This window comes from Calliphora vicina, chromosome 4 (genome assembly GCF_958450345.1).
Source record: "Calliphora vicina chromosome 4, idCalVici1.1, whole genome shotgun sequence".
Taxonomy (NCBI): Eukaryota; Metazoa; Arthropoda; class Insecta; order Diptera; family Calliphoridae; genus Calliphora; species Calliphora vicina.
In genome coordinates, this window is record NC_088783.1 from 49,408,165 (window position 1) to 49,480,253 (window position 72,089).

Below are 72,089 nucleotides of genomic sequence, written 5' to 3' on the forward strand. Positions count from 1 at the left end.
ACTGCGAAGCGTTTTGCTTGTCTGCAGAAACACCCAGAGTCTCTGGCAGGAATCGAACCCGCAACCCTTGGATTGATAGTCCCGTACACTATCGTCTAGTCTATCGGGGCACCCAAATTGGATTTCGAGCCAAAATAACTGCTCACTTTTGAGGCCAATAACGAATCAAGCCAATTTCGAATACTATGTTTCAAAGTGAAGCGTATTCCAGAAAGAGCGTTCTACTGCAATCGAAACAAATTGTAGTCGGACGAGGCATGGTCTGGACTATAAAGCGGGTAAGGCAAAACTTCCCAAACTCTTGATTCTAAATAGTTTTTAACAGGTATTGCATAATCTGGCCGTGTATTGTCATGATGGAATATTACAGTTTTATATCTGGCTACATATTCTTGGTATTTTTCGGCCAATTCTCGCTTCAGATATATCAGTTGCTTTCGGTAGAGGTTCCCTGTGATGGTCTGGCCAGATAGCAGGTCCCACCAAATGCAGAGAGTAACCTTAGCGCCATGAATATTTGGCTTTGGTGTCTATTCGGCTGGGTGGCAGAGACCTGCACCGAACGGCTGTAAGCCGGCTGAGCCGAGCCGCCGATAAATTATCAAAGCCGTCGCCGATTTTTTTTTCGGCTTAAGTCGGCTGGGACATAGCCGCCGTTTATGATAAAAGTAATTTCATAAAATTTTCAGAAATTCACTTTTTCAATTAATAATTTTTTTAGAATTTGAGTAGTTACGCTTTAGTCGACTGACAACCGTCTAGCCTTTTTTGGAGGCAGCCGCCGCCGCTGCGAAATTTAGTCGGCGCAGGTTTCTGCTGGGTGGCCGGGCGTTACATACGATCTCGTACGCTTCTGTTATCGTAATGAATCCATTTTTCATAGCAAGTAATGATTCGGTGCAAAAATGATTTTCTTTTATAGCGTTCAAGCAGCATTTCAGACATACAAAATCGTATTTCAAGATCTCTAAGCTTCAATTTACATGGTACCCAATTTCCCTGCTTTTGGATGAATCGGACATGCAAAATCATGTTTCAAGGTCTCTCGGCTTCAATTGGTAATTACTGCTTGAAGAGCATGATTTTGCAAGCTCTGGTTGAGATTGACAACAATCTTCATGGAGTAATGCCTACAATTCGTGGTCTTTAAACTTTTTTTATTGTCATGGGTGAACCGCACAAACTATTTCTCGCACGTTTAAGCCGATGTAACACATTCACCATAAGCTTTGTTGAGCAATGCATTTGCTCCAGCGGAACTTTTTTTAAATTAAAGAATTAAAGCAAAACTTCCCGCATATGACAAAATTCGACATTTTCGAATCAAAAAAAATAATGTTCAATAACTAACTGAGATTAAACTAAATGAGACAAAATTACATACAAATTATTAAAAAAAAAAACCGCGATCAAAAAATACGCCACACAGTGGTATAGAAAAAAAAAGTGGAGGATATAAATCTGTAAATTTAAAACCCCTTGTTTGAATGAAATTTGTAATACGCAAATATATATATTATATGCTATTCATACCTGGGGCTTGGTTGTCCGAACACTTCACAAAATATTGTGAATATCGACTATGGGTTTTGAAAATTTTTGTCCTAATATTTGAATTTTATGTATTAAAAATTTAACATACCCGAGATTTCCTAGTTTGTGAACCCATGGCCGAGCCCCTGTTGGGTACATGAGGTCCAAATTCAAAAACTAAAATTTGTTTCTACACTCTCCGCCATCTATTGTAAATCCCCAATTTTTAAGTAATACAGCCAATAAAATTTCTACAGTGACCAAAAACTGCGATACCGCCCCATTAGTGTGTCCCAAAAAAAGTTGTTTTTCTTATTTTCATGGGTGCTCAAGCATAATTTGAATGCTTATAGGGTAGAGTATTTTTGAGATTTTTTTCAGATTTTTCGGAAGTGGTTTAGAGGTCGCTCAAATCGAGTTTTTGCCAAAAATCGGGTTTGTCGGCCTTGTTTGAGTTTTATTCATAACATTGTCAAGATCGACGATCTTCATCACTTTTGAGGACACAGTTTAAAAGAAAAATGTCCGAGCTTTATTTTTGTGTGCAAAAAGTTTTTGTAATGAATTGGCTCATTAAGGTGCCCCATAAATTTTTTCCATAAATAAGGCCCACTTCCGAAAATCATTTTAACGAGCACAAATCTCTAAAAAATTTTGGTACATTTTAAAAGAAACCTGTTAAAAGAAAATTGTTGTCCCTAAATTATTAAGAATTAATTGATCTTTCACACTGCATTGTTAGTTTTTTTCATTTTCATACAAATTTTAAAAGTTATAAAGCCTTATTGTAATTAGGGCACCTTAGTAAGCCAATTCATTGCAAAAACTAAAAATGTTTGCACAGGGAAATAAAGCATGGACATTTTTCTTTTAAACTGAATGTAGAACTGAGTGTAGAATTGCCAGAAGTAAAATAAAATCATTATGAAAAATAGGTTAAATCTTTGCCTCTGCACAATGAGTTATTATCTTCAAATCAAAATATCCCATATACTTATTTATGTATATTTAATTTTCAGTTTAATATAAATGAATGAATGTTTGTGTATCATTGTGTGTATGTGAAATATTAAACAAAAATCCTCTTTAAACAATAACATCAAAGCCTTATGTTTGTTCTGTATGTATGTAAAAAAAGAACTACTTACACACATAAGGAGTGAGATCGAAAAAACCTTAACAAACGTTTTGCCTTAAAACTTTTAAGTCAAGTATTATTGATTTTTTCTGATCAAGTTACCGTTGAAATGCCTTGGTCCTACTATCAAAGGTTTGTAATCAAACTGATGCCAATGTGATTTAACAGTATCGCAAGAACTTTTTAGTAGATAGAAAACCTGGTTCCACATGATGTTTCTTAAGCCAATGAATATAAAAGTATTTTCAATGGGGCCCCCAACACATCCGCTAAGAAATCACACCGGTTAGCTAAGTACTCGTACTATTTGAGACGAAAAGTTAAAGTCAATGCAGGTTTAAAACAAGTAAGAAAGTATGGTTGGTCAAGCCCGACCATATAATACCCTACACTTAGTAAATGAGCAAAATAATTTTTCTTTTAAAATTTCAATAATTTATATTTTTGAGTGAATTTCGGAAGTGGACCTTATATGGGAGCCATGACCAATTATGGACCACCATGAAATTAGGTCGTGTGTATACCTAAATTTTTAAGCGATTTATGCACGTTAAAGTGATTTTCGGAAGCGGGTCTATATGGGAGCTATGACTAATTATGGACCGATCTTAACAAAATTTGGTGACATAAATTTTGTATATATAAAACATATTTGGAGCGGATTATGTGGATATACATATTTAAATTAAACATTTATGACCGATAAAGTCCAATTTCGGAAGGATATTTGTATGGGGCTAGGCGAAATAATGGACCGATTTCAGCCAGTTTCAATAGGCTTGGTCCTTGGACCGAAAAAATAATATATACCAAATTGGATCGAAATATCTTCAAAATTGCGACCTGTACTCTGCGCACAAGGTTTACATGGACAGCCAGTCAGACGGACATCGTTTAATCGACTCAGAAAGTGATTATAAGGAGGGTGTTACAAACATCTGCACAAATGCTTTATACCCTCCCCACTATGGTGGTGTAGGGTATAAACATATAAGACTCAAAAAGTTCCTGACAGGAAATTTAGAGGCCAAAGACACAACATGGAAATTGAAGTCAAATTTAATACAAAAAATATACCTATATGATGACGAAACGTATTGTTACGAAATTGTACTTGAATTCAAATGTAACGATTTTAACGGCTGATTCAAAAGTTATCAGCCGTTAACATTGAATAAAAGCTTTCAGTTGACCATTTATCGTAAGTTGGCAACGCTATTTGCTGCGACCGTATATTCGAATTCGAATATTCAGTTAAAGAACATTGTAGAAAGTACACCACAGATGACGTATGTATTAGAAACCTCTAGACAGTTAAAGAGAAATCTAGAGTGCAGATGGCTGTGTTATAAATAGTGGCAGAGGTTGCAGTCGTTAGTGTGTTTATCAGAGACGCTTTTCGAATGAACATCAACTGAGTGCTCTGTTTCTCAAGTGAATTCGTGTACATTATAAAGTGTGTCTGTATTTCTGCGAATTTATAAACGTGTATAAAAAAACATTGAGTGACTATTTAATTCTGTTGTTGTACATTTTAAATAAATAAAGAGTTGTTACAATTTTTAAACTACTAAACGGCTTTTATTTGCAATCAAAAGTATCCGGTTTATTTAAAGGAAATAAACCAACGTTTTGAAAAGGTTAAAACGTAACAGTATATTATGGAAAATTTTTCGCAGCTTCCGAGTCAATATTTTTATGTTGCTGATGCTCGAGGGAATGTTGTAGAAAAATTTAAGACCCAAAAGCAGAAAACTTTCCCAAGATGTTCTTGGTATAGCCAGCAATATGCCAAGAAGCCAAACATTTGTTATAAAGGACTCTATAAATACCGAAATTTACATCAAGGAATGTTTACAAAAGAGGATGCTTCCCTTCATAATACTTCTTAATATATCCACTTATTTTTTGGCCTGCTTTGGCATCCTGTCACTATGGTAAGCAAGGTCTTGAGTGGTACAAGACAAATAATGTGGTATTTGTACCAAGATATGGAAATCCTCCAAACTGTCTGCAGCTAAGGCCAGTGAAGTGATATTGGGCTCTTGTTAAAAGAGAATTGAAGAGCTCAAAATAGGCGTCCAAAAGTGTGGTAGATTTTAAACGGAGATGAACTATCTGTTTGAACAAAGTGACAGCACGCTCTATAAAAACCTTAATGGAAGGTTTTCCGGAAAAGGTTCATAAATTCATCACTATTTATGAAAGCTATAAAAATAATATTTTTGTAAGTTGCAATAATAATTTCAATCAAATAAAAGATATCAAAACTATAACTTTAGTACTTTCTTTTTGATTAACATTTATGTATGTTAAGATTTTTTCGATCTCACTCCTTATATGTATGTACACATTGTATATAAGTAAGTGTGTGGGTAATATAAAAAAAGGATGATATTTCAAACTTGGTGTAAAGTAAGTAGCTATTCATTACTCATCTTTAAATAAATAAACACTCACTCTCATACTAATAACTTTAATGTGTTTATATATTGTAGACGGCAATACAAACTCGTATACAAATGTATCTGTATACATACTTATGGTTACACATACATATGTAAGTATTTGTGTAAATTTTTGTGATTTTTACTTTCCGCTTTTACTTTTTGCGTATTTAGAGCCGACATACTGTTTATTGTCTTTACAAAACCCATCCTGTTTTAAACACTTACTACCCAATAAACATTTTTACTGGTATTCAAGTTGAAAGCAAGTGTAATTCAAACCACCATATTGGGGCGTTTGTGCAGATGTTTGTAACGCCCAAAAATATCAGTCTAACACCCACCTTAAAGTATACCAATCGACTTAGAAACACTTTCTGAGTCGATTAAACGATGTCCGTCCGTCCGTCTGGTTGGCTGGCTGGCTGTCCATGTAAACCTTGTGCGCAGAGTACAGGTCGCAATTTTGAAGATATTTCGATCAAAATGGGTACATATTATATTTTTGGCCCAAGGACCAAGCCTATTGGAACTGGCTGAAATCGAGGCATTATTTCACATAGCTCCCATACAAATTTCCTTCCGAAATTGGACTTTTTCGATCATAAATGTTTAATTTATAAATGTATCTCCACAAATTGCGCTCCAAATAAGTTTTATATATACAAAATTCATGTCACCAAATTTTGTTACGATCGGTCAATAATTAGTCATAGCTCCCATATAGACCCGCTTCCGAAAATTACTTTAACGTGCATAAATCGCTTAAAAATGTTGGTATACTCACAAAATTCAACATAGTAAACTTTCATATAGACATAAATGACACTACCTAATTTCATGGTGATCGGCCCATAATTGGTCATAGCCCCCATATAAGGCCCACTTCCGAAAATCACTCAAAAATATAAATTATTGAAATTTTAAAAGAAAAATGTTTTTGCTCTTTTCTTAATTGACCGACCATACTTTTTTACTTGTTTTTGTTTGAAAAATATTAATTTTTTTCAAATATTTTCAAGTTTAAAGCATAATTACATTTGCATTCAAGTTAAATTCCAACAAAATGTTCAAGTGTTTGAATTTTAGGGGCTTTGATGTTTATTGGGTACACTGTCATTCTGTCTAGATGTCTGCTTGTGTATTTAATTATATCCTACACTAACATATCGTCACCTTAAATACAAACGGACGTAACTCCACAAAAATTCAGTTTTTGATTGATTATGGTTCTTTTTATCAAACTAAATGCTCACACAAATTATTGGACCTCTGCGATCAAACATTACAACTTTATTAAAGAAATTTAAATGAAAAACAATTGCAAAAAAAAGACACGATCATGACCAGGGCAAGACTTTTCATGCACTAAAAAATTAAAAATATGCGCTTACAATATGCACTATAAAGAGAGAAAATATACACTAAAAACTACAAAAATATGCAATAAAAACTAGTTTTTCATTTGAAATACAGTGAGCCTCAAAAGTGAGAAAAAATTATTTGATTTTTTTTAATATAATGAAAATCCTAAAATTTATCCATCGATTAAAATTTTAAAGTTTCGGTTTATTGGAGATTGGTTTTTTTGGTTGAGAAAAAAAAATATTTAAGTCGGACTATAAGGATTTTCATGCATCTTAAAAAAATCAAAAAAATTCGCTGGTGTTTATTCACTTTTGAAGCTGTGTGTATATTAGAGTTAATTTCAAAAACTTTATTTGCGGGTATCGTCATTTTTCTGAAGGTTTTTGCGTAAATAAAAATAATGGAGTCCTTTTTTTTGGATAATTGTCACTCCTTGTGGTGGTTCAACGCACCTAAAGACGCGGATTTTGAGCCCATTTTTCTGTAGAGCAAAAACGGTTGAATATATTGCAAATCTGATTTCACCAGTGGATTCTGCATCAACAATTAATAATATTGATGTTTTCTAAATGCTTAAAAATAGTTCCACTAACCAAGAACAGGGGGCGCAAATCTCATAAAAAAAGAATTTTCGATTTTTTAAACATGCACGATGAAAAGACATTTTAAGCTTATCAAAACGGTACCAATATTTCCTTTCTATGACAACCCGTTAAAAAGTTATGTGGCATTAAATATACTTTTTGCTAAGGCAAACTAATAAAAAAAATTCTAAAATTTTTTTTACCAAATTTAATTTTCTTGTAAAATAAATAACTTTGAAGCCTCATAACTTTTTAAAGGAAATCCAGTATTTTTCTGTAATATATTCTTTAGTTTTGTTTTAATTTGAAATTTCTCCGTTTATATTATTAATTTAATTGGCAGCATCATCAATTAATTTTACTTGTGTAATCAGCGAATTGAATCCCTGTAGTTTAGTAATAGTTTCAGAAATAAAGATGTAATTTGAGCACAGAAATGCTAATTGGCTTTTAATATTATTTTTTTTTTAAATATCTTTAATTTTTTTAATTGAGTGAGCTTCGCTATTATGCAATTCTTCCATTATATTTTTAATGTCATCGAAATATTTTCCATAGTAGTCAGCCGCATCAAACCAGGTTCCACATCTAGTTATTACTGGTTGAGGTGGAAGAGGAATCTCTGAGTACCTTTCTCTAAAATTTTCCAGCACGAGATGGTGCCTTTAAAAACACTTTTTTCCATTCGAAATTAATAAATCTATATCTTCAAATTGAGATCTAATTTCTTCGGCTGTAAACCATGTGCTAATTCAAAACTTATTCATGTTAGATTATTTGATGCTATAAAAATATATCCAAAAGAAAATTAAATATGCAATAAAATGGAAAAATATGCTAAGTACATGTACTTAAATGAAAAATATGCATTTATAAAAAAATATGCAAAATTATGCAACAACAAAACGATGCCATTTTGTTGCAAATTCTTCGATTCGGAAAGATAAATTGTCAAAATTGATTTTGAGTTACTGACTACAAACATGCTTTTGCATAAAAATCATTGCCCTGATCATGACAGTATACGTTCGACAGCGTCAAAAAATACTAAAAAAGAAAATTGTTAAGGTACAAAGTGATCTTTATGTGCTATTTAGAGTGACTAGAGTGACTGACGTTCAGAATGCATTGACATATTCACAAGAGTTATTCGGCTTTACCGTAGCTATAACTTTGCTAAATATTGTTAGTGAATAATTAGTAGTCCCTGGAAGTTATTCTAAAAAAAGTAAAAAAAAATTTTCTTCCTATATTTTTTTTTTTTCAAAAAAAGTGCACGAAAAAGCTATTTTTTGGGAAAAAATTTTAAGAAAATTTGTGTGGCGGACTCTTAGCTATATAATTGCCATATAAAGTTAAGCGGTATCACCAAGTCTGAAGTAGCGGTTGGCCAAAAAATTATGACACCATTTTTTGAGGGCCCACTAATTTTAGGAAGCTTTGGGGGCCCTTAAAAAAAATTGGTCACCAAAATGAACAAACTGAGTATAGAATTTTACTACCCTTTAGTCGAACCTGTAATGTCATAATCGTATGTCATGATCGTATGTTTTTCCAAACGTCTTCATTTGTTGAATAGTGTTATTATTGATTTTATAAGGAGAAAATTAAAGTTAAGTTACGTCCGTTTGTATTTAACCCTCTAATGCCCAAGCATATCCATAGCACTCATCGCAAAAAATGCAAATAACAGTTGCTAAAAAACGCTCTTAAATTATTTTTAAATACTTTCAAAGTTTTTGAAATAAAATATCCGTTATATTTGCATTTATTGGCATTTTGCGATGAGTGCCTTGAGGCACGCTTTAGCATTAGAGGGTTAAGGTGACGATATGTATGTGAAGGTTACATGTTTTTGGTAATATTTGTAGTACTCCACCTTTCAATATACCACACAGAGAATAGAGATTCGTGATAGCAACCGAATTTGTTGCCAATCGAATGATTCGGTTGTACACATAGAATTTTTCGGTTCAATCAACAGAAAGACAGTTGACAAAGAAGAATTTCGATTAAAGCAACCAAACTTTTGTTACCCCATTTAAAATTCTATAGCCACAACTGTAAAATTCGGTCACAAAGGTAGAATCATTCGATTGGCAACAAATTTGGTTGCTATCACGAATCTGATTTTTCTGTGCAATCGAGCTGAAGTTACAGCACCGACTTTCATTAGGATCGGATCCAAAATGGCTAAAGTTCCTGTAAATGTTGGATTTGCAAAAAAAAATTCATTAAAATAATTTTCGTTACTGTGATGATTGGTTGTAATCCCATAAAACATTCGAAAATCACTTTAATCTGATTGTTACTGATGTAGGTTATCATATGTTTATCTTACGCCTACTATGCTCCCTAAACTTATTTTTGATGTATGAATCAGTAGCTTTCCATATTCTCATATTTTATGGCCGGAAGCATATTATGTTTATGCATTCGTTTCACTACTACAATCATAATGGTTGTCTTACTAAATAAAAAAAAAACTACACATGAACCGCAGCAACGGATATTCAATCTCTTTCTCTTCTATTACTTTCTTCACAACACATTTAATACATAATAATAAAAAACAATCATACTTCCAACCATGCAATTCCCACAAAATTGCGTGTGCCTGTGAGTGAATGGATGGATGGATGAATGAATGATTGAGTGTGGGAAGAGCATGTGTGTGTTGTTGTGAAGCGCATAATGGTTTATGGCCTTAAGTTTAATTTGATATTGAATCAAAATTCATACACATGTTTAAGCAATGAATTGTTTTATATGTAAGTAACTTGCAAAGTTCTTTAATATTTTCATGGAGTTTGTATTTCCAAAATCTATTAATTAATTTAGGATATTGTTATAGTACGTTTTTGTAAGTTCTTTTTAGTAAAATGTAGTTGTGCTACTATTTTCACCTCAATTATTTATCGAATATACTTTTTTTAATATTTACGTCTATTTTGTATTAAAAACTTTAGTTTTTGAATCAATTTAATAAAGTAGTATTTCTACTACTATTTTTAAAAACATGATTTTGCAACATTCTCAAAATCTACTAATTATTTTAGGTTATTGTGCAATTGTTTTTCTATAAAATTTCGCGAATACTACTATTTACCTTAATTAAATTTTGAAATTTAGTTTGTTTAAACTTTAACTCAACTTTAAAGTATTTAATTTCTATTTTTTTGACAAAAATTTAGTTTTTAAATCAATTTAAAAAAGTAGTATTTCTACTACTATTTTTAAAAACATGAATTTTGCTTAATTTTCAATATCTACTAATTATTTTAGGTTATTGCGCAATTTTTTTTTTTTAATTTTATAACATTCTTATGAACTTTTCCTATAAAATTTCGTAGATACTACTATTTTCACCTTAATTAAACTTAAAATTTAGTTTGTTTAAACTTTAATTCAACTTGAAACTATTTAATTTCTATTTTTTTTTAACAAAAATAAGCATTTTGAATCAATTTTAAAAAAAGTAGTATTTCTACTACTATTTTTGAAAACATGATTTTGCTACATTTTCATAATCTACTAATAATTTTATATTATTGTGCAATTCTTTTATTTAATTTTATTATTTTTTACGATATTTTTCAATAAAATTTCGTAGATACTACTATTTTCACCTCAATTAAATTTAGAATTTATTTTTATAGACTTTTATTCTACTTAAAATTATTTAAATTCTATTTTGTATTATAAAAATTTCGTTTTTTTAAACTGTTTAAAAAAGTAGTATTTCTACTACTATTTTAAAAACTTGATTTTGCTACATTTTTTAAAATCTATTAATTAATTCAGATTATTGTAAAATATTGTGACTTTGAATTTTATAAATTGACTACTTTTTTCAACTCCGTTTTTAATAAAATTTCATAAAAACTACTATTTTTCCAACATATGAATTTCGAATTTACTTCTTTCGACTATTGTATTACTTAAAATAATTTAATTTCAATTTAGTGTAACAAAAATTTAATTTCGACACAATTTAAAAAAAGTAGTAAACCTACTACTAAATTAAAATTCAAAATGTTGCTCTATTTTCAAAATATTTTCATTAAGTTGGGTTATTGTGCAACATTTTGACTGTGACTTTTTAATTTTAGTATCATTTCAATAAAATTCCATAAAAAGTACTATTTACACTTCAATTAAACAAATTCAATTGCTTTTTTCAACTTAACTTCTACATAAAAGTATTCAATAGCTATTTTGTTTAACAAAACTATACTTTTTGACTAATTTTTAAAAAAAAAGTAGTATTTATACTACTATTTTGAAAAACATCATTTTGCAAAATTTTCAAAATGTATCAATTGATTTGGTTATTGTGCAATATTCTAGTACCTTTTTTAAGACATTTTTTAATAAAACTTCATAAATACTACTATTTCCACCTGACATAAGCTTCAGATTTTATTTTTTCAACTTTAATTATACTTGAAAGTATTCAATTTCTTTCTTCTTTAACAAAAATATACTTTTTACGAAATTTTAAAAAAGGTAGTATTTTTACTACTATTTTTAAAAACATAATATTGCCTAATTTCCTTGCTTACTATCAATTAATTTGTTTATTGTGTAATATTCTAGTACTTTTTTAAATTATTTTTAATAAAACCTCACAAAAACTACTATTTTCACCTGATATAAGCTTCATATATCATTTGTTTCAACTTTAATTTAACTTGAAAATATTTAGTTTTCATTTTGTTTAACAAAAATATACTTTTTGAATCAATTTAAAAACATTGTTTTTGCTTAATTTTAAAATTTTATTAATTAATTTAGGTTATTGTGCAATATTGTGATATTGAATTATTAATTTTACTACTTTTTTAGGTACTTTTTTAAAATAATGTTGTACAAACTTCTATTTTCAATTAAATTCTGAATATGTTTAACAAAAATTTACTTTTTAAATAATTTTAAGAGCAATTTTACTTCTATTTTTAAAAACACGACTTTATCAAATTTTCTAAATCTATTAATTAATTAAGGTTATTGTGCAATATTATAGTGTTTTTGTAAGTACTTTTTTAATAAAATTTCATAAAACTAATATTTTTACCTCAATTAAGCTTTAAATTCTACCAGAATGTATTCAAATTTCTATGTTGTTAACCAAAAATATATTTTTTGAAAAAATTTAAAAAAAGTAGTATTTCTACTACTATTTTTAAAAACATAATTTTCAAAATAAATCAATTAATTAAGGTTGTTGTGCAATATTCTAGTACTTTTTAAAGTTCTTTTTTTAATAAAACTACTATTTTCACCAGACTTAAATTTCGGATTTTACTTTTTTCAGATTTAGTCCTACTTACTTGTAATTATTTAATTTAAATTTTTTTTATCAAAAATTTATTTTTGACTCAATTTCAAATAAGTAGTATTTCTACTACTATTTTTAAAAACATGATTTTGCAACATTTTCAAATCAATTAATTAATTTAGGTAATTGTGCAATATTGTTACATGAAGTTTTTTAATTTATCTATATTTTTAAGTACTTTTTTATTAAAATAAAAATTTTGAGCATATTTTGAGCTTGTAAGTCGGAACTCTGTTCTATTTATGTTTGAATTTCAACCATCCTACCCACAAGTAGTTATTTGAAAACATTTTATTTAATTTATTTTTCTTTTGTTTTCACAACAAACTAAATATTTATTTTTGTAATATTAGTTTCTATTGTTCTTATAAATTGTCAACTGCACTTATAAACATCAAGAGATAAATAAAATACAATATATTTTGTTAAAAATACAAATGCAAGCTCTATGATGAAGTTTTAAAATTGAAATATATTTGTATTTGATTGACAGTTGCAAGTATTGCAGTTACATCATTGTTTTAAAAATGTCCTGTGGTTCCTTTTAGAAACAAAGAAATTCATTGTAAAAAATTAAATTAAAATAAATTTGCATTATTGTTTTAAACAGATAAAGGTTTTGACTTAAATTTGTTAAATTTAAAAAAAAAAATTATTTAAATAAAATTAGTATTTTAATTTAAAATCGGTTTGAAAACATTATTATATTTTTCATTGTTAAAATCTTGAACTATAAACTAAGTTTTATGTCCTTTCCAATACCAAAGCAATAAAAAATATTAAATTTTTAATTAAACTTATATTTGATTCTCAAAATAGATTTACATAGGCAAGCTATAATAAAATTAATTAAAATCTTAACAAATCAATCTCATTTGCATAAAACATCAAACATTGTTATAATTAATCGAATGAAGGAAGGCAGCTGAATAAATTATTGAGTTTAAGTCGCAAATTAATTTCAATTGACATGATACGTATGTATGTACCATTTCAAGGACACTATTCATTATACTGCAGTTGATTTTAAGTGCCATTAAAAGATTTCAAATACATTTAATGACTTTTTCATTTCAAAAAAAATATATATACTTATTTAAAATTAAAATAAAAAAAACGAGGTAATTTAAAACTTAGACAACAATCATACGTAACGTTGAACAAAATGCAATTAAAATTAATTATACGCCACATTAATTACAATTTAAATAGGAAAAAAATATTATAAAAAAAATTTAAATTAAAGTGCGTAGATAAAGTTAGATAAGAACGTTTTATAATATTAAATAAATTTAAAGTCAAACAAAACATTAATAAAAACTTTCGTGAGCTTCAGTGGCACTTTTTTTTGCAAATTAAAGAAGTACAAAATTCGACATTTTAGAAGCAATAAAAAAACTTTGTTGTTTACATGGTAATTTCAATAACTAATTGAGAATAAATGACAGATATGTACCCATCAAAATGACATATAAGTAATTAAAAACAAAAACCGCGTTCAAAAGATACGCCATCTATTGTAAATCCCACATTTTTAATTCATGTTAAACAATTTAAATACGTTTTTATAATCATTATAACAACTACTTGAAACTATTTGAAACTAAATTAAACATACATTTTTTTAAATTCATTTCCACTTCAAACTACGTTCTCTGCATTTTCTATTACAGAAATGTCCTTTTTTAATCAATTTCAAAAGGTAGTATTTCTACTACTATTTTTAGAAACATGATTTTGATAAATTTTCTAAATCTATTAACTAATTTAAGTTCTTTTGTAAGATTGTGACTTTGATTAATTTAATTTTACTACTTTTTCAAAAAATTTCATAAAAACTACTATTTTCACCTCAATTAAAATTCAAATTTATTTCTTCAACTTCAATTCTACTTTACTTTTTCACTCAATTTAAAAGAGTAGTATATATTACTACTACTATTTTCAAAACATGAGTTTTTAGGATCTACTTATTTAGATTATTACTGCTATTTTAAGGAGTTTCTTCTTTAATATTTTCACAATAATTGTTTCTGAAAATAATTTGTTTTATTTTATTGTAGTTGTTCTTAAAATGCTTTTTTTCGACTTCAGTTAGATTTGAAATGTTAGCACATAAATCTACTTTTCTGCCAAATTTTAAAAAAGTAGTATTTTTACTACTATTTTTAAAAACATGATTTATTGTGGTTTTTATTAAAACATAATAAAACATTTTTAAAATATTATTTTGATTACACTCTGCTACAAAATAACACTTTTTTTCAGAACTTGAAAAGTGACCTAATGGAGGTTGTAGGCCTAGGTGAGGACATACAAAAACCGTTTTCAAAGATTTTGAAACAAACCCAAAATTTTGAGTTATTTTGAAAAAACTGTTTTAGGGTAGATCGTAGTACTTTAGTACCTCTAATTCACACATTTTTAGACCGATTTCAAAATTTTAAACAATTATGGATAGGTAAAGAATTAAGCTTTCATAAAATATATGCATAAAATCTATATTCCAAGAAATTGTTTTTATAAATAGTTTCGCTTTCCTTTTTATTTTTTTCGTAATTTTTCAAATTTAACAATAATTATTATAATTTTTTTCTATGAAACCCTATTTTTTTGGCATAGTCTTTTAAAGACACTTTTATATACACAAAAACGAGACATTAGTTGTTAAAATCGGTTTATACTTGCCAAAGTTATTAAACTTTTTCGAAAAATTTCGATAAAATTTAACTTGTAAATTAAAAATTGTACAAATATTTTTTTATACCCTACACCACCATAGTGGGGAGGGTATTATGCGTTTGTGCAGATGTTTGTAACGCCCAAAAATATTAGTCTAACACCATCCTTAAAGTATACCGATCGACTTAGAATCACTTTCTGAGTCGATTAAACGATGTCCGTCCGTCCGTCTGGTTGGCTGGCTGTCCATGTAAACCTTGTGCGCAGAGTACAGGTCTCAATTTTGAAGATATTTCGATGCGATTTGGTGCATATTATTTTTTCGGCCCAAGGACCAAACCTAGTGAAAGTGGCTGAAATCGGTCCATTATTTCACCTAGCCCCCATACAAATGTCCTTCCGAAATTGGACTTTATCGGTCATAAATGTTTAATTTATAAATGTATCTTCACAAATAATTTTTATATATACAAAATTCATGTCACCAAATTTTGTTACGATCGGTCCATAATTAGTCATAGCTCCCATATAGACCCGCTTCCGAAAATCACTTTAACGTGCATAAATCACTTAAAAATGTTGGTATACACACAGAATTCATCATAGTTAACTTTAATATAGACATAAATCACACGACATCATTTTATGGTGATCGGTCCATAATTGTCATAGCTGCCATATAAGGCCCACTTCCGAAAATCACTCACGAATATAAATTATTGATATTTTAAAAGAAAAATATTTTTACTCATTTACTTGGTGTAGGGTATTATATGGTCGGGCTTGACTGACCATACTTTCTTCCTTGTTTTTTTATTCATATGGGCTGGGGGAGAAAATACTAAAAAAGGTGTTAATGAAAAGTTGAATAACTTTTACAATTTTGATCCGATTTGAGTAATTAGAATCATGTTTTGTTAAGAACTTTATACATTAGTATACATTTTTATAAGCTTCCATATCAAAATAAGCAATGAAAAGCTATTAAAGTCAAAAAAGTTGATAAGTTTTGTTTTTCATTTAGACATTCTTAACAAAAACAATACATATAACTCGCAAATGTATCAAAAACTGCACGCAATTTTAAATCGTAATCAGTTTTATTTCCAAACCCGTTAACAAATTTAAATTCTGACAAAAACTGACTGAGTTACAGATCTATAAGTTGACGAACATCACTGTAAACGGTTTTTTCAGGATAACTTCTGAATTTGAGGGTGTTTCTGAAATTTGTTGACACGATTTGTAATGTACTCAACAAGCTGTATAACTCACGCTAGGTCGTTTTAAAAATCAGTTAAAAATCTAATTTAAACTGTAATTTTCTTTCATTCTTAATTGTTCTTAAAAATTTCCTTTTTGTCTTCAGTTTGTTTTAAAATTAATTAGCACAAAAATCTACTTTTGTTTGTTTGTTTGTTTTGAAATTAATTAGCACAAAAATCTACTTTACGTTAAATTTTAAAAAAAGTAGTATTTCTACTACTATTTTTAAAAACAAGATTTTTGGTGATTTGTTAAATCTTTCAATAAATTCAAAATATAATTGAACATTTCTAAAATATTTTTTGGATTATTACTCCTATTTGAGGTAATTTGTTCATAAAAAAATACTATTTTCGCATTAATTGGTTCTGAAAAGTATATTTTAATGTTTAATTGTTTTTAAAATGCTTTAAAAACGTATGTTTTTACTACATTTTTAAAAACTCAAATAACACTAGTTTACAAATCAAACATTTTTGTTTGCTGAAACTTGTATTTTTGAGAAGAGCTAGGAACGCTAGTTAATTGACCATTTTTTGTTTCCCACCTATACGTCAACATTTTGAGATATATGGGTTTTTATTTTTCACCTGCCCTGAGTACTACTAATGCATACTGTAGTGTACCGAATTGTAGTAATTAAATATTTATATAGTTTTTGGGTACTCAATACTCTGGCGAAGCTACCAGATACTTTCAGAGTTGTATTCTTTTGACACATTCCAAAAAAAAATAACGCGGAAAAAATAAATACTGTATAAAAGTACATCGTTCCTGTAGATAAACGTTAATAAATCGCTATTAAATACAAAACCCTAAAGTAAAAACTGTTTTAAAATGTCTTCTAGAAACTGTAAAATAAACCCAGACTATTTTTGTTTTATTTGCGGAAAAATTATTCAGTCAAATCGAGGTTTTCCTATAACATTAACACTGCAAAATGCTTATTTATATTAAAAAATTTCGTAAAAGCTTTAGATAAGACAAAACCAGCATTTCAATATTTATACAGCGTGTTCCCGAGTCTTTCTGAGGCTAAACTAAAAGAAGGGATATTTGCGGGTCCTCAAATATGAAAAATTTTGGTTGATACCAAATTTGAGTGTCTATTAATCGATGTTGAAAATGCAGCATGGAATTCTTTTAAACTTTTTGTTTAAGAATTTTTGGGGAATAAGAAAAGTCAAAATTACAGAGATATTGTTGCGAATTTATTACATAATTTTGAACTGATGGGTGTAAATATATCGCTCAAAATTCACTTTAACATTCTCATTTGGATTTTTCCCGGAAAACCCCGGACACATGAGTGACGAACATGGAGAGCGTTTCCATAAAGATTTGAAGTTTTTCGAGAGGAATTATCAAGGTTTTTGGGATCAGAATATGCTAGGAGACTACTGTTGGAGTGTCGTGAGGGAGACAAATGAAAACAATTATAAAAAGAGGACTAAAACACTTCACTTTTAATTTTTTTGTCCTAATTTAAAGTACATTTTTATATGTTTCGTTTTTAATAAATATCTCAAAAGTTTGACGTCCAGGATTTTTTTTAACATTTTTTCCGAATTTAGAAGACCTAAATACACAAATCCCCATATGTTTCAATTCATGAGCAAAAACCTTGTAAACTAGTGTAATTATTTAATATTTGAAAAAAAATCACTATAGGATGGATCTGTTTTTTGTTATAATAAAATACTATTTTTATAAAATAAATTATTTTTAGCACATTTTCTTAAAAATGTCCATAAAAACTCATCTTTTTTATTGTTGCTTTATTTTGTTTGTAATTTAAACAAAAAAAAATAATGTTATTGAAAAACACTACAAAAATGCACTGCATTATAATGAAGTGTTTTTAGCCAGCGATCACTCGCTTACATATTGTCAGGATGTGACTGTCATCATCTACCGCTTGTCATCTATACAAATTTTTCAATCCCAGAGTTAAAATATATAAGTTTTAATGGAAATATTGTAATATTTCAAAGTGACCCAGACCAAATATTGGTCTGCTCATGTCATAGAATTTCCAATTTCACTGAAAAATTATATAAAACAAATTTATTGCGCCCCCGGGTGGGCTCGAACCACCAACCTTTCGGTTAACAGCCGAACGCGCTAGCCAATTGCGCCACGGAGGCATGTGGTTCTGTAAAAACTTAAGTTGTACTTTTTGATTAAAAAAGTAACAAAAAATACAAAAGAAAAAAAGCCACGATCTTGACAAAGAACTAGAACTTAAAATTAAAGCCTGAGCATTATAAAATTAAAATTGTAATGCTTTCTTAAATTTCCTTTAAATATTTCTGACATACAGATTTGTATAAATTTATAGCGATTGCTACAATTTGTAGCACAGATCTAACTTAGAAATAGCCTTTTTTGGGGTAATTTATAAAGATATTTTCTATTATCAACCTAATACTTCAATTAAAAATAAATTTCGCCCCCGGGTGGACTCGAACCACCAACCTTTCGGTTAACAGCCGAACGCGCTAACCAATTGCGCCACGGAGGCATGTTTTTCCTTAAAAACTTAAATGTACTTTTTGATTAAAAAAGTACCAAACTATTTTGTTAATTTTTTGAATTGATAAATATTTTGAATTGCTTAGATTAAACTATATTTTCTCCATTTTCTACATTTAAAATGTTTTATAATATTTTCCTGTTATCCATTAAGTTTCTTTAGTACACAATTTTTAGTACCTTTTTTAAATGGTACTTAAACTGTACATCTTTGTCACATATTTTTACCATCACTACTTCCCACTATTATTAAAGAGCGAAATAAAGAGATTTGGGAATCTCTTTTATGTAAAAAAATGAGCATAGTTTGCTTAAAATGAGAAGTAAAACCCAGTATTTATGTACTCTTAAACTTAAACATACTGTTTATGTTAATGCTCTTAAATAAACAAACAATTGAATTATTGATAAGAACATTTTTTTGGAATAAACAAATAAATAAATAATACACATGATAAATTAACTTAATAACAGCTAAGAGGGCAAATACTATAATTTATTTATAAACAAAAATAAATACGAGTACTGTAATTGATTTATATCATAATTACTTAATATAGAAAGGCCCTAACTATTGTTATTTTTTTGTAAGCCCAGATTTTCGTTTAATTCAATAGATGGATTCAAAAAATCTCGACTTAAAAAAACACGGTAACGTTATGTAGTATTTCAATTAATAAACTAAATCCATAATACTAGTAGCAATTAACGTAATCAAATTTAAATAATTTCTAAAAATCTGTTAGTCTGTAAATCACTCATAAAAAAACCTAAAACTTAAATTTTCAACAATGTCGCCGGTTTCTTAAAACACATAAAATCCTTGTTTTCCTTTTGAAAGTTTGTTTATTTTTTTTTATTTAGTGTCTACCACTTTAAAACAATAAACACAAACAAATGAAAAACGGCTAAAGAAATAAATAAATCTGTATGTAAAAAATAAAAAAAATACTCTAAAATACTCTAAATAAAAGCATGTCTCCATGCATGACCTACCCCAGCATAAGTGTCTATTACAATGGTCATGGCGTCAACATGTTACCACCGAATTTTTATGAATATTTTTACCACAAACAACAACAACAATAACAACACTCTAAAAAGAAGAAAAAACAAAACAAATAACTCCACACAAACAACCAAATAAACAAACTTTTTTTTACTACGTAGTACTCTCACATTACACAGTGGCTTAGAAACGTTTTTTTGGGGAAATAATTCAGTATCTCGGGAACTATTGGAGATATTGTTTCCGAATTTTATATGATTTAATTTTATTTATGTTTGTTCAGCTTCCTAATGCTAATGGGGAACAGCTCATAGCTCCTCAAATTTGGTCACCTCGGGTCTCAAATTTAAAAAAAAAAATCGCCAAAATCCATTTATAATCCGAATAAGCTGAAATTTTAAATATATTTAGCCCTTGAAACGATCTACGCCTTCAAGTGTAGGTTATCTCTATTAGTTTAAGAGATCTTCAGGTTTAAAGATTTATTTTTTTTAATTTTGCTCGATCTTTTTATGGTTTTTTAGATATAAAATAATATAAAACTTGCTAACAGTTAACTCGCGGACTCGAGTATGAAAAAGTGCAATATTTTTGAAGGACGGAGTTTTAAAGTGGCATATTTTTGAATCTAATTGAGATATTGACTTGAAATTTTTTTTGTAAGACCAAAAATTAATTAAAATTAACTAAACAAAAAAAGTATAGCTCGGAAAAAATATGGATCAAATTGTTCCAAATATTTGCAATCCTATTAAAATTTTGATATAAATTTTAGTTTTAGAAACTCAATGAATATGTAATATGTAATAAAATCTTTATTTATTAACGAAACTCAATGAAGTTTTCAGCGTTTTTTAAATTTCTCATTATAAATAACAAGGTGTAAAAAAACTTGTCAAAAGGTCAAAGGGAATCCCGCAATTCCTAAAAATGGTATTTTTTACAATTTTGTCTATAGGGTCCACATTTCCTTCGGGGCTGGGAAAATACTTTAGGGATAAATAGGGAACACATCCAAAACTTCTTTCCGTTTTCTGATCCCAGCTTTGAGATTTTAAAACATGTGGCCCAAAGTTGAAATTTTGATAAAAAAAAATAGGTCAATTTCCAAAGGACGTAGGGCCGACATGTTCGAAAAATAGGACATGTTTTTATACCAAAATGATCTCCGTAAAGAAACTTTATAGAAAAACATAAAATTGTTATATGTTCTTAGAGAAAGTTGTTTTTTAATAAAAAAAAAAGAGTTATGTCACCTTTTTGTCCAAAAAACAGCAAAAATATACTATTTTTTGAATTTTTAAATTGAAAATCTGTTATTTTTGGATTCGTAATTGACATTGCTCTGAAATCTTTTGTATGTTGTTAGTAATTTAGTTGTCTAACTAACAAAAAAAATTCGACCAAAAAAATTTTTAAAAAAGCGGACCAAGGTATGGCAAAATTTTAAAATTTTAATTTTGAAATGCCTATAACTAGAAAATTATAAGAGATAAATAGCACACGCAAGCATGTTTTTTCATGATCTAACAAAAAAATGGCACGTGTTTAAAAATTTTACATGTCGAAGGTACCCTACTTTGAGCCCCCATAGCGCCGCCCCTGGATTATTTGTTTAACTTAACCATTTTAATAACTTAAACTCGAATACTCCTTGGCTAAGCCCAATTCAAATTTTATCCTGATCGGACCAGCCGTTTAGAAATGCCAGATTTATTTCCCCACTGTGTAACGTTCCACAAAAAAGCTTAATATTTGTATAACCCTATATGTTTCGGAAATACTTAAAAAGTTGTTCTACTATCACACGGTAAATAACGTCACAGTAGGCACTTTTCTAAAAAAAAAGCTCAGTTTTTGGAACACATTTTCCCCATTTTATGAATTTCGGTATTTGAAAATAAAAAATATAAAAAATTCGAATGCCATTGATTTAAGAACATTTGAGTTTATATTAGTTTCAAATTTTTTTATTTTTATATTAATTCAAATTTCATACTTTTCTTCATGAAAAATAACACATTTTATAATTTTTTTTGTTTTTATGGTTTTTAATTTTACTAAAATATCAATTTACAAGTCCTAAGGATTTCACCAATATCAAATACTTATATAAAAAGCCTTTATTTACTGCTCAGTAGTTCCACAAACTTTGCCCCTATGTAAAATTTACTTACGTTTTTTCGAAAACACCTCAGCTCTAAGCATATGAAATTTAATAACAATATCTCCAATAGTTCCCGAGATACCGAATTATTTCCAAAAAAAAGTTTCTAAACCACTGTGCATAAGAATACATACACATTTACATTCATTTAGATGCATGTATGTAGAAATGTATGTGTCAATTTACTGTTAGTTGGGTGGTGGGTTTCATTTTCTTCCTTTTATTAGCGGTGAAGGTGAGTTTTAAAAAAATATTCATAAATATTATTTTTTGGGGAAATTCCATAAGTGACATGAAAGTACATATTTGTTTGGGAGAGTGTGGGGGGGCAAAGCGAATTATAAGTGCTTTTATAAATATGCATCCATACATATTAGGATGGAGCCGTTTGTATGGAGAAAATATAAGGTGTTCATGTTTCCAAGTAAAATGAAAGTTTAATTTGTTTGAGGATAACATATTTCAAAATTTTGGGAATGAGCGTCTTATATTGGAGCTATGACTTATTAATGGGCGATCGTCATTGTGAATTGGAAAAATTTTTATTTTATTGTAAAAATCCATTTAAATGTGTAATAGCTGGTTTACTTGAGAATAAACAAGGTCTTGTAATAAAAAGCTTTTATAATTCAAATAAAGGTTCTACATTTTTATGAAAAGAATGATCAAACGAATTGATCGCAGAATTTATGGAGTACTAAACGCAAAATTTTTGCAATTTAGATAACGATATCTATCATAAACTCATTGCAGTTTATACAATAATACAATTTTTATTTTTCTATGTGCATAAATTGTAAAAGTCATTTAAAGTTTTTGTAAGAAAAATTCTTGATAAGACAACCCATTTTATTTAATAGAAAACAATCAAAATGTTTGTGTATGATTCATAAATTAACTGAATGTTTATTTAATAATTAAATCGATATAAAATAATGAAGGGCTTAAATTTGACAGCAGTAATGATAAGAAAATTAATAAGGAAGTAATGAGAACTTTACATTAATGATTTGGACTAAAAATTCATAGAAACTTGTGATTTGAATTGGATCTTGTTTCAGAAGCAATAATTTCTGAACTCAGGTTTTTTTCCAAATTAAGTCTTCCTTTTTTACATGCGAATTACACACTGCTAATTTCTAAAGAAACTAGCAACAATTCACTAATCCTTAAGGATTTAGCTCGCTATTTAAATTAAACAATATATAATTTTTTTAAGGTGTATTTATTTTTTTTATTTTACAACTTAATAACTAAAATAGGGTGCAGTTCTTTTTTTTATAGTTTTTTGGTTATATTTTATAATAATACTAGTTTGGTTAATATATAGTAGGTATATCGGTTAACTTTATAATGTCAAAATATTTGTTCTTATGGCGGCCTCATTAAAAATATCCAAAATAAGGTATTCTTTGTTGGAAACCAGGCGAAAAATCGGGAAACCTACGATGAAGCATCATCGATGGATAACCAATATGAAAATGTCTCATCCAAGGATTTGGTAAAGTCCTGCGGCAAGAATAAGCCATATGACGCTCATCAGAACTGCTATCACTAGAGGTGGATGAGGAACTGGAGGATTTTTTATCATATTTCTTATGGTGCTTTCTTTGTTTATGGCAATGATTGAGTTTTCCGCCTCTAGAGTGGGAACGGGAGCGAGAGCGTTTTCTTTCACATTTGGTTGAAGTGACTTTACACTTGTCGTTATCTCGGGAATGAGAACGAGAACGGGAACGACTTGCTTGACGTTCATGATGACCATGATGTTTGTGTAATTTTCCATGACCATGACGTCCTCTTGAGTTGGAGCGAGAACGCGAACGACTTGCTTGACGCTTATGATTTTTCATCTGATCCTCAGAATGTCTACCGTGAGAGTGTGAACGAGATCGGGAACGACTGGCATGCCTCTTATGATGACCGTGATGTTTGCTTAACTTTTCATGGCAGTGACGACCATGAGAGTGGGAACGAGAACGGGAACGGCTGGCATGACGCTTATGATGGCCATGATCTTTATTTAACTTTCCATGGCAATGACGCCCACGAGAGTGAGAACGAGAACGGGAGCGACTAGCATGACGCTTATGATGGCCATGATGTTTGTTTAACTTTCCATGACCATGTCGTCCTCGTGAGCTAGAGCGAGAACGTGAACGACTAGCATGACGATTATGATGATCGTGATGCTTCTTCATGTCAACATCGGAATGACGTCCACGAGAGTGAGAACGAGAACAAGAGCGACTAGCATGACGCTTATGGTGGCCATGATGTTTGTTTAACTTTCCATAGCCATGTCGTCCTCGTGAGTTAGATCGAGAACACGAACGACTGGCATGACGCTTGTGATGATCATGTTTCTTCATCTCATCCTCAAAATTTCTACCATGAGAGTGAGAACGAGAACGGGAACGGCTGACATGACGCTTATGATGGCCATGAGGTCCTCGTGAGTAGGAGCGAGAACGCGAACGACTAGCTTGAAGCTTATGATGGCCATGATGTTTGTTTAACTTTCCATGACCATGTCGTCCTCGTGAGTTAGATCGAGAACACGAACGACTGGCATGACGCTTGTGATGATCATGTTTCTTCACCTCATCCTCAAAATGTCTACCATGAGAATGAGAACGAGAACGGGAACGGCTGACATGACGCTTATGATGGCCATGACCATGATGTCCTCGTGAGTTGGAGCGAGAACGTGAACGACTGGCTTGACGCTTATGATGGCCATGATGTTTCTTCAATTTGTCAGATCCACAGTGACGAGATCTTGAGTTGCATTCGGATTTGTATCCACCGTATAGGAAACATGGCGGAACTGATGATACTCTACAGCGTGAGTTGGAACGGGAACGACTCCTCGAGTGTCCGCGTTGATGTTTCGGCCCCATGCAGAGGCCGGATGGCCGAAAAAACTGAGCATATTCGTACATGCCATGAGATGGGAATCCACGATGATGCGAATATCCTCCATGGTGTAGGAAACCTCCATGATGTGGTGGTCCCCCATGATGAGGGAATCCTCCATGATGAGGAGGTCCTCCATGATGTGGAAAATCTCCATGATGTGGTGCTCCCCCATGATGAGGGAATCCTCCATGATGTGCAGGTCCTCCATGATGGGGAAAACCTCCATGATGTGGTGCTCCGCCATGATGAGGGAAACCTCCACGATGTGCAGGACAACCGTGTCGAGCAGGACCGCCATGATGTGGAAATTCTTCACTACATGGGCATCTACAATGTTCACGGGAGTGCTGACGATCATAACTTCTGGAACGTGAACGATCTCTGTGGCCATGATGATGTTTACGGCCATGTTTATGTTTCAAATGTTTACTGCGACGAGGTTCAAACTCCACTTCACTATCACTTGAGCTCGAACTAGAACCAGAACTGGAACTTGAGCTAGAACTAGTGCCACTGCTGGTGCCATCACTGGTATCACTTGATGTCGAAAGTGAACGATTACGAATTCCATGTTTCTTACCCTTCTTTTTGTCCTTATGATTATGCTCCTTCTTATGCATTTCCTTAGCCAAATCATCTACAGCTTTCTGCAACTTTTTTTGAGCCTTTAAAGCCTTTTTCATGGCCTTTGAATATTGTTTTACCGAAACTTCTGGCTTCGAAGTAGAGGGTTGCGGTTCCTCCTCCTGGCATTGGTCATCGATAATATTGCCATAGCACTCCACAATCACTGGTGCTTCATGATCCTCCATAGGGATTTGTTTTTCACTTTCAGTCATTTTAATTGTTCCTTTTTTAACTTTGTTTTTCAGATTATTTACGTTTTATTGTGAAATTATTTTTTTTGTGTTTAAGTATTTACTTTCAGCTTGTTTATTTGATTTTACTTGTTTGTTTTATTTTCTTTTAGTTTGAATTGTTCACTCAACAAATTCTTTGGTTGGAATAACTGCCATTGTTGTGCCGGCATTTGCCTTTTATAGTCTTTTTCTCACTCTCTCGCTCTCAGATAATTGTTTTGATCCAACTTTTTGTTATCGTCTTGTTGTTGTTTTTAAACATATACAAGTAAACGTTTACAAACGTATGAGTATTATTTTATTTTTGTTATTCACTCATCACTCATCACTCATACTCCGGCATAGATTTTCTCCATTTGATTGTAAACGTTTGCAAACGTACATTTCGAATGGCACGCGCTTATCAGAACAGTTGATGAGACCCTCTGGATTAACTTGTTGGTAAACAAAATAATTGTTTTATTTTAGTTTGCAGTGACTTTTTTTTATTTTTTTTTTTTGTTTCAAAGAAAATTATGGAAAATTGTAGAAAATTATTATAATTGTGTTTATTGAATTTCATCAACTTATTGTAAAATTAGTTTAGTTTCTCTTGATGACGTCATATATTTCCATTGGAATATTAGTTTGCATGTTTAGCTTTACACACATATTTTCATATGTGCTTCCCCGAATAACTAATTCATGGAGTTTGGTGAATTATTTCATTCTAAACCTTCTCCTAGACAGTCTAACAACCAATTGCTTGTAAACAAACCATCCACCGACTGACTACTCTTCAATAGATTATTTCTGGTTAGGAAAATAACTATTGTACTTTCTAAAGTACAAAACAAAATAAAGGTTTAAAGCGACTACGCTCTAGATTACTTAGAGACTCTAAAGTAACAACTGACTTCATGCTAGATTACCTGGGATGTATAAAGTAACCAATTGACAATTCTCTGCTCTGATTAAATATATCTTAATAAAATTTGGAACTTATATATTGGCTGAAAGACTTAAAAATGTGGGATTTTTTTAACTGTTTAGTTTTTATTTTGAAACATTTGTACAATTGGCCATTGTTAGCTATGACGGCAACAAGAACGAATCAATCCAATTTCGGATACTCTGTTCTGAAGTGAAGCGTATCCCAGAGAGAGCATTCTGCATCTGATCAAAAGAAATAGTAGTCTGACGGGGCACGACATGGTCTAAAAAGCGGGTGAGGCAAAACTTCCCAACTACTTCATTCCAGGGACCGTAACGGTTATAAATGATATCAAAAAAGTAATTTTATAACAGTAATTTTGTGACTTTAAAAATAAAAATCCACCTGAAACAGTTATTTTTCGACGTAAAAATAAAAGTTCGCACAAAATTCTTAAAACAGGAGTTTTAAATAGCCTTCATAAAAAAAACTCTTTTGAGGACTTTTATTTTTTCCATCATAAAATAAAAGTCATTTGAAGAGTTTTATTTTTCCCGTCAGAAAATAAAACTCATTTTATGTAAATTAACACTTAAAGCTTGCCGTTGGTCAGATCGTTACAATTCGTAAAGCCCCTTGCATTGCAATTGAATAATTTTTCATTAAAATAAAATCAATTGTTTGATTCCTATTATCAAATTGTTGTTGTTTTTTTTCTCTGAAACAAATAAATTACTACAAACATTATATCAGATAGACTCAATAAACAAAGATATTGAAAAAAAGTAGAAAATAAACGAAAAGAGTTTTATTTTTTGACGGGAAAAATAAAACTCCTCAAATGACTTTTATTTTATGACGGAAAAAATAAAACTCCTCAAAAGAGTTTTTTTTTGACGGGAAAAATAAAAGTCCTCAAAAGATTTTAATTTTATGACGGCTATTTAAAACTCCATTTTTGGAGTATTAACAGGTCTCCGTTGACTCTAACATAGAAATTTTGTGATTTCAAATTTTCTGGATAACCGTTATTTACGGTCCCTGCTTCATTCTAATTAGTTTTTAACACGTGTCCTAGCGTTTTCATTATGGAATAATACGAATTCAAGTCTGGCGGCATATTCTGGACATTTTCGGCCAATACTCGCTTCAAACGAATCGAATTCATTCGGTACTGGTTCACTATGATGGTCTGGTCAGATTTCAGCAGCTCGTAATAGATAGGACCCTATTGCTGCCACCAAATACAGAGTACTACCTTAGCGCCATGGATATTTGACTTTGGTGTCGATTCGGCTGGTTGGTCAGGGTTCACGTGCTATCTCCTACGCTTCAGGTTATCGTAATGGATGCATGTTTGATCGCAAGTAATGATGAGTCGGTGCAAAAATGATTTTCTTTTATAGCGTTCTAGCATAATTTCGGACATTCAAAATCGTCTTTCAAGGACTCTCGACTTCAATGCGTATGGTGCCCAATTTCCTGGCTTTTGGAAGAATCCTGCTGCTTGCAAACATTTTTAAATTGCTAATTGAGTAGCTCCCATTGATTTTGCAAGCTCTTATTGAGTTTGAAAACAATCTTCATGGAGTAATGCATCCAAGTTCTTGGTCTTCAAACTGGGCTGGGCGATTTATATCTTCCGCATCTTTCTATCTCTCGCAGGTTTATGTATCTAGTGCTTGCAATATTAATTATTTTGCATGGATTTTGAAGTTCTTTTAATATTAAACTGAGCTGAGCTTCTAAATTTTGCATAAAATCTAAAAATAAATTTAAACAAAAATATTCGATTTTGCCGAATAATTCCAGATATAAAAATCCGGTTTGTCGTATAACTCGAAAACCGTCCATTTTATTTTCGAATATGTAATTCGAAAATCCAATTGTGCACAATCTCATGACGATATCTACAACAAGCAAACATATTCGATTATGTCGAATAATTCGAGATAAAAAAATCCGTTTTGTCGTATAACTCATAAACCGTCCATTTGTAAATACCTCGTTTTCGAATAATTCGAAAACCAGTTTGACAACTGTAATTGTGAACAATCTCATGGCGATATCTAAAATGGTTCATGATTGGTAGCTCATGAACGATTATTTTCAAAATAAAATGCACAGTGCCTTGCATTGACGAAAAATACGACGAAGTTTTCAAGTATTTTCTAGTGTGGTTTATAAAATTTACATGATACCAAATAAAAACACTTATAATATGGCTGAATAACCCATTCAAATCTTGAATGACAAATTATTACTGATTTTCAATTGCTACTACAAACTTTCTACATTACTTAGAAGTAGTTTAGTAATAGCTAAATTATAATCAGGCATGTAAGTAATTATTTATTATATACAATAGTTTTCGCTTAATTGATTTTACAAACAGGCTCAGTTTTTATGCAGTTATTAGGGAAATCATTAACCTGGTACTAAGTTAATTGATTCACTGACGCAATTAAAAGACACCTATTTCGAATAGCTCATATTTTTAAACCAAAGTACAAAATCAGAGCTCACTTAGTCAGTAATTGCTTTCAATCAATGTCAATGATACAATTAATGACTTATTTAACTCCCTATTTGTGAAATTTTGTATTAAGTACTTGTATGCAATGACATCAAAATATTTTCTTTATAATCTAAAGAAAGTTACAGTTGGCTGCATCTGGAATATTTGTTTTATTAAATTAATACTGCCAACACATAAGTATTTAGATTTAATATTAAACTTTAAAGCAAAAATTCTCCAGACTCAGTCATCTAGAAACCTTGTTTAATTACTCGTACTTAGCAGGAAAATAATTTCTTTATCATCTTAATTACATAATTTCCCAATATTTGAATATTTACTATTTATGGGATTATTACAGAAAATTTAAAGGAAATTTACATTAACATAACAACGCTCATTAAAATAAATATATTCACAACAAACCCAATTAGAATATTCTTATACCTACTAACTTATTTAAATATTTGCATACCAGAGTTGTAAATGAATCATTAATTTTTGAATTAATTCGCGAATCATTCACTCAAAAAAATGAATTGAATGAAATTTTAGTCAATTCAAATGAATTTGTTAAAAATGAATTGTTTTAAAAATGAAAAACGAATTGTTATTCGTTTCTAAAAGTGAATTGCAATTAATTTCCAGTTCATTTGAATTGAATTGATTTCGAATTCAATTAATTTATAAATTCATTTGAATTGAAAACGAATTGCAACTCATTTTTACAAATTCATTTGTTCAAATTCAAATTTGAATTGATTCAAATTTTATTCAATTCTTTTCTTTTTGTTGTGAAAAGAATTAATTCAAAATTTAGCTAATTCTTAACGAATTAAAATCTAAAAAGAATGATTCATTTACAGCTCTGATTCATACTGTTTGAGAAATTCAGAATCAGGATTTGAGAACTGTAGAAAAAGTCAACGATAACTTGAAATTTCCACCAAGAAAAAGTGAAATAATTGCGTTTCTTTTAAAAACAAAATTACACATATTGGTATATGTAGAAAAAAAATACCCTATAGCTAGATTAACAACTTAACATATTTAATTTATTGTATAACACATGTCTCTCTTATCAGCTAAATAAAGTGACATGTAAACGTTTATAAACGTTTACTATAGATCCGATGACTCATCAAAAGCTACACTAGTGATAATAGTTTTAAATGCAAACAATGATGACCAATGAATGTTTCTTCGAAATTGTTACCTTTAAAACTAGTTGTACACCTAAAAATATTAGTCTAACACAAACCTCGATTCTGAGTCGATGTCCGCTTATCCGTTTCTCTGGCGAAAAATCGAGAAACCTATGATGAAATATCATCGAGGGATAATCAATATGAAAATGTCTAAGGATTGGGTAAAGTACAGGGGCAGGAATAAGCCATTTGACGCTCATCAGAACTGCTATCGCTAGATATGGATAATGAATTTGAAGAACTAGAGGATTTGTTATCATATTTTTTATGGTGCTTTCTTTTTGTATGGCAATCTTGAGTTTTCTTTCATATTTGGTTGAAGTAACTTTGTCGTTGTCTCGGTCATGAAAACGAGAACGGAAACGACTTGCTTGACCTTCATGATGCCCATGATGTTTGTGTAATTTTCCATAGCCATGACGTCCTCTTAAATTGGAGCGAGAACGCGAACGACTTGCATGGTGCTTATGATTCTTCACCTGATCCTCAGAATGTCTACCGTGAGAGTGTGAACGAGATTGGTAACGACTAGCATGTTTCTTATGATGACCGTGTTGTTTGTTTAACATTCAATGACCATGTCGTCCTCGTGAGTTAGAGCGAGAACGTGAACGACTAGCATGACGATTATGATCTGCCAACATCGATTTTTCATGCCAACATCGGAATGACGCAAACGAGAGTGAGAACTGGAGCGACTAGCATGATCTTTGTTTAACTTTCCATGACCATTAGGTCCTCTTGAGTTAGAGCGAGAACGTGAACGACTTGCATGACGCTTATGATGATAGTGGTGCTTCTTTATGTCAACATCGGGATTACGTCCACGAGATTGGAAACGAGAACGGGAACGACTGGCATGACTCTTATGATGGCCATGATATTTGTTTAACTTTCAATGGCAATGACGCTCACGAGAATGAGAACGGGAGCGACTAGCATGACGCTTGTGATGATCATGTTTCTTCACCTCATCCTCAAAATGTATATCACTCATCTTCACACTTTCTGGACTATTGTTTTACCGAAACTTCTGGCTTCGAAGTAGAGTGCTATAGCACTCCACAATTACTGGTGCTTCATGATCCTCCATAGAGACTTGTTTTTCACTTTCACTCATTTTAATATTTAATTTTTTAACTTTGTTTTTCTTAGCTTATTTACGTTTTATTGTAAAATATTTTTTGTTGTGTGTAAGTATTTATTTTCAGCTTGTTTATTTGATTTTACTTATTTGTTTTTTCTTTTAGTTTGAATTGTTCACTCAACACATTCTTTGGTTGGAATAATGGCCATTATTGTGCCTTTTATAGGCTGTTTCTGTTGTTTTTAAGCATATACAAGTAAACGTATAAACCAGAGGTCTGTTATAGATCGAACTATACAGCAATTTATTGAACATTTAATATTTTAAATTATATCATTTCGGCTTTTATCTTAATACCGTCATATTTACGCGAATTATTAAGGTTAAACTGATTTTCTCAAGTTCAAATGTGGACCACCGATCTTCATAAAATTTGGTAAGAGAATTAACATTCGTATAAAAATTATTTACATATGTCGAATTTCAACACAATACTAATGCTTTTAAGTCAATTATGAATGTTGAAGTGATTTTCTGTAGAAGGCCTTATAAGGGGTCTAGGTTCAAATGTGATCCGATTTTCACAAAACTTTACAGTTTGATTTCTGAGTACATAAAACTGCTAAATTTTATCATGATTGCTACATAACTAATATTTTTTTGAGTATATGTATACATAAGTGCAATTCCGTAGGGACATTTGTATAAGGGCTACTTGAAATCATGGAACGATTTCAACCAAAATCAATAGGGTTCCTAATAAACACTAAAAATATAAACAAGTAAGAGAACTATATTCGGTTGTTCCGAATTTTATATACCCTTCATCAAATTATACTTTAAAATAATTTTATTTAAATATTTTAAGGTAAACAAATTTTATTTTTTTTTTAAGTTTTTCAAAAATTTTTTTCGTTTTTTAATTTTTTTAAAATTTTTTTTTTCCAAATTTTTTTAAAATTAATTTTTTAATTTTTAAAATTATTTTTATTTTGGAAAAAAATTTATGACAAATAAATTTTTTGATGAAAAAAATTCGGGTTAAAAAATATTTTTCCCGATTTTGGCCCATTGTAGGTCCAACTTACTATATATAGCCTTATATACATCGTTTCAATGGACTTTGAAATATCTATCATTAGATATCCATTCAAATTTAATTTTTTTTAACATTTTTTTTCGTTTTTTAAAAATTTTCCAAATTTTTTTTGAATTCTTTTTTTAATTTTTAAAATTATTTTTATTTTGGAAAAAAAATTATGGCAAATAAATTTTTTGATGAAAAAAAATTCAAGTTAAAAAATATTTTTCCCGATTTTGACCCATTGCAGGTCCAACTTTTTATATATAGCCTTATATACAACGTTGCAATGGACATTGAAATATCTATCATTAGATATTCATATTGTCTAACAATCCAGATATAGATCAAAAATAGGCCAAAAATAGAGGTTAATCCGGTTTTTTCCGTATATCTCAGACATTTGTGGGCCGATTGTCGATTTTAAATAGCAACCGAGCCGGAAGAATTGCCGATATATTGATGTATGAATCATGTATGTAAATTATTTGGGAAAGTTGATTTAAACATACAGACGGACAGACGGACAGATAGACATGGCTATATCGACTTCGCTATCTATAACGATCCAGAATATATGTATGTATATATACTTTATGGGGTCGCAAATGAGAAATGTACAAATTACGGAATGACAAACTTATATATGTATACTCTTGCCACTCATGGTGAAGGGTATAAAAACAACCCAACTTTTAATTCCAAAAAGCTTTTTTCGACATGTAGTTAAATTTCCAAATATCGAAAATACTCAATTATCGAATATTTGACCACTAAAATTCTTAAATATTGTAAAATTTCAGAATATCTTAAATTTTCAAATGTAATAATACAATATCGTAAAATTTTTGTTGTCGTTAAATTTGCAAATATCGTAAAATTTATAAATAGCGTAAATCTTTCAAATATTAGCTATGTTCAATAACTAAAAGTTGTTACTAGTTAGTAACAATTGTTACTGGAAAAGCGTTCATTAACTCAAAATCTTGCAAGTAGAGAAAAAATCAAGAGCGTATAAATTTTAGAGAGTGTTCTTTCGTTGCAAACTATTACAAGTTCTATTTTGAACTCGTAATAGTTAGCAGCTTATATTTTATATGTTTTGTGTTATTGCTTATTTATTTAAAAATTTATTTTTGTTAAAATTGAAGAAAATGTGATTTTAAAAGGAATAAAATAAGGAAATTGTGTGTATAAAACAATTGTTACTGGAAAAGCGTTCATTTACTTTTTACTATTTGAGAATTTAAGAGAGTAATTTTGTAAATTTTTATTTTATTCTCTCGTTGCAAGTATTTACTGGGAAAGTAAATGAACAGACCTATTGTATAAAATTCAAAAAAATAAAAACAATAAAATTTTCAAATATGTATCGTAAATACTCAATAAAATTTTTTTTAAAAAAAATCATAAGAATTCCATATATCGTAAATATTTCAAACATACTATATATTTCAGCAATATTTTGTTCACAAGTAAAATCCACAAAAATCGTAAAATTTAGGAATATCGTAAATTTTTAAATATCATAAAATTCCAAAAGAAATTGTGAAACTTTACACAAAAATATTAAAGCCTTAATAATCTATGTATGTACAACATTTGAAAATATAAATTCCATAATATCACTTTGCTAAAAAGCATTCGCTTTATAATTATGGCCCTCACTATTAAAGCATATTACGTTTGTAAACGTTTGGCTGCTCTGCTGTTCAGTCTCTAGATAAGAGAGCTAAATCGATACGTTTGCAAACGTTTGCGAAGCAGTATAAAAGCAAAAAGCCGGCACAATATCAACAACAGTCCAGTGTAGACAGTGGATGGGTGAACTAACTAAAACACAAAAAAGAGAGAAAATAATAAATTAAATAAAAACAACTTTGTAAATTAACAAAAGAAAAAAATCGAAATAAATAACAGAGACAAACACAAAGAGATTTGTTTATATAAATTAACAAAAACAAACAAAATATGAGTGCAAGTGAAAAGCAAACTGCGATGGATCATGAAGAACCAGTGGCGGTTGAAGCAGAAAATCACTGTGCCAACGATGAACCAGTTGATAGCATGAAAAAGTTTGAAAAGGCCATGAAAAAGGCACAAAAAGCTCAAAAAATGCTGCAAAAGGTCATGGAGGAATTGGGCCGAGAAATGCATAAACAGAAACAGTGTAAAAATAAAAATAAGAAAATTGGTGAGAAACGTAGACATCGCTCACGTTCACGTGACGAAAGAGCTGGCAGTAGTGATTCAAGCAGTGATACTAGCTCTAGCTCGAGTTCAAGCTCCAGTGATAGTGAGGTTGAGTTTGTTTCATGCCATTATGGTGGTAAAGGACATGGTGGTGGTGGTCATCATTCCCACCACCATCCACATCCCCATCATCATCGTCACGGTGACATACATAAGAAACATCATCATGGTCATGGTCATGGTGGTGGCGGCAGACATCATCATGGTCACCGAGATCGTTCACATTCCAGAGGACGTGATCGTTGCCGTTCTCGTGGTCATTCAAGAGGTCATTCGCGTGGCCACTCCAGAGGTCGTTCTCGCGGCTATTCAGCCACTCGTGATGTTGGTTACCAACAAATGCCATCAATTGGTGGCTATCGTTGTGGTACCGCAAACTCAACTGGAACAATTGAAGATCGTTTGCCATTAGCTTTAACACTTTAATTGTGAAATACTTAAAATATAGCAATATACAAATAATTTCATCATAACTTCACTGTTCACTAACTCATTAAATTAACATGTAAGTAAATAATACAATATAATTATGCCAAAAATATTTATAGCAATTTTAGTAAAAAATAAAAAATATGTATTTAAAAATACACAAAAAAAAATAATAAAAAGATATAAACCAAAAAAAATTAAAAGAAAAGTTGTTTCTTTAATCAAAATTTACGAGCTAAATCCATAATGGATTAGTGAATTGTTGCTGTTTTTCTTTTAAAAAAAACAGCAGTGCGAAATTCGTAAATAAAAACTAGGAGAATCCTGAGGCGGAATCGCTTGTATTAATATCTCAGATAGAACAAATGCTAGTTTAAAAGTTTTAATTAGCACATACAGTTGAATAACAAGTTTATGTCCAATTTCATCGCGATATTAATTATTATAAGACATTTATGAAAGTAGAAGTCATTTTCAGAGGGGGGCCTTGTATGGGGACTAGGGACAAATGATGCCCGATTTTCTCCATACTTTACAGTATAATTTCGGATTACTTAGAACTAATTTGTAAACAATTTTATAAGGATGACGGCATAATTAAGATATTTATGACTGCTCAAACAGTATTTCGGGGGACATTTGAAGAGGGGCTAGGTGAAATCATTGACCGATATTGCCCATTTTCAATACTAAACAAATCTTATAAACAGAGAGTATTTGTGGAAAATTTCAGCCTGTAGATGCTTTTCTGGCGTTACAAATGTCGTTTTTTTAAGCCCGATAGAACTTGAAATTGTAAAAAATACACAAAAAAAAGTAAATCTTATATACCCTTCACCAAATTATACTTAAAAATATTTTTTTTTAAATACATACATATTTTTATTTAAACAAAATTATTTTTTTTTTTAAATTATTTTAAAATTTTTTGTTTATATTGTTTTAAATTTTTTTTTTAAATAGTTTTTTTTAAAAAAAAAAAATTTTTAAATCGATTTTTTAAAAAAAAAAAAATTTTGAAAAAAGAATTTATGACCAAACAAATTTTTTGAGGAAAAAAAATTCGGGTTAAAAAATATTTTTCCCGATTTTGACACATTGTAGGTCCAACGTTACAATGGACTTTGAAATAAGCGAAAATCTGGACTTACAAAAAAAAAAAACACGAGTTAGGGCCTTTTTATATTAAGGCATCGATATCTACTTTGTGGTGTCGAATATTGCTGGCCATATGTCACGAATAACACGAACAATATTGGCTTCCAAGGCCTCAATTGTTGCTAGTTTATCAGCATAAACCAGTGACTTCACCTGGCCCCACAGGACATAATCAAGAGGTGTCAAATCGCACGAACTTGGAGGCCAATTGACAGGTCCAATTCTCGAAATCAAGTTATCGGCAAATTCTGATTTCAATAAATTATGGTTGCGGTCGTCGTATGGCACGTAGGGCCATCTTGTTGAAACCACATATCGCCCGGATCAATATCATCCATATTTTAACAATCTCCATTGACCCTAACGGTTAATTTTTTAAGAAATAAGGTCCGATGATGATGCTGGTGGCAAACGGTGCATTTGTCTCATTGTAATGGAGTCTGTAGGCTCTGTTGCGCGATTGGATGGCTGATTTTCAAAGTAAATTTGGATAATTTATTATCGTTGTTCAAGCGTTAATCTATTCATGATTTCGTTAGTTCTATCGGGATTAAAAAACACGATTTATGTGTGATGTCGGATTTTATTCATGATATATGTTCGTTCCAGAGAAATTTGACACAACAATAGTACAAATATCACATCAAATCCTAATGGAGCCAAATTTTTTAATTTCATCAATGAGCGCAGGTACTGCCTGTTACATACTGGCTTACACACTAGCCAAAGGGTATAACTAATTATTTATCAAAAAAATGAATTTAATACTTTTGATGCACTAAGAAATTAATCTCATAAATAAATTTCCTAAATAGTACAAATGTAGAATCACCGTACAGTCATTACAAATATTTCTACATTTCAATAATTTTAGAATGAAAATTGCAACGTTAATATCGATAAAAAATATCAAATGTTTCTAAATATATGTATAATAACTACTTATAGTATTATATTAATGTATTTTTTTTATAATTTGCAAATTACAATTAATTTATTAGATAAGAATAGCAAAATAAATAAATAAATAAAATACGCATTAGACATTTCAGTTGTTAGTAATTAAGAAATCACACACTTCACTACCTATACACTATCCAGCGGGGAATGCTTGCAGTAAAGAGGCCGTCCTAAAGGCCTTATTTTTAAAAACAGGGTACCCAGGCGTGTCATTGGGTGCCAAGGCTTTGCACACTCGCTTCTGTTAGAGGCCTACTTAATAAGGCACATTAGAAGGTATCTAATATAAGATCTGTAAGGATACCTGCCACGTAATGCCTCATAGAATGTCTGTTATTATTATTATTACAAGCGAGGCTTTACGCACTACGACCCATAGGATCTTTTGTGCAGCTTTAAAGTTTCAGGCTACTTATGAAGCATAAATTAGTATATTTGATGAGAGATCAATTATATCCCCCGGGACCTACACTGTTTATTCTCAACATTACCTAAAATAAATTGGTGATACCTAAAGCCACAATGTTTGGTGAATAATCCAGTACGAATTCTCAAGTCAACCTTTCCGAGCGATAGCAACAATTGAGAGCTACGTTTGGACAGAGTAGTGAACCGTGTGGACTGTCTAAATCCAGGTAAGTTACCCCAAAATCGGCCAAATTCCGATTCAACCCAAGAACGAATTCGTTCCATAGTGTTCAGGTTCCAAAGAAAGGTTCAGGACCTATGAAAGAACGTCGAGCACCCTATTATTGGCCGTTTATTACCAGCCTGGTCTTCACGGCCAGGTACCCAGCACAATGTGAATTCATTGTGCGTACCGAGGTTATTAAAAGAGAGATGGCGTAAATTTCCGCCTGATATATTGATGGGAATGTATCCTTTTGAAAATTGGGCCCATAAATAACAGCTTCAGTGTCACCATTAGGCTGTTTGGAACCATCGGTAAACCACACCTGATTGACATTATCCTAGAGTGTATAAATAGGAATTTCTATTAAGAGGTCTGAAAATATTCTTATGAATTCATGGGAAACAAAAAGATGGCACGTGTTTAAATATTTTACATGTCGAAGGTACCCTACTTTGAGCCCCCATAAAGCCGCCCCTGGATTATTTGTGGGGCAGAATCGAAATTTTTTGGAAATAAATCTGGCATTTCTAAACGGCTGGTTCGATCGGGATAAAATTTGACGTGACCGTAGGAGTATTCGAGTTTAAATTATTAAAATGGATCCTACAAATGCTCCAGGGGCGGCGTTATGGGGGCTCAAAGTAGGGTACCTTCGACATGTAAAATTTTTAAACACGTGCCAACACGTTTGTTTCCCATCCTATTTCAAAGATTTTTATATTTTTGAAAAGCGCTCGGCTAGTCTTGAAAAATATGCTACTTTAAAACTCCGTCCTTCAAAAATATTGCACTTTTTCATACTAAAAAATATTTATAAATTTTCTTAATATTTTATTCAACACAAGTCATTGGTTCTGAGTCAGTCACATTAAGAAAATTTATAAAATTTTCATAGTATGAAAAAGTGCAATATTTCTGAAGGATAGAAATTTTTATAAAAAATAGGTCAAATTCCGAAGGACGTAGGGGCGACATATTTGAAAACATAAAATTGTTATATGTTGTTAAAGAAAGTTTTTTTTAATAAAAATAATAGTTAAGTCACCGTTTCGCCCAAAAAACAGCAAAAATCTACTATTTTTTTAATATTCAAATTGAAAATCGTTTATTTTTGGATCCATAAGAGATATTGACCTCAAATCTTTTGTATATTATTGGTAATTTAGTTGTCTAAAAATCGAATCCATTCGGTCCAAAATTACGCCCTATATTTTTAAAATAGCGGGCCAAGGTATGGCCAAATTTTAAAATTTAAATTTTAAAATGCCTATAACTCGAAAATTAGAAGAGATAAATAGCACATGCTAGCCGAGCGCTTTCCAAAAATATAAAAATCTTTCAAATAGGATGGGAAACAAACGTATTGGCACGTGTTTAATTTTACATGTCGAAGGTACCCTACTTCGAGCCCCCATAACGCCGGAGCATTTGTAGGATCCAATTTAATAACTTAAACTCGAATACTCCTTGGCTACGGTCACGTCAAATTTTATCCCGATCGGACCAGCCGTTTAGAAATGTCAGATTTATTTCCAAAAAAAAATTCGATTCAGCCACACTGTGCATTCTGAGAGAAGGTAGAGTGGAATGAGTAGAATTTGTAAATAGGTTTTTTAAAAGGCCTATAAAGTGAAGCCCTAACAATTTTTCCCGCTAGTTAATAAATAAAATTGAAATTAACAAACACTACTGCAAAAATACTAACAAAACGACGTAAATACTTTGAAAAACAGACATACACAGAGAGAGTAATTTACTCAATCGAAATATTGTGACAGTGTCAAATGTAATGGATCTCATGAAATCAGTGACGTTGAAGTGTTTTGTAATTTTAGAAAGGCTTTTTAAAACGCTTTAATTTATTTGGCAGAAGAAACTTGTGAGAATTGGCGCAATGTGAGTACTCCTACTCATTGTTATCTAACTTTGAGAACTATTATATTACAGTTACATATTTACTGGATACCTAGTAATTCGATTCGAAATGAAAATCTTGAAAATTTTGTTTGATTTATATATGGCAATTCGAAAATGTTTTCTTTGAATCGAATTACCTAATATATAGGGATGGCAATTATTCGAGTTTTATAAAAAAAAATTTTAAAATAATAGGGGTATGAGCGGAATTTTTTTAAAATTTTTAGCTTTTATTTTGAAACATTTGTTCAATGACATCTTTCTGGCAACATAAGAATTCCGAGCCAAATGAACTGCTCATCTTTGGAGGCCAAAAACGAATCAAGCCAATATCGGATACTCTGTTCCAATGTGAAACGTAGCTCAGTAGTCGGACGGGAAAAGATCTGGACTATAAAGCGGGTGAGGCAAAACGTCACAACCACTTCGTTCTAAATGGTTTTTAACAAGTATTGCAACATGTGGCTGAGCTGTGTCATTTTGAAATATTATAGTTTCATGTCTGGCCACATCTTATGGTCGTTTTACGACTATTGCTCACTTTAATATATTTTTTTTTTCTCGATTATTCGAATAATTTATATTCGTATGATCCTACTTATAACTCATCTGAACATTTACACAGTGTGACTATTCAATTAAGTGTTGCAACAGGACAATTGTTACTAACAATGGGAATTGAGCAGAAGGGTATCAATTGGATCTGTAAACCAGTTGTTAAACCCATTTTGTTTTATTGAGTTTCAGTGTGGTTGCATGCCTTGGAGAATGTTTCTCACTAGAAGGCCGTTGAACGGGTTGAACTATTGCAATACAATGACAGACGCTTTAGGTCTATTTCGTCTAAAGCACTTTTCACTATTTTAAACAGGCTACCAGTTGACTTGATGGTGATACAAATGGCTATCAACTCTGCTGTGAGACTGAATGTTGGTTGCTCGTGGTCTGGTAAGGACATTGGGCACTGTAAAATATTGGACTATAAAATAATTCCGAATAGGAATATATATGGCTGCACGGACTCTACCCCCTGATGATACCATAAGGTTATATGTATACTGAGGGCTCCAAAAGGTGTAAAAGGGTCGGTGGATAAAAGGGACTATGGGAAAAAATCCTACTTCGGGCTACCTCACTTCTGCAATGCTCTTCATGCGGAAATTACTGCCATAAAACATGCATCCAACTGTATTATTGAATATCTGGAAATATCTGTATATTTACTGATAGCAAGGCTGCATTTAAAGGATTATCGGGTGTCTTCGCGATATCTAGGTTAACCGAGGAATACCGGGTATTCCTAAATGAGATAGTGAGACATTATAGGTTAACTCTTATATGGGTCCCTGTACACGATGGAAATCCGGGTAATTGAATGACACACGAATTGGCCAGTAGGGGAAGGATGATGGCTGTGGATGCGAATGATCCCTTTTCTGGTATTTCTCTTGCAAAATTTATCATGGTTGTACAGCAGAAACTATATGAGACTGCACAGAACAGGTTGACTAATGAATCCTAGCCCATATACGATGCCGGCAGGACGAATCTAGTTATAGAATTCTGTCGTGAGCAAATAAGGCTAATTGTTACTTTTATTACAGGACACTGTATAATTGAAACACATGCTAGAATAATGTGCCTTCGGTTTTACTACTACTGTAGAAGCTGTCAAAACGAATAAGATGAGGAGACTGTGTCCCACCTATTCTGCCATTGCCCGGCTCTAACAAACATGAGGGAACGTATTCTTGTAACCTTCTTCCTGTCGTGTTTAGATTAGGATGAATCTGAGATGCATCCTTCCCTTTATCAGATACTCTGGTTGATTCACCTTGGAAACAACGGATGTTGATTAAGTAATCTGCTGTTTACTTCTTGGGTATCACAATGGGATCAATTATGAATGTACCAAATAATTTTGCGTTTCATAAATGTTGTTTTATTGTTAATTTAAGGACATTTTTTTTTAATTGTTAATTGTTTTTATTCTTACCATTTTAGGAGCGTTTAAAACAGTGCTCGACACTCATAACACCTGGGACTTGATCGGTTTATACAAATTATTTTAAAAAAATAAGAAAAATCACATTTTATAGCTCACGCAGAACTGGCTGTCATGTAGATAGCGAACTGGCTGTCGTGTAGATAGCGAAGACACTCGTAATTCTTTTCCTCCCCCAGCTGACCCGTCAACTCCCAGCACCCCGTCAATAGCATGGATTCCGTAAGATGCACAGCATTATCCGCCATAGTCACTCGAATCCCATAGGGTTTAAATAAGCAGAGGCCTCGTGAACGGACTATCCTAGTGGTCACACTCTTCCAGGACATCCTGCAGTCCACAATGCCCAAAAATACGAAGAGATGGATAGTGAACTATCTGAGTGGCAGGCAGTCGTTCGTGGAGTTTGGAGACAAATGCTCAAAATCCCGTAGAGTTAAACAAGGAGTTCCTTAGGGTGGGGTCCTCTCCTGTTTAACTTCTACCTCTCTAAACTTCCAGTGCACCCACAGGATGTGAGGTAATCCTCTATGCAGATGGCTTCACTATCTTTGCGACAGGTCATGACGTTGATGAGAGAGTCCTTTAGGGCGGAGTTTTGTCGCCGCTCCTTTTTAAACTTCTACCTCTCTAAACTCACAGTGCTCCCACATAGTTTGGAGGTAATCACCTATGCGGACGACTGGACTATCTTGGCGACAGGTAATTACATTGATGTGCATTGCGGTATTGTAAATGGTTATCTTAACGAAATCCACAATTTCTACAACAGTTAGCACCAACGAAGTCATCGACAACACTCTTGACCATCTGGACGAAGGAGATAAAACTCAACTTAGACATCATGGTCTATGGCATACAAATTCCGACAGTGAACCACCCTAAAATCTTGGGTATCACTTTTGATAGCCTTTTTACATCATCAGCATACGCCCTGCAATCACGCATAAACCGAAAGAACTCTTGCTAGCTACCTATAAGACGATTGGTCGGTCAGTGGTCAAGTATGCTGCTCCAGTGTGATCGCCTTAGTTAAAATGCAGCCTTAAGAACCGTCACAGGCTGCCTTCAAATTACGTTTCAGAACACCACCTTCACGAGGAAACCTAGGTTCTAAAGGTCAAGAAACACAACGTCATGTTGGCGCAATAGTTCCTTCTGTTGGCGCAACAGTTCCTTTGGATGACATCTCCGGTGACATGAAACTTCGACATCATAGAGTTGAAGTCTCATAAGAGGCATGTCAGACAGGAACTACGTAAACACAACGAAAGCATACAGAGATATGTGAACGACATTCATAGAGACACCATCAATAACGCGGTTGCAGAATACCGTATGAATACCTTACTTGGAGGTCGCCCACCACCTATAGCAGACGCCGAGAAGATTCTGCCGCGTAAAACAAGAGTCGTTCTGGCACAACTAAGATCAGGATTTAGCAACATGCTTAATACCTTTTGGACCAGCATTGATCGTGTCATCCTCAACTTATGTCCAGCATTTGGTCAAGGTCCTCTTGACACTCTCCACATATTCAACTGTTCAGCCACTCGTCTAGTGTATTTATGAACTCAATCAGGCGAAGTAGCACAATTCCTTAGGCTTGAACTACATGCAGAACCCCCTTATTAAATATTTTAAAATTGTTTATGCTGCTACAACATTCCATGTTTTTATAACCTACGTTCTCTTTATGTAGTTGTTGTAACCGGTATGCAGTCGTCGGAAGTTCTTCTCTGGAAAAAGAAATTCCGGTTGTTGTTCTATGGCCGAGTAAGACTAGGTTCGTTCAGTAGTGATGATCAAATTGTCGTGGGAACAACATTTCGCTTTATACCGACCACTGGGTTTAAAATAAAAAAACGTCAGTTTGTTTAACTTTTAAATCTTAATTTTATTTTAACTTGTTTACGCATCATCATTTTAAAAACTAAATTCCTTCTTATTTTTTTATAATTATGTTTATATGCAATAATTATTTAGTGTATAATGTAAAATTAAAAATATTTTAATTCCATTTTTTTTGTTTTTTTTTTTTTTGTTTTAATAATTTTGCAGAAAACGTTTTTTTCTTTTCTTACAAGCTTAAATAGGAGAAGGGGGTAACATTCTCAAATTAAAGTTAAAAATAAAATTACTAATATTTTCTTTAAATATGTATTTATATAAATAATTATTTAGAAGTTTAAAGGGCAAATGGATTAAATAGTTAAAAGCGGCTTATTTTATTAATTAATAGATTTATTTAATATTTTGTTGATGGTTTCTTTTTTTTGTTTTTTTCTTTTAAAAATTATAAAAATATTTATGTTTTACTTAAATTTTTAACAAAACAATAAGCATTTCATTTCAAATAAAACTTTAAATAACTAAAAGCAAATGTAATAAAAATATATAGAGGGGGAGGGGAGGGAGAGTAAAAACATAGAATAATAATAATAAAAATGAAAAGTTAAGGGATATAATCTATCTGATAAGAACAATCAATGTAAATTTGAATGTAATGGTTAAAACCAATTTACTTTTTAAAATAAATTTAAATTATATGCAAATATTTGAAAGGGAGAGCAGAAAAATGCATTTAAAATCATATAAAAGCGAGAAAATAGGCAAGCTAGAGTAAATTTGTTTAAACAAAATTAAAGATTTTTAAAAAATCATTTTGTTTTTACCAAAATAAAAAATGCTTTATAAATGTCGTTTTGTAGGAGTAATAAAATTAAAACAAATAAAATGTCACAACATGATTTAATAAAAGTAAGTAAGTAAAGCAAGGACTTCGCTTAAAGAGGAGTAAATAGTAGAAGGAATAATAGTAGGGTAGATTACAATTAATATTCATCATCAAGTTTGGTGTGGCCATTGTGATAACCTAAAAATAGACGAAAATTCTCTCGTGTCGTTTAAGAGGGAGAGAAATTTCTAAAAAGAAAAAAAAATAAAAGCAAGTTTAATAAAAACAGTTTATAGAAATATGGATAATCAGTAAAATCAACAAATACTATTGTGTCAAACTATAATAATCTATATATAAAAAAACGTACAACGCTACTTTGTGACTGACTGACTGATTCATCATCACCCAGCACAAACAACTAAAATTTAAATATTTGGAACTTAAAGGTGTATAAAACTGGTACATTTTATACACATATTCTCAGCTAATTTAAAACATCTTTTAAAAAACATTTATAACATCTATTAAAATCCAGAAGAAGAACACAATTATTTGATACTTTTTGCAAATTTGTAACTTTTAGACGCGTTAAAATAGATATAAAATTTAAAACCTATTCTGCACTATTAAAAAATATGTTTTTGCAACTTCCAAAATAGATTAGATATTCAGCCTTATTGTGTAAGGCGTTATCGATTTACGACATCGTTAGTTTAGTACTAGATTAAAGAAACAGGTTGCATATTATATTTAATCTAGTACTAGACCCTCAATGTAGTAAATCGACAACGTATTACACAATAAGACCGATTACTTATTATACGTTTTTGCTCCTATCAACGCCTAAAAATATTGTTCCACACCCACCTTAAAGCAACACAATTTGATAAGGATCTGATGTCAGTCTATCACACACACTTTTGTATTATCCGAAAACGAAACCTATTGAATTTGGTTAATTTTTTCTTATAGTCCCCTCATAATTCCCCTCTCTGAATGGGACTTCAGCTCTCAAAAATATCTTAAATCGGTAAAGAAAAAGTATTCTATTTTATTTCATATTCAGAAGTACTCGTAACATTGTACCCCAGCCTTGTGGCTCATTTGATACTTTTAAAAACTTTCAAGTAAAAGACAAATTTACAAATTCCTATAGACTTAGAACAATTTCCTGTTTAATATTTCTTGCAATATTTTTTTTTTTAATTTTACCATATTGAAAAGAATATTTTCGCTAGAGAGCATTTATTTTTAATTTTTGTTATATATCGTAGTTAAATGCAAATGAACTGAAAAGACCGATTATCTGTGATCACTTCTATTTTCAAAACTAAATCGATTTTTCATATGAAAATGAACTGAAATATAAACGTGGCTATAAGTCGGTAAATAGTGGTCCAAATGGAAAAGGGACAATAATTTGTTTTTTCATATGAAAATTAAATGAAACATAAACGTGGCTATAAATTGGTAAAAAAAAAACTATAATCTGCTATCACTATAATTTCAAGAAAAAATAAATTGGTTTATATTAAAATTAAAAAAATATTAACATAAAAGCTATAAGTCGTTATATAGTGATCAAAATGGAGTTTTATTACAGTAAAGAAAAAGTGCCACTAATTCTCTTTTGTAAGTTAAAATTTTACTTAGTTTCATAAGTTCCTAATTTCACGTTTCATATATGTCCAAATGACCCTGAACTTTTAAAATCACGAAAAACACAATCATTTTGACACCAAGTGCTCTTAAGGGTTAATTTCCATTTTTGTGCTGTTATTGTAAATACTAGACTTCATGTTATATTTTTCTTAAGTTTCATCAAAATCGGCCCAAAAATATATAACATTTCGCTATATTTCCATTAGAAATTCCAAATATTGAAAAATTTGAGCTTTGACCTTCACGATTTAAGGGTTAACGTTTTCCGATTTTAGGAAAACTTTTAGACTATATTTAGAAATACCTGAACTATAATATTCTGAACAGATTTTACATACGATTAATAACAGTAAGGAAATTGGGCTCATTCGCCAAAATATGACCCAAAAATTAGTTTTTCTCGAAAATATATCCCAGGTACGGAAAAACTATAGGAGGTATTGACATATTTTTTTCACATTTTTATTCCCTATTATGTTGTCAATAAATCCCCATGTGATGATCAAAAAATTCTGAAATTTATATAACAAAATTTTAAATTGGAGTTTTGAAACTGCCGTTAAAAAAAATATTTTTTTTGGTTATACCTGCGAATAGGTTAACTGTATCCTATGAAGATAAAAACTCATATACAAGTAAATATACAAGTAAATATTTAGGTCATTACGAAAGTTTTCAGGGGGTACCGTGTCAACATTTCAAAAAATGTAATTCTAAGGGACACTCTAATGTATATATAAAAAAAAAACAATTAAGAAAGTATGGTGGGTCAAGCCCGACCATATAATACCTTACACTGAGTAATTGAGCTTAACGTTTTTCTTTTAAAATTACAATATTTTATTTTCGTGAATGATTTTCGGAAGTGGGCCTTATATGAAAGCTATAACTAATTATGGACCGATCACCATCAAATTAAATTAGGCAGTGTGATTTATGTCTACATGAAAATTATTATTTCTGTTGAATTTTATGTGAATACCTACATTTTTAAGAGATTTATGCTCGTTAAAGTGATTTAAGGAAGTGGGTCTTATATGGAAGCAATGACTAATTACACACCGATCATTTGAACAACTATGGTGGTGTAATGTATAACAAAGAGTTCCATTAGTAAAAAAGTTCCCACTTTACCTAGAATCATATAGAACATTCAAAAGGTACCAGTGATAAATATAAAATGCAGTATTTAGTCCACATTATTGCGTTCTCACTTCGTGTGCTTAAAAAAGCTAGAAACATTATTAATGAAAATTGAAAAATTACCAGTATAAGAAAGAAAAATTATTATTAAGTCTCCCTTTTCGAATTCTCATTTATTCAGGATAACATTTTCCCAATTTTATGTTTATGGATACATACCATAAAGTCCCCCTTCAAGTATTCAAATTCATTTCATAAAATTCAAATAAAGAAAAAACCCCCTTTTGTATTACTATTCACTCAGATATAGATACAAATAATCGAGGTAGTGCTGTTTTTTTTTTTTGCTTATATCCGATTTCATATTTCTTTTTTCCTTTTTTTTGTTTTAAAACTTTTCGGAGAAATTTCCTATTTTCACCCCCTGGATTCGCGCCTGTTTAAATATAAATGACAAAAATAATTAGGTCAATACCTCACGAAATTTTGAATTTGATTTGAAAGACGAAATTTTTGACAATTATTTTCTATATGTTTAAACAAAATAATTCTCTATGACTAAAACTATGTTTATCAAAATTGGACAATTATTTATCAAAATAAACAAGTATTCAAATTTATTAAAATCTAGCTGACCCCGGCTTCGCTTAGTAGCTATTAGGGATGCCAAACGGGACTGGGTTTTACAAATCCCGGGATTCGGGATTTTAGAAATGTAAATCCCGGGATCCCGGGATTTTTCGGGACCCCGGGATTTTTCGGGATCCCGGGATTTTTCGGGATTTCGGGATTTTTCGGGACTTCGGGATTTTAGTTAAACGTCAAAAACATCAAATTCAACAATAAAAACTATTATATCATTAATATATTTAAGTAAAAACATAACAAATCAAAAACTAATGCGTTAAATTAAAATAAAATGGTCCATGATTTCCCCTAGCTCCATACAATTGTCCCCCGGAGTACTGTTTGAGCAGTCATAAATATCTTGATTATGCGGCAATCCTTATAAAATTTTGCACAAAATAAGTTGTAAATACTCTGAAATTATACTGTAAAGTACTGCGGAAATCGGGCTACATTTGCCCCCTTTGTCCCCTTTAGAAAATAACTTGAACATAAATTTCGTAAAAGTGTAAATTGTGTAAAAGCCTGTTAATGCAAGCTCTCCGATTCAAATGAAAAAATCTGTCTGCGTTTGGATTTGAAGCGAGATTAGTATTATAAAAAATATGCTGAAATTTAGCTTTCTAAGTATTTTGGGTGCTTCAAAAATCTTCCTAAAATATCAAAAATCTCATAATATTTCGGGATTTGTTAATCTCGAAAAATCCCGGGATTCTTTTTCACAAATCCCGGGATTCGGGAAATCCCTATCCCGAAAAATCCCGGGATTTTCGGGATTTCGGGATTGGCATCCCTAGTAGCTATTTACTAATGTTAGTTCTTCAAGTATCTCCAAAAAATTTATATATTGAAAACTTTAAATTTCCGAATTTTCGAATACAAAAAATATCAGACAAATTGCTCCAGCCGTTCTCACTTTTTGCCATTACATACATGGACCATTTCATTTGTATATATAAAGATATCCCAAATTTGTATTAAATTTAAATTATCTCGAGAACCCTTAATAGTTTCATTTCGAATGTTATGTATGATATTCACGATGCAATGGTTTATATTAGAGAAAAATCTTTAGAAAATTAAAGGAATGATTTTTGAGTATCTTCAAATAATATTCATTTCTTCTAATATGAGATCAAGTATGAGGACAATATGATTCAAAGTTCAAAAGTTATTAGGAATTTACTTTAGGTATTTTAATTAAGATATATGTAACCCTTGGACAAATTAAATACATACATATTCCAATTTTTTTCTATGTAAATTGACAGAAGAGAAGTAAAATAATTGTATTCAAAAGTGAGTTTTTAATGGACATTGGTACAGCGCATCAAGGTACACGTCTTCACAAATTTTTAGCTTTCTATTTTTAAAAAAAAATAATGACTTTATTAAAGAAATTTTAAAAATTGTAAAATTTAAAACAGATAGGCTCTTTTGCATTTTAGGTGATGATATATATTTTTGTAGGAGCAGCGACTATGTAATTTGATTGCTACCAAATTTTGATTTTTAGTTTTTTCATTTCTTTGGGTATTTTTGATGCCAGATTTCGAAAAATTTTAATTAAATTCGAATTAGATAGAACGAATTTAAAAAAAAACCGTTTAGGTAAAATCGCGCTAAAATTAATCTGTGTAAATTTGTGCATAAAAATCTAATTGGATTTTGTTATAAAATTCATTATCATTTTTTTTTTTTTGAGAAATGACGTTTTGATAAAATTAATCTAGAATTATTCTGTATAAATTTGTGCTTAAAAATATACCAGTTCCAATAGTTAGACATTTTTATTTAATACATATATGTAAGCTATCATTTTAGTTGAGAAATTTGCGTCGTACACTTCCGGGGTACGTTAAGTGGTTAAATAATAGTACTATTCTTTTTTCAGATGCTACTTTTTAAATATTCTAAATCAATGACCTAGACACTTTCTGATTGTAGGAAGAATCCAAAATATGGAAAGTAATAGTTATTTTTTCTTTTCTTTTAATGGTACTTTATCTTCACTACAATAGTACTTTATGGCTTTTTGAATTATGGAATCTAGCTCCTGTATTCTTGATTAATTTTCTAAAAATCAGAAAATATACATGCATATGTAAATTACGTGTATAAAAATGGCACTTACCCATAAAAAATAGTGTCTGTCTCTCTGTCTTGTTATTGTTGTTTAATTGTTACTGCTGTTCTGCTGTTGTTTGTTATTCTTATAGTTTTCATTTAATAAATACGTTCATAGAATAGTAGATATGCTTGAGCATTCAAAACTTCACTTTCACTAGCATCCGTTACACGAGAATCAGAAACATAATACCATTTACCCAATGGCATTTGTACATTGCTGGCTTCTTCGTAACCACCCGCAGCACCAGCTGTCGAATCGTGAGCCGGTGATTGGGGAGTTGAGGATGAATCTTCTGGCTCGGATGAGGAGGATGTGTTTGAAGAGTCAGAACTAGAGCATGAATTAGAGAAATCATCACTGTCATTAGCAGCTTTCATGCGTAAATCTCGTGCCTTTTCGCGCGCCAACAGTTCATCCAACTTTTTGCGCTGCTCATCATCTTGATCTAGTTCGGCTTTACTACCTTGTGGTATGAATTTCCAACGTTTATCGTCAGTGTTTAGCTTGGAGCGTACCTTAACATAGGCTGTATAATGGCCTCCATACATGTTACCCGAATGTTCAACCACACCGTACAGGGCATACAAGAGTTTCTTTTGTTTGCGATCAATGTTGGGTAGATTTTTAACTTTCGAACCGCAGAAGGGAGCAATATCGAGTATCATGGGAAAGTTGACGGGACGCGTCAATTTGCGGAACAAGCAACGTGGTCCCAATTGGAAACGTTTCAAGTGAAGTATCATAACAGCAGGCGGACTAGAGATCAGGAACTGTTTGGTGGCATTGGTATTAACGGTTTTAGCTTTAGGATCTTCACCATTAATACGCTTAGTGCAGGACTCGCAACCAACTTTATTGTTGCCCGTCATCAGTTCAACGGCTGTGAAATTGTTTAGGCACGATTGCACCGAACACTCACCATCTTCGCACTGATAGCGAGGTGCAATGGTGGTACTCCAGTCGGAATAACTTTGAGTACGTACACGTTTCGCTTTAGCACGGGCCGCCTTTTTCTGTTCTTCCAATTTGTCTTCATTATCATGGGTCAAATTCATTTGATTGAGAGTCTGTGCGACTTGATCTTCGTTGTCAATGGGTTTTACCTCACCGTTGGTTAAAACAGGGACGGCGTCATTCGTTGAGTTGGACGAGGTAGTGGTGTTGGTTGTGGTGTTTATATCATTAAGGGTTAATTGGCGTACAATGTTGGCTCCTTTCTCACTGAGGCCCAGTGATAAAACACTGTTTGTGCCTGCTGCCTCTGCGGCAATAGTATCTCCGTTGGTTTCTGAATTCGAGGCGGAAGAAGGAGGAAAGCTGGCACCAGCATTGGCAGGACTAGTGGCTATGCCAGAGTCTGAAAATAAAATTATGAAAGTGAAGGATTAGTATGTGTAATAGTAATGAATAAAAGTACCTTTTAAATAAAAGTACCTTTTAAATAAAAGTACCTTTTAAATAAAAGTACCTTTTAAATAAAAGTACCTTTTAAATAAAAGTACCTTTTAAATAAAAGTACCTTTTAAATAAAAGTACCTTTTAAATAAAAGTACCTTTTAAATAAAAGTACCTTTTAAATAAAAGTACCTTTTAAATAAAAGTACCTTTTAAATAAAAGTACCTTTTAAATAAAAGTACCTTTTAAATAAAAGTACCTTTTAAATAAAAGTACCTTTTAAATAAAAGTACCTTTTAAATAAAAGTACCTTTTAAATAAAAGTACCTTTTAAATAAAAGTACCCTTTAAATAAAAGTACCTTTTAAATAAAAGTGCCTTTTAAATAAAAGCACCTTTTAAATAAAAGTACCTTTTAAATAAAAGTACCTTTTAAATAAAAGTACCTTTTAAATAAAAGTACCTTTTAAATAAAAGTACCTTTTAAATAAAAGTACCTTTTAAATAAAAGTACCTTTTAAATAAAAGTACCTTTTAAATAAAAGTACCTTTTAAATAAAAGTACCTTTTAAATAAAAGTACCTTTTAAATAAAAGTACCTTTTAAATAAAAGTACCTTTTAAATAAAAGTACCTTTTAAATAAAAGTACCTTTTAAATAAAAGTACCTTTTAAATAAAAGTACCTTTTAAATAAAAGTACCTTTTAAATAAAAGTACCTTTTAAATAAAAGTACCTTTTAAATAAAAGTACCTTTTAAATAAAAGTACCTTTTAAATAAAAGTACCTTTTAAATAAAAGTACCTTTTAAATAAAAGTACCTTTTAAATAAAAGTACCTTTTAAATAAAAGTACCTTTTAAATAAAAGTACCTTTTAAATAAAAGTACCTTTTAAATAAAAGTACCTTTTAAATAAAAGTACCTTTTAAATAAAAGTACCTTTTAAATAAAAGTACCTTTTAAATAAAAGTACCTTTTAAATAAAAGTACCTTTTAAATAAAAGTACCTTTTAAATAAAAGTACCTTTTAAATAAAAGTACCTTTTAAATAAAAGTACCTTTTAAATAAAAGTACCTTTTAAATAAAAGTACCTTTTAAATAAAAGTACCTTTTAAATAAAGGTACCTTTTAAATAAAAGTTCCTTTTTAAATAGTAACTCTTGAAAAAGGTATCTTTTAAAAATTTTACATTTCCGTTCCTATTTAATGAGCTTACCATTCTCATCCTCATCTAAGGAATCTTTGTCCATATTTTCCGGTGAATCACCTCGTTTCTCCACCGGACTAGTGGCCACCTGATTATTATTACCATTTGCATCGTTAGTTGAGCCATTTGTTGTTAAACTACTTGAGGTATTTAATGGTTTTGAACATTTCTCATTGTCATCCACAAGATTATCTTCAACATCAGCATCGGATTGTTCAGCGGACGAGGAAGAATTTGACCAAGTGGTCGCATTTTGACTACCAGCCTCTTCACGGGTGGCGCAACCAATTAAACCAGCTGTTCCAGCCTCGTTGTCAGCAGCTTTAGCATCACCAGCACCGCCGCCACCATCACCCCCAGTTATATCAGTTAGCAATTGTTTTTGCACAAGTTTAGTGTGCTGATGCTTAGCCACACGCTTGGCCTTGCGCTCCTTCTTCTGATCCTTCTTCAATTGAGCCTTTGTAGGGCCGATAGGTGAAGAATTGGCGGGCGCCGGATGTAGATAGAACGAATTTGCATTGTCGGGTGAAGTTTTTCGCCGTATTTGCGGTGGCTGCGATTTTTCAACACTTACAGGAAGTGACATGTCCAGGAAATACTCATGCCTCGAACTGACATTGTAGCAGTCTTGGCAAGTCAGTGTTGAAACAAGAAAACCGCGAAAGACTTGTTCGGGACGTAAGATACGATCGGCCGCTTGATTGCCATAAATTTTACATTTTTGTTTCATGTCTTCGGAAACTGAATTGATGTCTTGATCTTTGTAGCCCAGATTTTGCAAAATAACGCGTTGGTAACGTTTTAAATCTTCAGAGCTGAAAGCAAAAGTATGTTAACATAAATTTGACAAAATATTTTGTTAGGTTTTGTTTTGTTGTTAGTCTAGTACCTACCGCACACTTTCCAATAAATGTCTTAACAGTTCATGAGAATCATGTTGATCGCCTCCTTGGAATTGAGGACATTTAGCACACAACTTGTAGAAAAGTTTGCTGGGATTAAATACACCGCCTAAAATAGTAAAAACAAATATGTAAGCTGATTATTTCAAGGATTTTATTAATTTATTCTTACCACCCGATTGCAGCTCTTCTAAAGTTTGAGCCAAGGCAGCAGTCAAACCTCCCCAGGCGGATAAAGTTCCCTTAATGGCTGGCAAATCCAAAACTTCCTCATCCTTGGACTTAAAAGTACCACCAGGCAAAGTAAATCTATAAATCAAACATAAGACAAAGAAAATAACAACATTTGTTTCCTTTTAAGTCTTGTAAACAACATACTCTTCACCAGCTTCGGCAGACTCTTTCAAAACATCCAACAAATAAGGCGTTTGAGCCAAACACTGCATAACAGCATTAAAGAAACATGTATTACCCAAATTAGTTAAACCTCTAACGCGTGGCAATGGCTCGGCCACCGCCGGTTTTGTTCCAGCATTTGCCGAGCCTGTAGATAAAACTGGCATACTATTGTAGTTGCTGTAGGTAACCAAAGGCTCATTAACACGTTTAGCCATACCAGGTATTGGTGGTAATGGAGGCGGTGGCAAGGGAATGGCAGATTTATTGCCAGTTGTAGAGGAGCTATTAGCTGTCGAGTCCTCAGGGCCCAATAGAGGTTTCATTGACTCTAATGTATTTAGAATTTTACTTTCTATATTATCCATTGCTGCTGTAGCTACGGGTGGTTTTTGAGCCAAACCCTTAACAAATTCAACACATTCTAATAGATTTTTACGGGAGTCCGCTTTAACTTCATTATCACATTCATAACACCAGATTTCAAAAGAGCGAGTATTCATGGTCAACGCATGGGAATCTGAATGAGGAGTCTGTAATGAGTCACAAAATTTTATTATTTAAAAAATTTATTTTAATTCCATTTAATTTTACTGACCTTAAAATGTTTTAAAGCATGTTGATTTTTGGAACGACCACACAACTGAGTGCCACATTTCAGGCACAACCACAAGGTATTGTCATATTCAAAGGCCCCCGGAGAATCAGGAGATTCCGCAGCCTCAGCAGCTGGCGAGGTAACGCCCAATTTTTGACACTGTATACACTCGAACACCAAGCCAGTTGTTTTCAACAATTTACGCAGTTTAGCCGAGTCTACCGCTTTCTTAACATGATCGCAGGAACGAGAAGCAGCAGTTGGATTAGCTTTTTCGTCCGAGGAATCCGATGACGAAGCATCGTTCCATTCTTGATAGTTTTTAACCATAATTTTTTTTTCAAAGGGTTTTAAACCCTAAATGCGTCTTAGAAAATTTGGTAGTTAGTATAAAATAAGAAAAATCTGCAAACAAAAAACCAAAGCGAATTAAAATTATGTATAATTTTACAAATTAATAAAGAAAAATTTAGGTTACAATTAGCTGCCATTATTGCAGTCTTAAATTAAACATTGATTTTTTTCGCACTCGAATTATTTTAACAATAAAATAAATTTTCTTCATCTATAATTCAATTTCAAAACTATTGCTATTAATATATTAAATATTTTTTTATTATTTTCAAAATTTACCAAATTTTAGTTAGATAAAAATCATTAAAAAAATTGCTAAACTACACAAACACTTTTTCTTTAACACTAAAACGTCAAAAATAAAATTACAAATTGAGGTTAAGTTTAAAATTATGTTGTTGTTGGTGGATAAGTGTCTTCGCCCGTGTTTTCCTGTACATGTGTAAGCCTGTGTATGTATTTGTGTTAAAAGTGTGCAAAAACAACACGATTTAAAACCGCACATAAAAAAACAACAAAACATAATTTACAATTTTTTACATTTTATTTTGTTAGATTTTATTTTAAAGAAACACAATGCGTCATTGTCTTATACTAAATTTTCTTTTTTCCTAGCAAAAACACAAAACAATTTTTAATTCTTTATTTCTTTGTTTAAGTTTTTTTCCTTTTTTGCAATTTTTCTTTTTGCTCTATTTTCTTTATTTGTTCACGTCACGTAAGAAAAGTGAAAATCATGTTTCATTTTGTAGCTTAAATTATAGTTAGTAACCTTTTTCTTTCTTATTTTTAAGCACTTCTAAAAAATGCAATTTGTCAGGTTTTATTATCTTTTTCTTTTCAATAATTTTAAACTTATTTTCAATTATTAAAAACTAATTTTTTTCAATTTTTAAACACACAAAATATATTTTACGTGCTTTTCACATTTTTTGCTAAGTTTACTAAAAAAAACGCGCACATTGCTGCACAGAAAAGTACTTTTTCTCTTTACTACTACGAAAATAACAACTCTACGTCTGAACACCTTTTCATACGAAAATAACAACTCTGTTAATTGATAGGGTGACACAAAAATTGTATATTATGACAATACGAACGAAAAAATAGGCGCGTGAAGAAATGAAGAAGTGAAATTCAGCCGGCTCAACTAGATTTTTTTAAAAACACTTGCGTACACAACCATAAACCATAGCTATCGAACACAATAACTGTCATTTTCGAAATATTAAGGGAATATGGGGTACCGCACAACAAACTGTGAAAATTATCAAAATTGAGTAAATTTTTTGTTGCGATGTAAAATGACGATGGCTATTGACTCCAGTTTTCAAAATTCAACACCTCTCGATTTGTAGCTTTTATATCGCAACAAGAAATTTACGCAAATTTGATTTCTTTGGTACCCCGTTAATTTTTCGAAAATGACAGTTACTGATTTCGATAGCTATTATTAAGAGCTATTGATTCAAATTTCAGGCACCTCAGGATTTGTAGCTTCTACATTGCTAAAAGAAATTTACGCAAATTATACTTCTTAATTTTTCGAAAACAGATTCCAGTTTTCAAATTTCAGGCAGCGCCTAATTTGTAGCTTTTACATTGCAACAAGATTTACCCAATTTTGATCATTTTCAAAGTTTGTTGTGAGTTACCCCCATATTCCCTTAATATTTCGAAAATGACAGTTGTTGCCTTCTATACCAATTATTTTGGGCTATTGTTTTTAAATTTTATAATACACTGCCTGATTTTTACATTTTGAAGGAACCAAAAGGTCAAAGGGTATCCCGCAATTTCTAAAAATTGGATCAAAAATCCAAAAAATGGTATTTTTTAAAATTTTGTTCATAGGGTCCACATTTCCTTCGGGGCTGGAAAAATACTTTGGGGATAAATAGTGAACACATCACCTGAACCAAGCCTGCTTTCCATTTTAGTTTTAAGATTTAAATACTTATTGTAATAAGGTTTATAAAAGCAGATTCAAAAAATAAATAAAACGTAAAAAAAATCTTGTTTTGTTCACGGCGACAATAAAAAATACCGTTGGCTTCGTCAAATAAAGAAGTGCAAATCATCCGCAATCAATAATATTTTTAAAAAAATACTGGTTTCATCAGAAACCTGAACATAATGGTGACCTACATGTAGTACGGTCGGCATATCTGGGTTAATATTATTGAGAGTTACAGAAACTACATACCTCGTACCTCAGTATTTCTTTTTTATGGAATAGACTTATTTATTTATAAAATATTTATACCTATTTTCATAAAATTCGATAAAGCGATTTTCCTTTGTATTTTGACAGAGCTATTTTTATAAGAGATTTTTTATGAGTATTTAAGTGATTTTCGGAAGTGGGACCTATGTTCAATTATGGGCAGATCTTCATAAAATTCGGTACCGCGATTTTCATATGTATGAGAATTATTTATTTCAAACTTTTATCTCCTAACGGTTTTTTAAGAGATTCATTTATGCGTATTTAAGTGATTAAGTCAAATATGGGCCGATCCAAAAAAATATAGTATGATTCCTTTTAGGTCGAAACTAATTTTTGCTGAATTTTGCATGATACGTCTATTCTATAAGCATTTAATAAAGCGATATTCCGGGAAGAAATTTGCATGGTATAAATTTCACAAATTTTGCTTACGTATTTTGGACGTGAGGGTGTTTTACACAGCCAGACGGACATAGCTCAATATACTTAGAATTCCGATTTGATAAAAAAATGAAGTAAGAGAGCTATATATGGCTCTGCCGAATCTTATATACCCTCCACCAAATTATACTTCAAAATAATAATTTTAAATATTTTTAGGTAAAAAAAAATTTTTTTTCATAGATATTCTTTCATTTCTTTTTAATATTTAGCGAAAAAATACTTTTGGTAAAACAAAAAATTGGGGTTAAAAATATTTTTTCCGATTTTGATCCATTGTAGGTCCAACTTGCTATGGTCTTATATACGTCGTTCAAAGGTCTTTGAAATATCTATAATTAGATATCCATATTGTCTATATTAATGACTTAGTAATCCAGATATAGGTAAAAAAATAGGTAAAAAATCGAGACAGACAGACGGACATGGCTTAATCGACTCCGCTATCTATAAGGATCTAGAATATATATATTTTATAGAGTCGGAAAATTATATTGTGGAAATTACAAACGGAATGACAAACTTATATATACCCTTCTCACGAAGGTGAAGGGTATAAAAATAGGAATTTTCTTAACTTCAACATCTTGTATGTTACCAAAATATAAATTAAATTTTTAATTTTAAGACAAAATTTAATTTAAAAAAAGTTTTTTTTTGTAATTTTTGGTTTTTAAAAATAATAGACATTTTTAATTTAAAAAAATTAAAAGAAAAAAATTGCATTCAGTTCAACAATACATTATTATTTTATCACAAGCCTTTCTTATAAAACCTAAATAAAATGTAGTGAGGGTGTAAAATTCAACATCACCTCTCGCAAGTTAAAGGTTAAAAATGCCAACAACAAATTATACGATTTTCAGTCTGTATAAATTTCGCCGCAGTGGCGTCTAGTGAATTGTTGTCCAATTTTATTAATTGAAAAATAATATAAATAATAGTGTTTCCGTTAATATTTTTACATAAAACTAATAATTGAGTGTTAAAGTTTATGGATTTAGTGAAAGTTTTCTAATTTTTAATGTAAATAAAGCGGTAACAAGTGTGCAAATTAAATGCAAAAATTAACAAAAAAAAATATGTACGCAAAATGTAGGTTTTGTTGTTGTTGTTGCAATTGTTCAGTGACAAACAAACAAGTGTGTTTAGTAAGTACGTGTGTGTGTGAGTTACAAAGTCAAGTAATTGAAAGAAGGAGAATAGAATAATGGTGGACAATCTTAGCTTTGGGGTGAGTAATAAATAATCACAGTTATTTTTGTTCTCACTTTCATTATGTTATCATAAGTTGGCATGTGGGATTATATGAAATTTAGCTTTGGAATTCTTACAAAATATGTTAAGCGTTTGTGTTTGTAATAACACTTTATTATTTTTATACTCTTCACCATGAGTTTGTAATTATACCCTTCACCTTGAGAAGGGTATATATATTTCTCAATTTTTCATTTCCGACCCTATAAAGTATATATATTCTGGATCCTTATAGATAGCGGAGTCGATTAAGCCAAGTCCGTCTGTCTGTCTGTTGAAATCAATTTTCTGACGACCCCAGATATCTTCGGGATCCAAATCTTCAATAATTCTGTCAGACATGCTTTCGAGAAGTATGCTATTTAAAATCAGCAAAATCGGTCCATAAATAACAGAGATATGAACAAAAAACCGGGACAACCTCGATTTTTGACCTATTTTTGATCTATATCTGGATTACTAAGTCATTAATATAGACAATATGGATATCTAATGATAGATATTTCAAAGTCCATTGCAACGATGTAGATAAGGCTATAGTAAGTTGGACCTACAATGGGTCAAAATCGGGAAAAATATTTTTTAACCCGAATTTTTTTTTATCAACAAATTATTTTTTTCATAAATTTTTTTTCAAAAAAAAAAAATTTGGAAAAAACTTTTTTTAAAAAAAATTAAAAAAAAAAAAATTTTAAAAACAATTAAAAAAAAAAAAATAAATTTTGTTTACCTAAAAATATTTAAACAAATTTATTTTAAAGTATAATTTGGTGAAGGGTATATAAGATTCGGCACAGCCGAATAATAAGTGTTTTTATAGTCTAGAAAATTTCTTAAAAATATTTCAATGGGCGCTAACCCATTTTTTTTCAATTTTATTTTGAACTAACAACATAACATGTATGTATTTCAAATCTTATATCGAATAATTATAATTTAATTAGTCCAGCCAGTGCCGGACGGAAAATTGTTCCTTCTTAATCGAGTGTGGCCGCGGTTATCTAATATGTTGGGGGCCAGTGCGTTTGGGTGAATTTCAAGTTTTTTTTAAAATATTTTTCTACATTTTTCGTGATCTCAGTTTTTACAAGAGGTACGTTTAAATCTTTGTGTTTCAACGTGCAATGTATATCGCCCACGGAAGACAAATATTGTCCAGGCCAGCCAAAAAGTTTGAAGACTAAAGGTAGGGTCACACATGATAAATATTTGACAATAAAGACGTAACCACTAAATAAAATATATGTGAATTCTCTTATTTATTTCAATAACTTATTTTACGTAGGATGATTCAAAACAAAAAATTTAGTTTTATATTATTTAATGCTGTTTGATCTTACAAAACAATTGTAAGAGTAAACACATCAAACAAATTTGTGCTAAAAAAAGTGGTTACGCTTTTTTGTGTAAATATTTGCCATGTGTGGCCGTACCTTAAGAATTGGAGGCATTTGTGAACAGCAGGATTCATACAAAAGCAGGCTAATTGTGTACTATACGAATTGAAACCGAGATACCTTAAAGGACGATTTTGTATGTCCGGAATGATGTGACTTTTGCACCGAATCATTACTTGCGATGAAAAATGGATCCATTACGATTACCCTAAGCGTAAAAGATCGTATGTTAAGCCCGGCCAACCAGACGAATAGACACCAAAGTCAAATATCCATGGCGCTAAGGTAATGTTCTGTATTTTATGGCAGCAAAAGGGTCCTATCTATTATGAGCTGCTGAAATTTGACCAGACCATCACAGGGAACCTATACCGAACGCAACTGATTCGTTTGATGCGAGCATTGGCCGAACAACGCCCAGAATATGTGGCCAGCCATTAAACCGTAGTATTTCATGGAAACCCTCGGGCATATGCTGCAATACCTGATAAAAAGTATTTAGAACGAAGTGTTTGGGAAGTTTTGCCTTACCCGCTTTATAGTCCGGAACTTTTTCTGCTCGATAAATTAAGTTAGAATATAATTTGTTATGGTATTTTCACCCTAAAATATGTAAATAAATAAATTAACATGTTGAAAATATGTACGTACTATGTTTTGACAAGGAGAGGAGTGTATTTCCCACTCAATATTATATCGACATTATTTAGACTAATTTGTCATACAGACGATACAACTTGCTTAAGCACTCAACAAATCTCCACCCTGGGGTCAGACAGGAAAATAGCCTAAATTAAACTTTTATACTCAATTTACAGCAAAATTATAAACGCATGTACGTGACTACTACACCACTTTACTTCTTTGCTGGAATAACATTTGTATGTAGATTTGTGTGTGGCAAGTTCAATGAAGAAATATTCATTCCTATAACAAAAAAAAAAAAAAAAACTAAAATAAAAATGTAGTTTAAGCTAAAGTTACTTAAAGCCTGGTGAAACGAATTTTTATGAATTGAGTCTGTCTATAACTGACAAATCCATAAGTAAAACTATATAATTTTTCAAAGGAATTGCCCAGGCAACAATAACAACAACAACAACCGCAAAGCATAAGGGAAGCCAGCCACCAGAGTCTCTTCCTCACAACATACAGCTGCCTTAAGAATTATTTTATGCAGCTATAAGTTCTGCTGCATGTTTGTCGGTTTGCCTGGGTATGGGTGAAAAAACCAGCAACAACAAAAAATGATTTTGAGGCTCCATTAAGCTTAACATGTGCAACACTGTAATTTGCCGGCTTGTAGAAACAACAACTATAAGAAGATGAAGCAAAACTGGAAGAACTATACAAAAAAACGAAGTATAGTAGGAATAATACGAGCTAGTATGTATAAAAACTGTCTGCCTATATGTTTTAATGTCTGTCCGCCCATTTGCTACACACGTAGGCGCACTCATTGTCAGTTCCAGGAATATCCATATATGCATCCAAACACTCGCACACAATTCGTTCTATAATATTCTCCTCGCTGTCTACTTTGTGTTGTTGTTGTGGTTTTTGTTTATAAATTTTTATTTTGTGACAGTGCAGTGGTTCCGTAATGGGAATGGAAGATCGTCCTTTCCCTATAGCGACATAAGATAAACTAACAGAATCACTTTCTGAGTCGATTAAACAATGTCCGTCCGTCTGGTTGTCCACGTACATATTGTGCATAAGATTTTTCGATAAAATTTGGCTCATGCATTTCTGTCGGCCCATTTGATGCCTATTGAAACTGGCTGAAATCGGTCCATTATTTCATCTAGTCCCCATACAAATTTATCCCGAAATAACACTTTGTCGGTCTTAAATGTTTAATTTATATCCAAATATTTTGTATACGGAAGACAAAGATCGCCCAGGGTAGCAAAAAAGGTTGAAGAGCAAGAAGTGGAAATGAAAATTGTTGTCAAACTCAACAAGAGCTTGCAAAATCAATAGGAGCTACTCAAGCAGCAATTTCAAAACGTTTTCAAGCAGCAGGATTCATCCAAAAGCAGGAAAATTGGGTACTATACAAATTGTAGCCGAGAGACCTTAAAAGATGATTTTGCATGTTAATTTAATATTTAAGGATGTTTGCAGGATTGTGTTGGGAATTGCAAAATTCTCATTTTCCAGCTTTATGCCAATTTAATTATCGCAGCTAATGTACTATGGAAAAAGGACAATATAGTGATTAATAAGGCAGTTCAACAGACATTTTGGGGGTGTGAAATTTGAAGTCAGATTGAAAGTCCTAGAGGGAAGGAACTAGGAAGATGTCATATTTATCAGAAAATGGTTTGTATGGAAAATATTCCAAATCAGTTTAACATAGTGAGTTTTGGTGACATTTTTTCATTTCAAGATCTTCTGTCCAATAAAAATCATTAAATATTAATGCTTTACGATCTACGTTATGTAGAAAGCGTTCAGATTTTCCTTGTTTTAAATTTACATCAACTTAACTATTTCCTTTTTGGGAGCAAACATTTATTTTTGATACATTCTATAACCTCTTCTTAAATCATTAAGCGCTTTGTAATATTAAACATTCAAAGAAAATTTTAGGGTCCTTTTCTCTATCCTTTCGATTCAAGATTTTTTAAGATTTCGTTCACTTTTGTAATTGTTGTTCATATCTTTTTTGTGGCATTCAATTCTCTTTAACAATAATCTAATATCTTTCTTTGTTTTGAGTTCCGAACCCTTTGGAGACTTTCTGATTCTTGATAGAAGAATATATCTCATGCTATAGTATCCAGATTTCAAGTCAGTTCAGAAGTAGAATGTGAAAAATCTTTATGCAAACTCTTGAATATTAATTTATTTTCATTTTCAGAATAAAATTTGCAATCAGATTCTGATAGTACGTAGCCCAAAAATTCCTTCTTTAGCCACATAGGTATTCTAAAATATTCAAAGACGTAAAATAGTTTTCGAAGAAGAGCTTGTAATTTCGATCTCTATCTCCTTATTATTAGTAAATCCGGAAAGATCACTCAAACATATAATTTATAGCCTCATTTATGAAATTTCATGGGGTTATATCTATTCAGCCTATTTCGTGGAGCATATTTGCTCATCTACGTATAGTCGTATTTTTAGCGGAACTTTGGCGTATGCCTTGTTTAAAGCTTCAACTGGACGCATTTTGAAGATTCTATCAGCATCAGAATTGATTCATGGAGGACATTTGCTATTGTCATTGAAGTGCAGAAACTGTTTAATACTTTCAATTTTATTGGCAGGCATGGGATCTTTCGGGTGCACCTTTCGAAATTGGAAGATTTTCACTAGATGGTGTTGATTTTTCATCAATAATATAATTAAGGTCGTCATCTTCTAAGTTGTTCAGTATCGAGAGATCAATTTTATCTTCCAAGGACTCTTCAATAAATTCCCCGATCAAAGTCCGGATAAGTCAAACTGTCATCATTGAAGTCAATATTATATTCACTTTCTACACCTGGAGTATGCGAGCTATCTTCTCGTCACTAATCTGGTGTTGGTGAGCCATTCTGAAACAAAACATAATACTCCTATACATTTTGTGTGTATACAAAATTTTTGCATAATGTATTTGTACAATTTAAAAAGTACTAAAGTAATAACTGATCTTTCGACCTTACAGACTCTCGCAAAAAAGCACTTTCACACTCTTTGAATGTGATCGCTAAATTTACAACAACCAGCTTATGTTTTTTGTACTCTATGCTATAAACAGAGTATATACAACAACCTACATAGTAGGGTATTCAATCGATTAACCGTTAATCGGTTAACCGATTAATTTTGGACGGTTAACTGTTCGAATAATTTAAAATTGCCGATTTTCAAATAACAAATAGACCGATTAATTTGTGTCGATTAACCGAAATTCCTTCTTTTTGCACTTTAAAAATTCAAATACAAATTTCAAATTAGATATTTTTTTAAACATCCAATAAACATGATTAGTGAGTATGTATAACAACTGACATATGGGCAATTCCACGAGAATCGCTACCACGACTGAAAAAACAAAAACCCTTGAAACTTTTTTTCAAGATGATTTGAATAGAAGAAAATAGTAAAATGTTACTATGTGAAAGTATTTAGATCATATTACGAGAGAATTTTTTTCCAAGAAAAGTTTTATTAAATCTAAAGAAAAAAATCGTTTAAATTCTAATCTTTTTATAAAAGATTACTTCAGAAGATCTCACTAAAACCCTAAAAAACTCACACATCGCTCATTGGCTGCAAATCAAAATTAAAAAAAAGTCGTTTCGAGAAAAACGTCTTTGAATGTTTTATGACATTTCTTATATAAATTTTTAACAAATCATGCGATTTCAGAAGTATAAATAGTAGATGTTAATATCTTTCTAATCTGTATTTAACCCAAATTTCTACTTATCAAATATACAAGAAAACATGAACTCACAAAAACAACTCTCATACAAAAAATAATTGACGTTTTTGAAAACTGATAAAACTATGTATATGAAATACTAAAAAACGGCGCATATTTTGTATTACTCTGTTCAAAACACCCGAATTTTGAGTTATGACGTTGTTGCAGCAAATAGGCGATATGTTTACAAAAATTATCTCAAATACCTTATTTGCTGTTTTTTATGTTTTTGTACACAAAATTCGTTGTTGTATTTTCAATTTAAAATGAAAATAGAAATTATTCGGTTAATCGAATAATTTTAAATTAACCGATTATTAACCGAATAAATCTAAAGCTCGATTAATTATTTGCTCGATTAACCGATTAAACCAGAAACCCGATTAATTGAATACCCTACTACATAGAGATGCCAAACGGGGAATCCCGTTCCCGAAATTTTTTTAATTTTAAATCCCGGGGTTTTCAGGATTTTCCAAGTCCCGTTTTTCATAAATAAATAGGGGAGATTGTCATTTTTGTGTGCCTTTTTCATGCATTTTGACATTCTACATGCCCGAATATCACAAAGTGATGTTCAGTAAAGTTGTTAAGCTCAACTCCTGCTACAATATAGTTAATAAAGGAAAACGATATTTTTGGTTTTCCTTGAGTGGGGCACTAGTATTTCAATACTTCACATTTTTTTTGTAAGTTGTCTAACAAAACTCAATTTAAATCCTCTTCAAACGAAATAGATTTTATCTCAGATGAGGAGCTCGAACAAAATTAAAATATTTCGATTGCTAAAAGGCTAAAAGATAAGGTACTGTTTTTTACCAGTATGTACATTAGGCTAGGTCGATTTGTATGGACGATCAAAAAGTAAAAATATTCTATGAAAGTTTCCTCATGAAACCATAGGTCTAAAATCAAATCCTATCTTGCGCATTTCGTCTTTTATCCAATAAAAAAACTATTAATAAAACAAGTAAGAGTACTATATTCGGCTGTGCCGAATCTTATATACCCTCCACCTAAATATGATGGTATAACAACTGAAATAATATAACAATTGTTGGAAAGACTACACAGAAGATATTTTATTTCAAATGTACAAAAAATTGTATCTAATTCAGCAATTTATAATTGAAATTCCTATTAGAACGTATGAAATTTAACAATTTATATACTTAATAATTAGTTAATACGTTTGGATCAAAATTTTTCCTTTTTAACCTCAATTGAAGAGATCTCTCAAGCCGATCTCCAAAAAAATTGGCGTTGTGGTTTTCTTAAGCACGACATTTATTTTCCTAAATTTTGTGTGGATACTGCAATTCTGTAGGCATTTAGAACCATAGAACCATATTTCGGGAAGATATTGGTATGGGGGCAAGGAGAAATCTTGGACCGATTCTTATAATTTTTACCAGAGTTAGTCCTTTTAACATAAAAATAACGTGTGTAAAATTTTAAAATGTTATCTGGAATATATTTGCACAAATAACAAAAACTATTTTAAAATTATCAAGTTTTTTTTTAGGTTGTCTCACATTTTGGTTCATAACTCTGGTTCCACTGAACCGATTTTGCTGATTTTCAATACCAAACTGCTTAGGACAACAATAAAAAAATTTCTTGCAAGTTTACCAATTTTGTTTGTCTATTGTCTTGTCTGTCGTGTTTTACACAGGCAGACAGACGGACATGGCTCAATCGACTTAGAATTTCATAAGGATCAAGAAAATATATACTTTGTTGGGTCTCAGATGAGTATTTCTCAATGTTACACACGGAATGACAAACTTATACATATATACCCTCATTCACCACTTATGGTGGTATAAAAGACGAAATGCGTAAAATAGGATTTGATTTTAGACCTATGGTTTCTTGGGGAAAATTTCTTAGAATTTTCCGTAGAACTCGTTTCTGCGATATGATTTTTCGTGAAAAAAATGTACATACTTTATTGTTATTTCTTCTTATATAATGAACTCATGCAAGTATTTTATGCTTTTTAGTGTCTAATAATAATTAATAGCTAAATAAAAAATTTTCTTTCAATTGTAAAGACATTATAATACGTTTCTTTCTTATAATTTTCGGGATTTTAGATTTCCCGAAAATTCAGAAAACCCCGGGTCGGGATTTCGGGATTCTTTACCAAATCTCGAACCCCGGGATTTTCAAAAATCAATTCAGATTAGCATCTCTAAACCTACATTAACTGAGAGGTCACAACAATTTGTTGCCTTTAGTATTACAAATACTAAATGTTATAGAGGGTTAAAAAATTACCGACACATTTTACCTTCTAATTTTTAATGACATAAAATATTAACACGCTTACTTAGGAAGATACAATTTGGCATATAAATTTCCCTTTCGGAAAGTACAAAGTCCATTGAAATTGGTTAGAATCAACTGGTCCAAATACAATTCCTCCCAGAGAAATGCTCTTCGTTCAAAAATCTCCTAAATTTGTTGGAATGAATATTAAATTCATAATTTCCCATAGCTTTCATCAGTCCGATCTCTTAGATATATCGGTATTAAATTTTACATAAATTTGCGATTTTTGCATACAAATAGGATTGAAATAGGTTAGAATCAGAATTTTTATTTAGCTGGCCCACATACATACAGTGGTGGCCACCAATTTAAGACAAATACTTGCATTTTTTTCATCAACTGAATTTTAAGTGCGATAGAGCCAAAATAAAAGGACATCTAAGGGTATGAAATTTATTATTAATGTTTCTAGTTTCTGGAAAATGTTTGGAAAAATCGGTAAAACATATATGGACAAAGATATGTGGAAATACGTTGACCCACCTCAGCGAACATCCGCTGTTAATAACATGATATGACCGAAACTAATGGAACTAAAAATACGAAATTTGGTCTGAATATTTTATAATAATAAAAATATAATGATATAAATGTGAGAAAATATGTTTATTTAAAAAAAAATTTTTTGGTCAAGCTGTAGAAAAAGTTTATGTGTTCGTGGTGAATATGTATGAATTAACACAGTCGAATAAAATACACTTGTGTGTTAAAACAGTCCTCATGCATACATATGTGTGGAAATATTTGAACAAATAATTGACAATCACGTGGAATTTAGCAAACTATTTTTGTCTTAAATTCGTGGCCACCACTGTATATACATATTTCCTTCCGGAAAAATGTTCTACATTCAAAAATCACTTTAATTTGTCAGAATCAATATAAAATTAATAATTTCCTTTAGTTTTTTTTGACGTTATTTAGAGGTCTTCCAGACATATTAGGGATTTTTGGAAGAATACAAAAGATACCTCAGATGTTTGTCCTATTCTTTAAACAGTAATTATATTTGTCATTTATGGGTTTAGGGTTGGAATCACTGTCATATAGTATTCGTTGCACCGGAATTTCTTTCCTCTCTGCTTATTTTCTGATATTTTTTTTTGGTAGATCTTGTTGTTGTCGCTCCCCAATATTGTTTGATGTGGTGTTTCTTTATATTTTTGTTGTTGTTGTGTTTAATGTTATGGGTACCATTATATTACTATAGTTCATCATTTATGGGGACTTTGTGTCTTAATGTGTCGAAATGAATTTAAATAATTTTTTATTTTATGCCTTACTGCCTGCCGTTGTTTCCTTGCACTCCTCATCTCCACCACCACCATCGTCATCATCATCGTCATGAACATCCTTCACAGTACATTTGGTAGATTTTCAGGGGCGAACCCTGTGCAACTTTGGCAAACATTTTAAAAGCGATGGAGGATACGAGTACGAGTATTCTTCATTCAGAGACAGACGTAAAAGGAATGGATTGTTTTTGTGAATGTGTTGTTGCTGTGGATCGGCAGAACAGCAGCTGTTGGGTGAGTTTTTCAGTTCAGTTTAGCCACTGTCCATATCAATAGATTTGTCTGTTGTTTGGCTTTGGTTACGTTCGTATTGTTGTGAAGTTGTTGCTGCTGCTTCGTTGGATGGTTGGTTGCTTTGCTCTCTTGGTTGTCAGGTTTATTTTTGTAGTCGGCTTTTATTATTTGAGGTTTGAAGTTGAAGCTGGCTGATAGGTTGTTTGGTTGTTGTTGCTGTTGTTTTTAGCTGCCACTTTTTTCTTCAATATTTTTTTTTTAGTTTTCTTACATTTTTGTCCGTCCACTGCAATTGATAACACACTGAATATGAGATTATTTAAAGTAAAAGGGTTCATTAGCTTAAATTTGTTTTAAATGGAGCATTACTCAAATATGTATGTTAATAAATGTATCTGTGTTGCTATACACTTGTAAAATAAAATTTATAAATTATAGGTTGGCATTATTAAATTTATTCAATCATGAATATCTTGTAATACATTTTAAATCAATTTATGTAGCCGTTTAAAATATATTGATTGATTTTTTTTTTCAGTTGTTTAAATTGTTAAAAGTTTTGTGCAGCGTTGGAGAATAATAAGAGGTTAATTAAGATACAGTAAATGACCTTGTGTAATATTATGAATTATTTTCATGGGGGGACAGTTTAATAACATGTAGCCCGAAGATGTAAAACTTTGTCTTCAGGGCTTAACTAAGTAATTTAATATTGTGCATTTATATAGATTGGTTTAAGAAGGTGGTTGGTTAATGGAAAGATTTTATGATATGGATGATCAAAATTTACATCGGTTGCCTAAGTTTCTTTTATTACGAATTGTTTTCATATCCCTCGGTATTATCAAGATCGGTTAAATAGTGGAATGATATGTTTGTCCATCCGTATTTTTTTAATTTTAATGATTGGAATTGTTAATGCCTGAAATGGTAAAAATTAGCCGATTTTTATTTCACAAAAATATTTTTCACCTAAAATAGTTTTTGGGAAAAAAAACGGATTTTTCTTTTTGTACTAATGAGTGAAATCGAAAAAAACCTTAACACACGTTTTTCTTTAAAACTTTTAAACCAAGGGAAGATCCATGTCAAAGCGGACAGCAGTCGGATTTACCATCTCCATAATATATCCAATATGTTTCTGATACCAGTGACTTTTTCAATGGAACCTCATTTTCCGGTACCGTGAAATAACTCCCAAATGAAATAACTCCTCATGAAAAAAATAAATAACACCCAACAAATTTTTCATACAACTTAGGACTTATTTCATTATGAAACAACTCCTAACGCATAGGGAGTTTTTTCATAATTTTTTGTTTTTTGAAACAACTCCCAATGACAATTTTGTTGGGTTTTATTTCATTTTATTTTGGGAATTAGGAGTTATTTCACTGTATTGGGAGTTATTTAATTTTTGTTGGGTTCTACTTTGCAAAAGCAGAACCCACCGATAATTGGGAGTAATTTCATTTTACCCTTTGGTAGTTATTTAATTTTTCAAGTTTGGGAATTATTTAATTTTTAATGGGAGTTATTTCATTGGGAGTTATTTCATTGGGAGTTATTTCATTTGGGAGTTATTTCACGGTACCCCTCATTCCGATGTAAAAATATCGCGATTTGAAAATTTAAAAACTTTGTTAAAATTGTCTAAAATTATATACACATAATTGCTCATAACTTCGAAGCTACTCAAAGTCCAACGTAATTTTTGATTCCATTTTAAAGCCAAATATATTGTCCTTAAAATGGTGTGAATAAAATTGTTTACTTCCAAAAGGTTAAAGGTCAATTTTCAAAGTATATAATTCAATGTAAAAAATATCAAAGATTGCGGTGTTAAAAATTCAAAAAGAAAATGTTATGAGGACACCTAAACTCTCTACTACATTCGTGCGAAAAAATTTCGATGAGACTCGATTAGTTCAGGAGTTATAAAGAAAAGCGCTATTAAAAGTATGTTTTTTCATATAAATTCATATAAAAATTTAAGCACCTGTGTGGTAAAATTCATTAAAATCGAAGATGTCAAATCCGAAAATAGCAGTTTTCTGTCCGTTCTGATATGGATTCTCCCCCAAGTATTATTTGATTTTTTTTTGATCAAGTTACCTTTGTAAAGAATTTAAGTTATTATGTTTAATGTAAATTATGTTCATTCAAAAGTCTGCCGTCAAACTGAATTCTATGTTGTTAAACAGGTATTTTATTAAGTAGAAATTTTTGTCCGATTATGGCCAATATTCTAGGTTATTGAAAATAATAAATAAAAAAATAAAAAAAACCGGAAGAACTTGTCCGTTGATAAAAAAACCTGGTTCAGTTAGAAGGAATGGTCCACATGATATTTCTAAAGTCAATAAATTGAAAGCATTTTCAAAAGACCTCCCAACACATCCGGTAGGAAAGCATCCCGCTTAGCTCAGTATTCGGACTATTTGGTACAAAAAATACAAGGCTCAAAATGTTTCTGACAGGAACAAAGAAAGAGCACGGAAATTGTAGACATATTTTATACAAAAAATGTACCTACTGCAGAATGGATGATGAAACGTATGTTTTGGAAAATTTTTCGCAGCTTCCGGGTCAACATTTTTATGTTGCTGATGCTCGAGGGCATGTTGAAGAAAAAATTAGGACCCAAAAGCAGAAAATTTTCCCAAAAAGTTCTTGGTATGCCAAGCAATTTGCAGTTGCAGATGATTTTATAGAAGTTTGACTTCAAACAACTCCATTATAATAAATGTAAGGGTGTTAAATTGCACGGTATACGGGACCAATTCTGATCAATAGATTTGTCGATGTTTTTTGTGAGATGATCGTTGGAATCAAATCTTTTTCCGCCGAGTCATTTCTTCAGGTTTGTAAACAAGAAATAGTCACTCGGGCTAAATCCTGAGAATACAGCGGATGAAGGAGCAATTCGTAGACTAATTGATTTTTTCCATGGAAACTGCACATGTGTGCACCATTTTGTTTACCCGATTGTGAGAAAACACGGCAGCCATCTTGCGGAAAGCTTTCTCATACCCAAGTGATCATTGACAATTTAAACTACTGAGCCATTTGAGATGCCTATGGTTTCCACAATCTGTTGCAATTTCAATCCCCGATCGGCTAAGAACATATCGTGATTTATGTTTTCAATTGTTTCGGGTATAGAAACCTTCCAGAACATCGGCATGGTTTTTGTAATTGTTTTATTCTGCAAAAAATATTACTTAATGAACATTTTCTTATTAGTTTCTCTTCAAGTCACGAGGTAGTCAGCTATCAATGGCTGTCAAACACAAACCTTATGACACAGCTTGTTCAAATTTTGACAGGAGTTGACTGACAGATGCATGTTGACAG

The 72,089-nt window shown here is 31.2% G+C and overlaps 3 protein-coding genes, 1 long non-coding RNA gene and 2 other non-coding genes across 6 annotated transcripts; 2 read left to right on the top strand and 4 right to left on the bottom strand.

Annotated features, from left to right (window-relative positions):
* Positions 1–18,432: 18,432 nt before the first annotated feature.
* TRNAN-GUU (transfer RNA asparagine (anticodon GUU)) lies at positions 18,433–18,506 on the bottom strand. Its single transcript has one exon. It is a non-coding gene; the product is annotated as a tRNA-Asn (tRNA).
* A 303-nt stretch (positions 18,507–18,809) lies between these two features.
* TRNAN-GUU (transfer RNA asparagine (anticodon GUU)) lies at positions 18,810–18,883 on the bottom strand. Its single transcript has one exon. It is a non-coding gene; the product is annotated as a tRNA-Asn (tRNA).
* A 4,456-nt stretch (positions 18,884–23,339) lies between these two features.
* On the bottom strand, positions 23,340–26,055 carry LOC135957978 (micronuclear linker histone polyprotein-like). The gene has a single exon (XM_065508828.1). It carries the CDS (start codon positions 25,829–25,831, stop codon positions 23,456–23,458), a length of 2,376 nt encoding a protein of 791 aa, XP_065364900.1. The 5' UTR covers positions 25,832–26,055; the 3' UTR covers positions 23,340–23,455.
* An 8,575-nt stretch (positions 26,056–34,630) lies between these two features.
* LOC135958418 (midnolin homolog) lies at positions 34,631–35,338 on the top strand. The gene has a single exon (XM_065509322.1). It carries the CDS (start codon positions 34,631–34,633, stop codon positions 35,336–35,338), a length of 708 nt encoding a protein of 235 aa, XP_065365394.1.
* Positions 35,339–38,820: 3,482 nt separating this feature from the next.
* LOC135959090 (uncharacterized) lies at positions 38,821–44,409 on the top strand. The gene is made up of 3 exons (XR_010576496.1): positions 38,821–39,989; positions 42,015–42,717; positions 42,788–44,409. It is a non-coding gene; the product is annotated as an uncharacterized LOC135959090 (long non-coding RNA).
* Usp16-45 (ubiquitin specific protease 16/45) lies at positions 43,888–56,030 on the bottom strand. Its single transcript, XM_065510110.1, has 8 exons — positions 55,888–56,030; positions 54,762–55,166; positions 54,146–54,696; positions 53,940–54,076; positions 53,759–53,876; positions 52,872–53,680; positions 50,262–51,615; positions 43,888–44,940 (listed from the first exon to the last, which is right to left on the bottom strand). Exons 2-7 carry the CDS (start codon positions 55,089–55,091, stop codon positions 50,354–50,356), a joined length of 3,207 nt encoding a protein of 1,068 aa, XP_065366182.1. The 5' UTR covers positions 55,092–55,166; positions 55,888–56,030; the 3' UTR covers positions 43,888–44,940; positions 50,262–50,353.
* Positions 56,031–72,089: the final 16,059 nt, after the last annotated feature.

Coding starts and splice junctions, on each gene's coding strand:
- Usp16-45 (XM_065510110.1), bottom strand. CDS start 55,091: ATGGTTAAAAACTATCAAGAATGGAACGATGCTTCGTCATCGGATTCC. Junction 54,077..54,145: donor TCTGCCGAAGCTGGTGAAGA/GTATGTTGTTTA, acceptor TTTGATTTATAG/ATTTACTTTGCCTGGTGGTA. Junction 53,877..53,939: donor AGAAGAGCTGCAATCGGGTG/GTAAGAATAAAT, acceptor TTACTATTTTAG/GCGGTGTATTTAATCCCAGC.
- LOC135958418 (XM_065509322.1), top strand. CDS start 34,631: ATGAGTGCAAGTGAAAAGCAAACTGCGATGGATCATGAAGAACCAGTG.
- LOC135957978 (XM_065508828.1), bottom strand. CDS start 25,831: ATGACTGAAAGTGAAAAACAAATCCCTATGGAGGATCATGAAGCACCA.